General features: G+C 42.2%; 2 protein-coding genes across 2 annotated transcripts; one reads left to right on the top strand and one right to left on the bottom strand.

Moving 5' to 3' along the window:
* Window positions 1-15,612: 15,612 nt before the first annotated feature.
* SLC22A3 (solute carrier family 22 member 3) lies at window positions 15,613-36,902 on the top strand. The gene is made up of 11 exons (XM_028723831.2): window positions 15,613-16,258; window positions 23,576-23,679; window positions 24,837-24,991; window positions 26,954-27,122; window positions 28,044-28,161; window positions 31,374-31,471; window positions 31,576-31,790; window positions 32,836-32,944; window positions 33,719-33,831; window positions 35,015-35,135; window positions 36,577-36,902. The coding sequence occupies exons 1-11, from the start codon at window positions 15,845-15,847 to the stop codon at window positions 36,629-36,631; spliced, it is 1,671 nt and encodes a 556-aa protein (XP_028579664.2). The 5' UTR covers window positions 15,613-15,844; the 3' UTR covers window positions 36,632-36,902.
* A 923-nt stretch (window positions 36,903-37,825) lies between these two features.
* PLG (plasminogen) lies at window positions 37,826-68,636 on the bottom strand. Its single transcript, XM_028723838.2, has 19 exons — window positions 68,480-68,636; window positions 64,912-65,050; window positions 64,181-64,287; window positions 60,673-60,787; window positions 58,563-58,702; window positions 57,645-57,765; window positions 56,545-56,663; window positions 56,118-56,280; window positions 55,845-55,972; window positions 49,874-50,045; window positions 47,718-47,878; window positions 46,051-46,199; window positions 45,257-45,350; window positions 44,191-44,311; window positions 42,613-42,690; window positions 41,857-41,997; window positions 40,318-40,424; window positions 39,715-39,860; window positions 37,826-38,096 (listed from the first exon to the last, which is right to left on the bottom strand). The coding sequence occupies exons 1-19, from the start codon at window positions 68,526-68,528 to the stop codon at window positions 37,935-37,937; spliced, it is 2,412 nt and encodes an 803-aa protein (XP_028579671.2). The 5' UTR covers window positions 68,529-68,636; the 3' UTR covers window positions 37,826-37,934.
* Window positions 68,637-72,089: the final 3,453 nt, after the last annotated feature.

Raw genomic sequence — 72,089 nt, 5'->3', positions numbered from 1 at the left:
TTCCACATCCCTGTTACAACTGATTGACTTTGTAGTTTTTCCACTGAATGTAGCCTATGCTAGCTAGAATCACTGCACACCCACCAGCTCGAAAAATGAGAGTCCACAAGCCTAGACAGATACAACATATAACAATGGTATGTTCTGGGTTACTTTGAAATAGCAGAGAATTTTCTTCTCAGAAAATTAAATCTGATTTTAACGCAGAATCATCAATGAATACTTATGAACTTCACCAGGAGACACATCTACCGGCAAGAAAACTGAAAGGAAAAAAAGAGTGTGCAGGTGTGCTTTCAAAGATTAATCAGTACCCATCTTTTCTTGGTTTGAGCAATAATCTGCAAAGAGACTTCTGTACTATGAGTAGGTGCCTGATTACTACTTCTGAAGGGCCACTTGAATAGCTTGCTGACATTGTTCCATCAAGAAATTTAGCCTTCAGACATAGGTCTCTGTGGGTGGTATCCAACTATCTCATTCCACCAGTGCAATGATTTTTGCTTGCACAATAAAACACCCCCACTCACTTCTCCTCGTGAGACCTCCTCCCCTCCCCATATCTGTTCCAGAGGGTTGGAGGAAATCCCCATAACAGGTTTAGAGGACATGCAGTGGGTGGAGAGGGAAGATTCATTGCACAAGTGAGCATTCTTGCGCCTCTGGTACGAGATATTTGGATACCACCCAAAATTTGTTGGAAAGAAGCAAGTTTCAAACTATGTGATAAGTAACTCAGCAAATGGAAACATCATATAAAACCCTCTGTTGTCAACCTTGTCTCATCTAATTTATTACCATCAGGGATGACCTAGGTTCAATTCAGATTTCACTGTGCCTGAACATGACCAAATCCTACCAGTTCTATCATTTTGGGGGCAGGAGATTATCGCTCTTTAGTGTTTCATTTTTAATAAACACACAGTGACAGATCTAAACACCCCCCAAACGTAAAAAATAAAACTTGATCTGCCTTTGAAGACATTTTGAACTTCCTTTTCATTAGTAAATCTTGTTTTGATCTAATTATTAAAGTCTGTACTAGTAAGCCCTTAAAACCCATCCCGGGAGCTTTTTCTTTTCTTTTCAAAAGGGATTCAATTATGTGAAATTTTGTTTGTATTCACACAGTTCCTCTTTACAATTATGTTTAGCACAGTATGCAGCTCTTTACCAGCCATCCATCTAGTTTGATTCCCACTGAAGTCATAGCTACCGGTTGGTCTCTTGAGCAACGTGTTATGCAAACCCATCTGTGAACTTCGGGGGGACTTTTGTCCTTTCAGCTAAGAGTTTTGTGCAAGCTTGCCAAGAAGACTTGTTTGCAGCTACCTGAATCCAATTAGAATGTTCCCTTCCCCAGTTAGCTTAATTGGAAAGCAAGCATCAAGCCAAATCCTTTTCAAAACTTGGTTTGCAGTGAAAAGGTATGTAGTTAGAGGGATGAGAAGGAAAAGATTTTCAATGCCACCTTTGAACATTTGCCTATACTTGGGTTTTTTGGGTGTTTGTTTGCAGCTTAATAATGTTGTCTCTCATTTTCAGTGACTTGGGAAGTGTTTTCACCATCCATCATTTGCCTTCTAGAATGTACCACTGTTCTGCTCTCAGCAAGAAATGGTGAGAAACTACAGCTTTTGCAGACAAATCAACACCCTTGCCCTGCAGCCACAAACACTTTCATTTCTAAGATTTATACCATCTTGCAGTGCCACACAAGCACACCTAAAAACTAGCCATATATTTAAATGATACATACTTCCTTGGCTCTGAGTTTCCTGTAGACTGAGCATAATTTTGAAGAGGAAAATGGGGTGTATGTGTGTGAATCTACCACACACTCATTTTTAAGATGGGGAAAAGTGATATGTGCTTATACAAGAGGAAATTCACCTTTTGGTGGTTACTCTAGGGACAAAAAGTTTTGGTTTGGGGTTCTAAAATATCATCCAAAATGTTAATGATTTTACTTTAGAAATCTAAAGTGAGTAAACATTGCCGTTGCATTTGATAATTATCAGAACTATCCACACAACAGTTTGACTTTATCCTTCGAAGAAGAAGAAGAAGAAGAAGAAGAAGAAGAAGAAGAAGAGGAGGAGGAGGAGGAGGAGGAGGAGGAGGAGGAGGAGGAGGAGGAGGAGGAGGAGTTTGGATTTGATATCCTGCCTTTCGCTCCCCTTCTCCTTTCCCTTCCTCCCCCACAACAAACACTCTGTGAGGTGAGTGAGGCTGAGAGACTTCAAAGAAGTGTGACTGGCCCAAGGTCACCCAGCAGCTGCATGTGGAGGAGCGGAGACGCGAACCCGGTTGCCCAGATTATGAGACTACCACTCTTAACCACTACACCACACCGGCTCTCAAGATGTTCTTAGCATCTGCAAGATGTTTATTCCCTGAAAGAGGAACCACTTGACCCCTCCTTCAATCCATGGCTGCCCTGATGGCCTTAGCTCATATACAGAGAGCAACTGACCACTAGCGGCATGACAAACTCTGGGGAAAGCGGGCTTTGCACTCTTGTTCGCCAGATCCATTTCAGTGATCAAGCTGTCTTCCCACTGAGGAGACCCAGCTCCATCTGAAATGGATCTGGAGAGCAAGAGTGCAATTTCCCCTAAAGCAGAGGCAGGCCACATTTTTTCTGTCAAGGACTGGTTAATCAGTTGAAGGCAGCTTAGCCCTCTCGGTGGGGCCAGAGCCTGAAGTGAGCAGGGTCAAATCCAAAGGTGGATGAGGCTTCCCCTTTTCTCTTTCTCTCTGCCGTTCATTTTTCTCAATTTCCCCTCCAGCTTTGCCACCATTTCCCCACATGAGATTAGGCCAAAAGCCATGTGAAATTGGGCTGAGGGCCACAGCTTGCCCACCTGTGCTCCAGAGCATCTCCCAGGCCCCTCAATCCCTGGAGTGTCCTAGCCTTGCTGGTCTTCCTCCTTTCAGCTCCTGCTTATATATCTGCCTTCTCTTAATGTGGAAGCAGGGGAAAGGAACAATAAGAACATTTGCAAGCCTTATCCTCTTCAGCTTGGAGCTTGTGCTGTTTAGGCCCAGAGGAAAAAGCAAGCAAATGGGTTGTGGTCATGGGAAGGGCATATAACATGGGCATATAACATGGAAGGTATCCATTGAGTACATATTGCTCAAAAACCCCTCCCAAACCCAGAACCGGCAACAGTGGTAGGTGCCAAATGTAGCTTGAGATATGCACCCCTAAATTCAACATCATGGAGTGATGGAGGGGCAGGAGGGCATTAGGGCATTTATGGATCCTGTTGCCTGGGGCAGTTGTCTCACCTTGCCTGGTGTTTGGGCCAGTCCTGTCTGAGGTAAGCCCACAAGTAGGACAAGGGGCCAAGTTACCCAAAGGACCGCCTTCTTCCATATAACCCTACCCAAGAATTGAGACCTTCCACAGAGACCCATGTGCCACAGGGCCTTTTGTGTAGCAGCCTCCTGCCTCTGAAAATCCCTTCCCTGGGAGACTGAATGGCCCCATTGCTGTTTGTGGTTAGGAGAGCAGTTAAAACTTTTATCTTTAATCAGACTTTTGAGGCCTCCTAGATACTTCAGCTTCTATTGTTTTCTTATTGTCTGCTGTCTTTCGTTTTGTTTTTACAAGCTTTCATTGTATGCCACTCTGATCTCCTTGGGGAGGAAGAACAGGATATACATGATACTAACTAAATAAATAGCTTTTGCACATTCTACAAAGGATCCACAAAAGGAGAGAGAGCTTGCCTGCTTGGTCTTACACAACAGAGTTTGTTATGTTTTATGATGTGTGTTGGGGGAGAGGAGATAAATCAAATGAATTTACGTAAAATAGTAAGTTCAGCGGCCTTTTTTGCTTGTGGAATTTCTCCCACAGAGCTGAAATCAGCATGACTGAGTGTTTTGAAAAAAGAAGGGCATAGGCTCAGGAAAAGGCATTCAGGGACAATTGAATGAGATTTATAGAGGGAGAACTAAATCCCTCACATATCCTCCATGTGCATTTTGAATGCACATTCAATGCACCCCTGACATATTGCTACCCATCAGTGAACATAAGAACAGCCTTCTGAATCAGGCCAGTGGCCCATCCTGTTCTCACTGTGGTCAACCAGATGCCTATGAGAAGCCTGTAGGCAGGATTTGAGCACTAGAGCACTGTCTCCTCCTGCGATTTCCAGCGCCTGAGATGTGTGCTATACAGTCAGGATGCTTAAGGATAATTATGCTTATGTAGAAAATGTACCTCCTTTGCCAAGACCTTGTACCTTCAGTTTCGAGCAAATATAGTCTACTAGTAATAGAGGAAGTTACCCTGAAGATGGCTACATGTTCCAACCAGGATCAGAGGCAACATTCCTCTGAATACCAGTTGCTTGGAAATAGCCACCGGAGCCACTGAGGTCTATTGCTTCATTTCCTGTTTGTGAGCTTCCTAGGGGAATCTGGTTGGCCACTGTGAGAAACAAGATACTGGGCTACATAAACCTTAGGTATTATCTAGAAGAGCTCTTCTTATGTTCTTAGATGAACCTCATGACATCAACATGGAAGCACTGATGGATGTTGACTGATCTCTTCTGGAACTATTAGTTTGAGCTGTGTGTGTGTGTGTGTGTGTGTGTGTGTGTGTGTGTGTGTGTGTGTGTTTGTGTGTGTGTGTGTGTGTGTAGGGGGGTAGTCTGGCTCAAGCTGTCCACTCTGTCTTGCTTCTCTTGTGGATTGCTATGTGAGTTCAAATGCCGACTGTGTTCTACCTGCCCATTTGGAGACAGTATGCCTCTGAATACCAGTTGCTGGGAACTGAAAGTAAGGAGAGGGCTCTTGTACTCAGGTCATGCTTGTGGGCTTCTCATGGGCTTCCAGTTAGCCATTGGGAGAACAGGATGCTGGACCAGATGGGCCTTTCGCCTGATCCAATGCAGCTCTTATATTTTTATGTTTTAAGGCTATATCAGAACTGATTTCTCACCCTTTGTTTATGGTGCAACTCAAGTCAGCTTGATCAACATGAGGCATGCTTTTTGCATGAGTAATATGTTTCGAGAAACAGTATGTATACTTTTGCTAATTCTGCCACATGAAAATATTATGTACCGAGGACAACCTCCAGGTGAAGGGCCATAGCTCAGTCGTACAGCACATGTCTTGCATGTATAAGCCCCTAGGTTCAAGCCATGGCTTCTCCAGGTATCTCTAGCTTCAATCCCAGACATCTCTAGATAGGGCTGGTAAAAGCGGACTGCAACCTTGGAGAGATGCTGTCAGTTCCCAAGTGATGGGGATTGTGTTTACATCAGAGTTTATGATAGAGATGTACAGCCTGTTGTTCTCCACGGCCATTCTGTCTGAGACTGATGGGAGAACACCTGGAAGGCCTAAGCTTCTTTAACCCAGAGCTAAATGTACCAATAATATCACATGATACTTCTTGTGTTACACATTTCCCCAAAAATGTAAAAAGAACCAGAGACTGTATGCTGGTGCCTTGAATAAGACTAATGTCTGTGCTTGGGAATATGTACATTTTAAATCAAAATAGACAATTGCTGTGACATTTCCAGTCTCTGTGGCTTCTTGCTTTGTGTTAATCTGGTGGAAGTGCATTGGGAAGACATCTGGGATTTTCGTATTCAATGGAACTGTTAATGTTCATGGATCATTCCTTCCCATGGTCAGCAATGGGATCTGGATCGTGACCTACAGGATTTGCTAGCATAAGAACTTGTATGAATCCTGTAATCTTTACTACAATATCTTAATCCCAATTTCTGGAAAACCCATTTATGAGAATTAAGGTTTACAGAAGGAATAACAAAGAATGAGAGCATTTCAGTATACCAATGGGAAGTGGGTGAAAACATCTGCTTTGGACAGAATAGATGCATCTAGATTAATTATCTGGGTTTTTACATGGTTTTTGCTCGCACCATTTTGACCCAATCAGTCAGATCCTTTTTATCATGTTCCATTTCCAGCATATGCTGTCCAGTTGAGCCACTTAACTCCAGCGCTGAACACAAATCTAAACAAGATTAATCAGATATGCCTCAGAGAACATGTCCTTTTCTGGAATTGTAAACTGCAACTCTATCAGGAATGCAATGTAGTTGTCATTTATGTCCTCCAGATTATTAGAAGAAACTGCAATGTTGAGAATCATGTGGTAGGCCTGTTCTCGTAGGGCTTTTACAGATTTAAAAGTCAGGTTTCATTATTAATGCTAACACTCTGTAGCCCAACATCCTGAGCTGATGTGACGAATGGGGTGGCAGTCTTTTCTGAAGGAAATTGTCCACCCACTGTTTAGCCTTCCTTCCTGCAAAACATATATTGGTAACCTCATAATTAGACTATTGGAAAGCACTGGATGTGGGGCTTGGAAGCTACAACTATCCCAAAATTCAGCTGCTAGGAGGCTAAGTGGGACACTTAGCTTTACACAAATTACACCAATGTTGAAAGATCTGTTACTGGCTGCTTATTAGCCATGAAGCCAAAGTCAAGGTTTCGTTGTTGACATTTCAAGACCTAGCAGCCTGGGACCAAGATACCTGTTGGATATTCCACAACCTGCCTTCTTGCTCATAGCACCCACCTTCTGTAATGCCTTTGGCAGAGTAATTTGTGAGCCAGAAACAATAATGACCTTTAAAAGCTTCTTAAAAACTTACATGTTTCTGAATGTGCAAAGAGAAAAAAAAGTGTGAAAAGTAGCAGCCGAAAGCTGTAATTTAACAGTATGATCCTAATCCTTGTGTACTCAAAATAGGGATGAGCAAGTATATCAGTTTGGTTTCTTGTTTTTCCAGTCTACTTCGTATTTCCTCATCTATTTGTGGATTTATTTATTTTTTTAAAAATCCTCACGAACATTTGCGTATGAATTTTTCCTAACGTTTGCATGCAATTTTGCTTAACATACGCAAAGCAATTTTCTCTAGCAGAATTTGTTTCTCTGTTATTTTCACAAGTGTATGCATTTTTATCCACACTTTGCTCAAGTATGTACTTTTTTTGTACCTGTTACTTGGCTAAAGACACGTACTGCAAAATTCAGAGAAGTGTGGAGTTCAAAGGTTGGCTCTCTTTTTTCTGTTTCCTATCCCCCCCTTCAGAAAGTGCAAATTAGGTAAGTTTGCCTTTAAATGCAAACTGAATCAAATTTCTTCTCCATCCCTTACTCAGACATAAGTCATAATGAATTCAAGGGAGCTTATTCCCAGGTAAGGGGGGCTAAGATTATACCATTAGCCATCTGTAACTAAATCTATTTTTTTATTTTTTATTTTTTTATTTTTAATAAAAATTTTTTTATTTGGTTTTCTGGTTTTATAAAGACAAAACATACTCAAAGGAAAAAAAAATAAAAAAAAAAAAAAGAAAAAGACAAAGACAAAAACATGTATAAAATCAACCAATCCCCGTTTCATAAACTTGTTCCCTGACTTCCCCCCACCTCCCCTCGTGCATCCCAGTTTCAAGATTATATCAGCAAGTTGGTTTTCTCCTCTTAACAATGTTATTCATCACCTTATTTTGTAATAAAAATTAATTTTCCTAAGTTGGACTTAAGTTCTCTTCCATCGATTTTCATTTTATCTTAATTAAGAGTCATATTAACCAAACCTAAAAGTCTTAAGAGTTTTTAAGAGTCTCTTCTTCCCTCCCTCCCATCCCCGGTTTTTGTCCCTTCCCAATAAAAGTCCAAGATCGAGTTTCTCAGCCTGGGTTCCTCACGTCCGAGGCTTTCAAATCCCTCTCAGTCCCTCTCCGCCTGTCCCGTTGGTAGTCCTTTATGTCAATCATCAAGTCTGGGAAAAGTTCTTTCACCATCAAAGTGTTTCCTCTTCCCACAAGAGGGTTCAAAGGTAACTGCTGAAGAATTTCCACAAAGTCTATCTCTTCAAGATCAAAGTCCCAACGGAGGCCCCAAGCATATTTCTTTATTTTAGGTTTCTGTATTCCATTTTGTCCCGGGGCCCCCTTCTTCTTCTTCTGTATCTTTCGCAGACTTGTAGTAGATATGTTCCCAGCGTTTCCTTGCTCATATTCCGCAGATGTCAACTTTTGGTTTTTACTTCCCAGGGTTACTTCTTCTTTTTCTTGTTGTTTAGTCTCTTCCAGCTCTGTAGGTATTGTTTCCCATTCAGCTGTGAATTCTTTCTCGTTGAGGTCCTCAATACCAAGAGCAGAGCTGCCTATTCCCAAGGTCATAGTCTCAAGCTGTTTATTCATGGCCAAACTCTGCTCTTGTAGAGTTCCCACCAGTTGAAACATCCTTTCAATTTCCACCAGTAGCTTTCCTTCCACAGCCATTGTATCCATTGTAGTTTCACAGAGTTCCCCCTAGGGGGAATCTGGTTACTTATTAGCCTTTTCACCAACAATCCTTTCACTAATTATTATTACTTTGTTTCCAACGATTTTAACTCAATTGTAACTCGTCTTAGTCCAGAGATGACACTTTTTGCACTTTAAACCGACCGTTTGACAGCTTTGACAGCTGTCAAACTCCGCAGCTCTTACACAGGCACCAAAGCAGGACGTTCCCGGGCCCGGGAGGGGGGGTTGTTTAAAACAAAAAGAAGGTTCCCAAAACTCCACTCTCCAGCCCAAAATTTCCTTTAGTTAAATCTTGGAAGCTAGTGTCCTTTTTAACTCACCCCACCAGGGGTAGGCTCTCCAGCTTAGCTCTTATGCCGTTGCTTAGATCGTCTGCGAGAGGGGGGGTGCGGACTTCCTTTTAGCACACCCCCCGATCGTCTCCAATTCAAGGTAAAATTTTTATATAGTCCCAATCCGTCTTACTCACGGGTAATTCTTTCAGTCCAAATTTTCAAGGAAGGAAGTCAGCGCTCTCTGGTCCTGGCTCGCGGCTTCACTCCACCGAGGTAGCGATCGACTCTCAGTGCCACGCCACCCCCGTATCCCCTCCGCAGCCTTTAAAAAGGCTCTTTGCGAATCAGGGGGGGCGCTTAAGGCACCCGCCGAGTCTTCAGTCCGCAGGCTTTCGCGCCTGCGGTTTTTAAGGGTCCCCGCGTCGCCGGCGCGGCAAAGACCCATCCTCAGTGGAGCCGGTTCCCTCCGGAGCTCGGAGGGAATCCGCCATTTCCAGATCGCGTCAACCCGGAAGTCTCCGTAACTAAATCTAAGCCCGTGTAACTGAAACAATATTTTATTCCTCCCCCTTTTCCTCTGTCCTGCTTCTACTTACAGGTTCACCTTCTTATGTTACGCCTATATCAGTTTTTAGATTGTAAGGTTCTTGGGGCGCAGGGACTTGTCCTCTTTAAAATTCTGTGCATACTGATGATGCTACATAAAGCAATCAGTATTTAGAACAGAAGCAATAAAGACAGAAACACTAATGGATTCTGATGATCAGAAGAAGCTTCATATTCTAATACTATGACTATAGGAACAGTCAATGAAATGCCACAGAGAATGGAGTGATGCACCTCATACATTTGTAATGACATAATAGAAATATAATAAGTAACTGTGGCGTGTGCCTCCCAGGATGAGTCATAAGGAAAGGGTTAAAATAGGTGTGATGTGATTGGCCAGTGAGAATGCAAGTGGGGAATAAAAGTTAGAGTGGGAGGTTTTGAAAGTTAGTTGAGTGGAGTTGAGGGTTGAGAGTTGAGGTTTGGGAGTTGAAGAAGGAAGAGAGAGGAATAGGCAGTGGGTTGGTAGAGTTGTATTGTGAGAGAGTGAGAGGAATCCTCAGGTGGAGTCAAATAGATAGTGGGAATAATCATTTGGAGTTGTTAGGAACTAAGATTAAGAAACTGTCAAGAAAAACTAACTGAAACCATAAGCTTGTTCCTGCATTTAAAAATAAACTTGATTATTTGTTCATGTTAACAACTGACTGGACTCCGTGTGTCCCTCTGAGATACGGGGTGGTGGCAGCGGAAAAAGCAATCGCAGAGGCGGCACAGGGTCAATAGACCGTCAAACGTCTGGGGGCCCTGTGTGTGATCATTAAAGTTTACAGTCTGATATCAGTAATCTCTGCCCTGGACTCCTTTGGGAAGAAGGCCCCTGGGGTTCCTGGAAGATTGTGGCCCTCTCACTTTAAAAAAGTTTCCCCATTCCTTTTATAAACCATGAAAGCTTACATTGTAACGTATTTAACATCTTTAAGTTGCCATAAGGCTTTTATTTGTCACAGCTTCTTTCTGGTATTCTGCTGAACTTGATGGTTCAGGGAAGAATCAGCGTCTTCTCTCTGTAAAAGCAGCTAGGAAATCAAGAATGAAATTAAGTAGAACAGGTGTGAATTACTCAACTTTGTCAGGAACAGAAGTGTGCAGCTGTCTTCCAACAAGATTTAGCTTCCATATTTTTGAACTAACCCCAACCTGGCTCAGAACTATATCTTGGATGCCAGGGAAATCTTAATTTATAGGGGGCAGAGGTACCAAAAACTTTGTAGAATCCCCCATAGTAACGGCAGCAGACTGGACACAACTCTGACTCTGCTGCTCTTCGAACCATGGGAGGTTTCAACTTGGGGAAAGTGGAGAAAAACTACACTCTACCGAGGGTGTTTATCAAAATGTTTTGTACTCATTTTTGCAAACAACTTCCAAAAAATTAATGCATTCCATTTTCTATATCCGACAGCATGGTTGAAGACATACTTTAAAGCCCTATTCATGCATTATATGGAACGCATCAGGGCTTAAAGTGACACAGGGCAAGAAAGCATCAACCCCAACACCCCCTCGTATGTTGGCTCCACTTCAGACCTTTGTGTGCTGAACATGAAGGTCTGAAACAGACTTCTAAGTCCATTCAGACCCAGAGTCCCCACACATGTCAGCTTTAGACCTTGGAGTGTTTAGTGTGAAGGTCTGAGGGAGGATTCTACTAAATGTGTTCAGCTGAGCATGCTTAGAATCTCCCCTGTGATTGGCAAGGTCTGTTATGATGTGAAAACCCCCTAAGCATGCTCAGCTGAGCACAGTTAAGAATCTCCCTTCAGATCTTTGCACTCAACACATGAAGGTTTGAAGCAGGGTTAGCTAAGGTATTGTTCTCCTGATATTTTGGAGCTTAAGCTCCCATTGTCACTGACCATTGACTAGGTTGGCTGGTGCTGATAAGAGCTGGAATCCAAGAACATCTGGAGGGCGTGGGGTTGGTTACTCTTGAGCTAAAGTTCCCTCCCCTGAGTTGGGTATGTTGGGGATTGGTACACAACCCTGCTCCTTTACATCAGGTATGCAAAATCTTTGGCCTTCAGATGGTGTAGAACTGCAACTCTAATCATCCCTGTCCATTGACTAGGCTTTCTGGAGCTGATGGGAGTTGTAATTCATTAACATCTGGAGATAGTATTCTTTTTAAAACATGCGAACTGATGTTAAAATGTAGATCCAGTCATCATCACACACCTTACATAGCCTTTATCTCGCCTGATCATTTTTTCTGAAGTGATAATTGAGTGAATGGAGTGGTGTGATGTGATTGTTGAATGAGTATGAGACTATGATGACTTGTCAGGAAATCTTGATTGTTTTTGCTCGGTTATGAACCTCTTGCCTACCTTGGAATGTTGACTTCTGGACCTCCTGCTTGCTGTCATATTTTGGAGTGGTAGTTTGCTAATAAATACGCTATATTTTGTTATGTGCATTTTGTTTTTTATTTTACCTAAGTACATTGTGTACAGGTCTATTGCTTATATTTCTTAATGTGATGAATTGTATTAGTAGTAGTATTTGGATTTTTATAATTAAAAGCATGTGTTTTTATATATGGAAATTGCTTTGCGATTTCTTGAAAGTAATGCAAGTTCAATAAATCAACAAATATAATGCAGAAAGTGCACCAAGAGGAGAGCCTCAAATTAAGATCTCGGTGGCCTGGTGAACTAGTTCAGGAGAAAATATAAAAATGTGCAAGTGTATAGCTACATGGCATTTTAGCATTTATCCTTATTCTATTCACACACACACACACACACACTCCTTCTCAGAGTCTGTATTATTTGATGTGACCTGCTACCCCACAATGTAGCCTATCTAACCAGTTTTAGCTCCCCAACACTGTCTGCTTGACAAATTAGATGCAGCTTTGTGTAGATCAAATACCAGTACTTAGTACACTTTAAAATGATCCACTTGCATGCTTGTGCAGGATCTGAAACATCGTTAATGAGTGCCAAATACCCATCGGGAGCAGCCAGCAGGGAGAGGAAGTATCACACACCTGGTTTCCTGGTTCTGGCATCGCTGTGCCTTACAATGAACTCAGTTCCAGGTTCCCTGATAGAGAAGACAGTCGAGCTACAACTGTATATCCACTTACTTAGGATTAACCCTCCTGAACTCAGTGGTTCTTATTTCTGAGTAGACATGTGTAGGATTGTGCTGCCAATGTCAGTTTCCCAGGCATAAGGTCAATTCTCTCTCATATTTAATATAATACCGGGTAAATTTGCAGCAGCATACTTCTTTTCATTTTGCGTGGTTATTCGATCTCATTTTCCAAAGGGGATAAGGAGGGGTGGCTTGGGGTCTTCTGTGGCCTTTATTTTTAAAATTACTTATTTGGAAATATGGGGACAAAAAGGGTGTTTGGTTTAAGTTTCCCTACTATTACTTCATTGTATTTCAAACAATATTTCAATTTTGTACCTGCTGATTTTCTTCTTTCTGAAGTATTTTAAGGTTGTTTCAGGCAGAGAATTTGAAGTAGTAGTCAAACAGTGGTTTAATTCCATGCTTGTTCTTTTCTCTGGAATTGCCATCATTTGCTTGTTTTCAAAAGAAGATCTAGACAACGTGATTGCCAAACCATGACATTCCAGTATTTTCTGTGTTTTTCTCCTGTGGTCCCCACCACCAAGGTCTCATTTGTAGCATTTTTTAAAAATAGCATAACATAATTGTGGTGCCAGTGTGGGCTGTCATTGCAGTGGTGTTTGGTTGTTTTAAAAACACACACACATTTTTTTATTTTTTTTTAGAAAAGCAAAGGAAGATTAGATGGAAAACATTGGAATGTAATGACTTGACAACAATATTATCAGACAAAACATTCTTGGGATATTTTATTGTGCATTTAATTGAAGTTTTCTTTTCCCTAACATCAGTTTAACACTGAATCCCTGACTCTCTTTTATCTTTCTTTCCCATTTTAGCCTTCTGCCTACAGATGTGCCCAGGGATTCCTGTCCTTTTACAGAGCAAGTTTGTTATTACTACTATTCTGTAATGGCTGGTATTTACATCAGCTAATGGAATGTTTAAAAATAGCTTTAAATCCATGGAAATAACAACATTATGCTTTCAAAAGGTGGGAACCCTGTGGATACAGCTGATGGAAAAATGACATTTCCCATGTCTTAGGGTTAATCTACAAGTTGTTATGCTGACCCCGAGGCGTGGGATATATCTAAGTCTATCCAGTGTTGCCACCTTTTGGAAAAGAAATGAAAAGACAGAAGAAGAAAGAAGAAAATTGAAGTGATGACGTAAAAGAAGCAAAAGCAACCTTTTCAACTTTTTTCAGTCCATGGCTCCCTTGACCAACTACATTCTTTCTGCAGCACCTCTGTGGGGCTCAGGAACCCAGTTATGTCACCCCTTGCCTGCAGAGCTGGCAGCCCCTCACCCCTTTTCAAACACCCTCTCTTGTGGAGTGTTCCCTTGGCCTTCTCTCTTCTTCCCTCTCCTTGGGAGTCCTCTGGGCAACCGCCCCTGGTCTCTGAGCTGCCTGCCCCAAAGAAAGGTGCCTCCTCCCACTGCTCCACAGGGGCCTGGGAAGTCCTAGAGGCACCATTCACCGGGGGCCAGAGTAGACAACCTAAGGCCCAGGGGCTGGGTGCAGCCCATTCACCTTCTCAATCCGGTCCACAGACGGTCCGGGAATCAGCATGTTTTTACAACAGTAGACTGTGTCCTTTTATTTAAAATGCATCTCTGGGTTACTTGTGGGGCATAGGAATTTGTTAATTATTTTCCCCAAAAATATAGTCCGGCCCACCACATGGTCTGAGGGACAGTGGACCGGCCCACAGCTGAAAAAGGTTGCTGATCCCTGACCTGGGAAGCTTGTAGCCAGAGCTGCTGCAACAAACAGCTGTGCAAGACTTTGAGAGGCAGAGATGAGAGAGGGCATCAGAGGAGGGAGGGAAGGAAAGAGGGACATAGGCCAGTGTTGCCCACGGCACCCCTGACCTTCATTCCAGGCAGCCCAGGGTTCCATGGCACACTTGTTGAAAACCACTGGTCTATCTACATTGCCTGTGCATAGTGACTTTGCTATAGTTTGTTATATATTTTATAAGACAAGTAGAGCCCTGTCTCCTTCTCAAAAGAAGGCAGTATTGCAGAACTTTGCCTAAATATTCTCCACCATTTTTTGTGGTGTCTCTCCGCTCCCACACCCTGGAACCGTGCTAAATTTAGGGCATTGTGGAGGGTGCAAAATGACCGCCAGGCCTCCAACCACAGTTGTGGCCACTGCCACAAGCAAAAATCGAAACCTTTTAGAGCAGGGGTCTGCAACCCGCGGCTCCGGAGCCGCATGTGGCTCTTTTACACCTTTGCCGCGGCTCCGGGGTGGATACTAGCGAGGGGAGGAGGCGCATTGTGCGCCCTGACACTCCCCACTGTGGCGGGCGCTGTACTGGCTGTGACGTCGCATGGGGGCGGTGCGTGCATTAGTCACGCACCGTCCCGACGTCACCTTCCCGGTTTTGCAGCTCCCAGTTTTTTTTTCCTTCGGAAACGGGTCCAAGTGGCTCTTTTTGTCTTAAAGGTTGCAGACCCCTGTTTTAGAGGAACCAAGCAAGTAGCTCTGCTACTCCCACTGGTGAGCCTCACCCCCCAGAAATTGTTGAGACTTTTCTCCTCCCCTTCCCTTGGATAAATTTACTAAAATATTCCTGGCACACCACAGTTTTCCTGCCCATAGAAAGGGTTGGGTAATTTTGAGTGGTGAATTTGTGCTCTGCTCTAGTTAAACAGGAACAACTTTTAATTAAGAAGCATAAACATGAGAAAACAAAAACATGATAGAGCACACACACCCCAAACCATTTTTTATTATTGTGGCAACACTGCCAATTATCTATCATAAATAGAGGACAGTCAGTCAGCTTCACCTCTTTTCTCTTTCATTTTTCTTCATTTCCACTGTTTCTAACTGCCAGCAGCTGATATTCACTGTGTCTGGTTCCTCCTCACACCACTGGACCCACATTATAACCTCTTGGCAGTAACCTATGTGGTTATCTATTCCAATTACCAACTGAAATAAGTTAATTGACCACTACAGTAGCAAGAACCCAAGTGTTTTGGGGAGGGAGAAGTTTAATGGATTTTAACAAAGTGGATCCTTTCCCATAATTTCTGTTTAATGTGACAAATCTGGATTAATTTTTATGGGAAACGACCACAGTTCTGCTTTATATTCTGCTGTTTGCATGACCCTAAAGAGTTAACCATTTTGATTACATAATCTCTCCTTTGGGTAGACAGAAAAAATATATACGCCCCCTTCTTTGGGGCAGCATGCGTGCCAAGTGTATAGTGAAATCCTACAATTCTGTGCGTAAGCATTGTGCCAAACTGACAGCACAACGTGTGTGTGTGTGTGTGTGTGTGTGTGTGTGTGTGTGTAACTTTGCTCTGCCCCGGCATTGCTTTTGCTACTTGATTGCATGTGTGTGTAGCTGAGGGAGACAGAGAGGAAGACAGAGAAAGAAGAGAGAGATTGCGCGTACATGATTTATAGGAAGCACCGGCAACAGCCACAAAGTTTGAGAGCTGTTGACGCTGTGTCACCTCTTGGATTCATCTGACTTGGGGGAGGGGAGGAACTGTCTACAATGCCGTCTTTTGAAGAGTTTCTAAAAGAGGCTGGGGAATTTGGAAGGTTTCAAAAGCGGGTCTTCCTCCTCCTTTGCCAGACTGGTATAACCTTTTCCTTCTTATTTGTTGGTGTTGTGTTCCTTGGCCGCGACCCAGAGCAATATTGGTGCAGGGTTCCTTATGCATCTAAATTAAGGAAGCAATGTGGATGGACATTTGAAGAGGAGTACAACGTTACCATTCGAGCTTCAAGTCTGGTGAATGATTCTTCCCAGTGCAAGAGGTATGACATGGAGTGGTATAACACCTCTTCTAGCTGCACCAACCCACTGTCTCATCTTACCAGCAACAGCTTGAGCAATGTGTCACTTACAACATGCCGCCCGGATGGTTGGCTCTACAAAGAACCTCATTCAACTATTGCCAGCGAGGTAAGAGAATTCAAAATACATCCTCCAGCCATATTTTCATTAGCAATACAGGACTATAAAATACATATAAGTAGAAGGCTGGAGTGCAAACTATGGTGGGTTGACACAGATAATTAATCTTCTCCACAACAGCAATTGGAAAGTTTCATAGCTAACCTTAAACAGCAGCGCCAGTGTTTAATGTGCTTAATATGTGAGCAAATTCCAAAACTGAGCCATTTCTACTGACTCTTCGAGATAGAAGAGTATAACGAGAGCTATGGCATTTCAGATAATGGATGGGCTAATAGAATATATGTAAATGACTCCTCTTGGAAACTGAGGCAATACAGTTGTACAGAAGGGCAGCACCAATTCAGATAGACAGTGTATATCTCTCTGGATGAATTTCTGGTCATTTATCATTCGACAATACCTTAGGAAGGGAGTGTGGCTCACTGGTAGTGCACATCCTTTGCGTGCAGAAGGTCTTAGATTTAATCCCTGGCATTGCAAAAAAGGATCAGCTAGTCAGTGATGGGAACTAATTCTACCCACTGCTGCCTGTTCAGATCAATTTTATTATTTTCAGCCATAAAAAAGAGAGGGGGAAGTAACACTATGCCAGCAAGGACATTTATAAAATGAGAATAACTGGGCAAACGTCATAAAACACCAACAATCAAGTATGAAAAATGCAGCTAGCTGTGTTGGTCCATTAAGAAAAAATCCAATGCACAACAACCACTTAATATTTTAGGATGGGCTGAAAGTCATAAACAGTGCAGTAGCTTTTGAGTTTCACAAAACTTTTTTTAGACAGGTTGTAGAACAACAAAAAAGAGGGTGGGGGAAGTGAGCAAGAAGGTGCTGCTGATACGGTGGAGATCCATCTGTGATATGTTAATTTCAGATGATGAAGAAGGCTCTTTGCAAACTAAGGAAGAGAACCTAAACCAACTTGCCCATTTAGGATTGTAACCTAAGTGAGTTTGCACCAAGAGATCTTAAATTGCACCAAAGCATAGTGCAATAAAGAAGCAATGCCTGTTGAAAATACAAGATACAGTGGTACCTCGGGTTAAGTATTTATTTCAATCCTGGAGGTCCGTTCTTAACCTGAAACTGTTCTTAACCTGAAGCACCACTTTAGCTAATGGGGCCTCACGCTGCCACCGTGCTACCAGAACATGATTTCTGTTCTCATCCTGAAGCAAAGTTCTTAACCCGAGGTACTATTTCTGGGTTAGCGGAGTCTGTAACCTGAAGCGTATGTAAGGTAAAGGTAAAGGTACCCCTGCCCGTACGGGCCAGTCTTGACAGACTCTAGGGTTGTGCGCCCATCTCACTTAAGAGGCCGGGGGCCAGCGCTGTCCGCAGACACTTCCGGGTCACGTGGCCAGCGTGACAAGCTGCATCTGGTGAGCCAGCGCAGCACACGGAAACGCCGTTTACCTTCCCGCTAGTAAGCGGTCCCTATTTATCTACTTGCACCCAGGGGTGCTTTCGAACTGCTAGGTTGGCAGGCGCTGGGACCGAGCAGCGGGAGCGCACCCCGCCGCGGGGATTCGAACCGCCGACCTTTCGATCGGCAAGCCCTAGGCGCTGAGGCTTTTACCCACAGCGCCACCCGCGTCCGAAGCGTATGTAACCTGAAGCATATGTAACCCGAGGTACCACTGTATTATTAAAAGGTCCTCAAATATTCCTCAGCACCGACTGGAACACATGCAAGTCCTGAAATAAAGAAAAGTATTGCATTATTTATCTTTTGTATTCCTAATTCATCTCTTGCCTCAGGTAGTGATCTCATTGCAGATTGCAAACTACCTAAAACACAGTAAATCAAATAGAACAATAAAAGCAACTGATTAAATAATTAAACAAACAGTACCAGCATCAGAACAGCATTTATTTAGGGAGTAGTCTGTAGAAAGCACAGTTATAGGAGGAGCAGATCAGGTATGCAAGTTATGTCACTAATTTTCGTGATATTAGTTTGCACCAAAATAGTAAAAGGGAACCCACTTTTAATAGTATCTTATTCACACTTGTGGACTATAACTTTCCAGAACTAGTTTTGTTCTGTTTGAATTAGATCTGGTATACATTTTAAGATAGAAATAGAAATACATTACAGTATTTTAGATATTGTTCATTTTCTTTCCTGGAGCTCATATCATTACATTCTTTAGATAAATACAGTAGAAATTGTTTTGCTGAAATGTTACTGGTGGAGGCAGGAGGGTGATTAGAGAATGAGAAAAAGGACAGTGATCTTTTTTATTTAATCCTGCTTTGGTTGTTTGTGGTAACATTTTGTTAATCATTAACACTGAAATATGACAGATTTAAGGACAGGTGGATATGGTAGCATTAGTAGCTGCTTTCAGACACTGTAATGAACACAGGAAGCTGTGTTATACTGAGCTGGGCCGTTGGCCTATCAAGCTACTGTATGCCTGAAGTCTTCACACTTTCCCAGTCTTGGGTCCACCTTTAGTCCCAACATGCATTTAGGGACCCATGTCTTGCTTTTGTTATTCACAGGGTGGTAATGTTGCTGTTGTGTTATGTCAGTCTGCGGACTGATGTTTGTTCAGATTGCAGCAGTAAACAGTGGGTTTTCCCAGGGAAAGTCGCATGAGAAAAAAAACCCCTCTTGGACCCTTGACTTGAAATCATGGAACAAATGAAAGTATGGACGGGCCCATAGTTTCTCATTTTTCCAGTCTTCAGTTCTCAAAATTTCTGTGAATTTCTAAAAATCCTCATGAAAATTCTTCAGCATTTTAGTGCAAATTTATCCTAATCAACACAGCATTGGAAACAGTTTTGACAAATGTGCACATTTTTGCAAACAATTTCTCCTAATGTTATGCATTTTGTATGCTATTTCCACCAATATATTTATTTTAATGCACAATTTCCACTACCATATGCATTGTATTAAGCTTCGATTGGAGAACAGCACTGCAAAATTTGGATAGTTGTGCATTTTGAAGGATGGTGCATTTCAGTTCTTACGGTATTTTGGAAAGGGCAAATTGGATATATTCAGCTTTCAACGAATTGTAGTTCTCTTTCATCCCTAGTCCCAACCCACCAGTTGAAGACAAATGCTCCATGCTGACTGGAAGCAGCTCTCCAGGGTTGCAGACAAGGACCTTTCCCTGTTCCAACTGGATATTTGTTTATTATACTATAACTAAGAGATACCTGAGACTGAGGCCCCACCTGCACTATACATTTAAAGCAGTATCACACCACTTTAAACAGTCATGGCTTCCCCCAGAGAATCCTGGGAACTGTAATTTGTTAAAGGGCACAGAGAGTTGTTAGGAGACCCCTTTTCCCCTCACAGAGCTACAATTCCCAGAATAGTTTAACAATCAATCCCTCTTCTCGGGGAACTGTTGCTCTATAGGAGCAACAGGGGTATTCTAAGTACTCTCAGCAATTTTATCAGACTTCAGTTCTCTGGATTCTTTGGGGAAGCCATGACTGTAGTAGCATGTTCAAATACATAGTGCAGATGGAGCAAGAATCAGGGACTTTTTGTTTGCAAAGCATGCGAGGGCTGGGAATGCAACAGCAGTTGTACCTGTGGCCAGTGGCCCTCCTAAGGTAAAGGGACCCCTGACCATTAGGTCCAGTCGTGGCCGACTCTGGGGTTGCGGCGCTCATCTCGCCTTACTGGCCAAGGGAGCCGGCACACAGCCGCTTCTGGAGAACCAGAACAGCGCACAGAAACCGTTTACCTTCCCGCTGGAGCGGTACCTATTTATCTACTTGCACTTTGACGTGCTTTCGAACGGCTAGGTTTGCAGGAGCTGGGACTGAGCAACAGGAGCTCACCCCGTCATGGGGATTCGAACTGCCGACCTTCTGATCGGCAAACCCTAGGCTCTGTGGTTTAACCCACAGCACCACCGGCCCTCCTACCTTTTGCCAAACCAAAGGCAAATAATGCATGTGGAGGAAACATTTGCTGTTGCAGCAAGTATTTCTTACTGCTTACTTTTGGGGGTGGAAAATCCTGCTCCACTACTTCACCTCTTCCTTCAAGCAGTGTTCCTAGTAATGTAGATGGTGACTATTGGGATGCAATCACATCGACTTTTTAGAGAAATGAAAGCTCTTTGGCTGTCTGGATATAACTACCAATCCAGACTGTTAACATTCTTATAACTCTTCAGTCTCTGCATGTGTTTTTCCCTATTGCAATACGTAGCACAATCCCATGCATGTTTACTCAGATAAGTCTTGCTGTGTCTGATGGGGCTTAGCCCTCAGTAAGCAAGCACAGCCTTAATGACTAGCTTAGGAGTAGGCTTGGCTCAATCTCCTAGCACAAGGAGACAGTTCTTCTACACCTGTAGGTGAGGAATCTCATGCCTGAAGCCTAGCCTTGTCCAAAGCCTAGGCATTAAGTTTTGCCTCCTCCACCCTTGACTAAAAAAAAAAATGCATTCAAGAAAATTATAGCGTTGCGGCACTATATGTGCATTCTGAGGTGGTGCTGTTGGGTTAATGGCTAGCTATCTAGTTATATAAGCCAGCTACCCCACTAGACAGCTGGCTGGCTGGTCAGTAGATGACAGTTCTCCGGGAGCAGTAGCAGGCCTCCAGGAGAGGGCACAGAGAGCTTCTAGAGCGGTGATGGGAACCTGTGGCCCTGCAGATGTTAGACTACAATTTCTACCATCCCTGACCATCGGCCATTCTGGCTAGTGGCTGAAGTCCAATGAAGTATGAAGGGTTCTTCACCCAGGTCCCAGGGTGTTTCTCCCCTAAAGCCAGAGTCAAACTTCTGGAAGTGCTTGCCAAGCTCTGAGGTCAAATTACGCCTGGAGCTGCTTTGTTTTTGCTGTAATCTTGACACTTGGTCCTCCATGGAGGATACATTCTGGTCTGCTGCCTGCATACACTTTCGCTCTGCCAAGTTAACATTTGCCAGATTAACATGCCCTTTGTGGGAATATAATTGGTTTCCTAGAAGAAGAAATGCAGTTGTTTAGAACATACTGATGTCAGCAACATAATAAAGTCCTATATGAAACATTACTGTTGCTGTTGAAGCTATTTTAAGGGCCAAGTACTACATTCCCCATTGATACACAGACCTTACTTAGCTCTAAGGACAGCAGGATTTATTTATCCATTCATGTATATACCGCTTTTCATCCCAAAGGTCCTCAAACCGTTTTATTAATACAATAAAATGACAGCAAAATGCAATAAATCAATTGTCAATCAAATACAAGAAAGCAACACCCCCTCTCAAAATATTGATTGCGTCAGTGTTTTCTTATAAACAATTGGCAAGGAATCTTGGTACCCCATTTAGATATTTTTATGGTTTCTCACTGAACTAGATAATATTTATTTTGCACATGTTTAGGCTATAAGCATTTAACTTCAGAAATTAAATTAACCCATCATAAACAATCCCAGTTCCATGCTAACTGAAACCATTTCTACCCATTCTAATGAACATACTGTGAATTAGATTCTCTTCCTGGTACATATATAGGCCCATGTGTGATAAAAGTCTGTTGATTGTAACATCACCTACAATTAACCCTCCTTCATACATGCTATATAACCTATATACCAAAAATTATGCAAAAAATGTACAATGACAAAGTTAATGTGCAGATCTACCTCATGTATGGATCTTATCATGCTAAAATGTAGCATTCAAATATGGTTAATTAAAAGCATTGGTTTCAATGGGTCTATGTATCAGATACCACCCTTAAGGGGGAAAAAACACCCTAACATACCAAATAAAAAACTGAGTAATCCAGCATGGGAACTGGTCCTACTAAAAAGATGGGACTGTTTAAATGTGAGACTAAAAATAAATAAATAAAATGCTATGGAGTGCTAAAAGGGAGTTAGTTCTTGCTGGAATTGCTCAGATAATCAGTGTTGGAATTAATTACATTCATCATTTTATTATTTTAATTAGTGATCTCAGTCAAAGATATAACAGTGCATTGAAGAGTTTAAGCTCTTCTCATGTTGATGAAGCAAAAATCATGCTCCTAAATAATTATGCATTCTCCAAAATCTGCCTATTGCTAATGCTAGTTTTATTGTATTCATGCAAGTTTTCAGAGACTGAGGTCTCTAGTTCTCTATGATAACTGGTATTAATCAGGCTATCCCACTGGAATCTTGGAAGTAGATTTGGGTTAAATCCTTCCAAAAAGTTACTTCATGAAATCTTCAGGATTACAAATCAGAGCACTGAGATGGAGATTTGCTTAGCTCTTTTAAACTTTTCTTTTTCTTGGATGTGCTCAAAAAGGCGGAACCATTTCACTCACAGCACTAAGTCAGGAGATAGCTGTTGAACACTGGAAGAACAAACAGTGTTTATCTGTGATGTCTTAGAAGTACAACAGAGTTTAAGACATGTTTATCATGTAGATGATACGGTATCAACCAAAGTTAGCTGAAGGACTGACAAAGCCAGATGGTTTCTATTCAAAGTGGCATCCCCCCCCCCCCCCCCGTATCTTGTTCCTGGCAAGAATGTCACAGCAGGCAAGACTTGGGTGCTAACAATTTGTTTCTTTGGTTACATTTCATCACCTTCTGTCTTCACTTTACCTATCACTCCCTCCATTTTGCCCCCATTTCTTATATTTTCATTGAGGCCTTCCAGGGATGATCTTCTGAAAAACAGTAGCCAACCCTACCATTAGACAGGAAGATGGCAACCTCAGGCAGCAGGTGCTTGAGGTGGGGAGCAGCAGCAAGTTGTTGAAGGGCAGAGCTCTTTGTGCTACTAGGCATGCCGTTCACCTTCTAAGCTAGCCTGCTGACCTCAAATATGGTGGAGAATGCTGCCCCATTACCAGTATTGGCTTGTGTACATGGAATGGCGGGTGGGGGCACCATCTTGTCTTTTGCCTCAGGCAGCAAAGATGTTTTGGACCCAACTTCATATGAGATTCTTTTATGACATCTGTAGAGGGTAGGACTTCACAGGCCCAGCCACCATCAAAATATGATCCTAAATAGTTTTATAAGTTTCTTAAATTGAGCATTAGTTCTATATAAACCAGGCATAGTTTATATAGAGACTGTCAATTCTAATGTTTCAGTTCCCTTTTAAAAAAGACTAGGTGTATCTCTAGTCACAGAAGGCTTTTTGCTCCAGTGAAGGTTTCTGTGAAGGGAAAAAGGATGGAGGCAATTTTTACAGTGATTCCCTTTCTCCTGCAGCCTCCCTCGGATATTGTTTTCAAGACTGGAATCTTTTGTCAAATAAAAACTTTATCTTCTACAGAAACTTATTGTCTCTTTTTCTTCTTCCCACAGTACAACCTTGTTTGTGAGGACAGATGGCTAATAGATATGACACAGTCTCTCCTCAATCTCGGTTTTTTGGTAGGAGGATTTTACCTAGGCTACGCTTCAGACAGGTAAAATTTTCTTTTTTAACCAAACTATGAACCATGTCATTCTTCAACTGCAGATAAAGCTGCTTCACACGTTACTTTACTTATGTGAGTGAGTGTTTACATTGCATTAGTACTGTACCCAAAACGTCTTCCATGTTTTTTATCCATTCTCCATCAACTCATGTGGGGAGAAAGCATTTGAAAATTGTCAAAGCTGAAAGAAAATTTCAGTGAAATTTTCATGCATGAAATGTGGAGGGGTTGTTGCAATTATTTTGATGTGGCCAAGAGGTTTTGTGAGTGTCTCTTCTTTCCTTCTACATTCTGCAGCCTTCCCAGGTGCTCACATTTCCTGAAAAACCTTTGATGTCTTCAGTTGGCCTTTCCTGTTAGCAAGGGAAGCTGGAGAGAGGTTGTCTACTATGCCCCTGACAACTGTTCGTTTTATTAGATTGCATATTTATTTTTAAAGACATAATTGCAGAGAGCTACTGGTGTTTTTTAAGCAAAAGGGAAGAAGCACACCAGCCTTAGGCACTTGGAAGCAAGTTACCCCAGCCTCCCAAGCTTCAGTTAAAGGCAGAAAGAGACATCATGAGCAGCTTCTTCCCATGGTGATTTTTCAGATCAGGAAATATGGGAGAATGTTTAATGGAAAGAAAAAAACACTCACTGACACAATAAGGTAAACCCAACTCCACACCCAGTGCTATTTTTCCAGAAATAGACGTGCCAAAACTCTCCATGAACACCTTCCTTGCTCTCTTAGAATGGCAATGGCGTCCACCTGAGAGGTGTTGGAACCGAGTTCCGGCTGGAAAAAAAGTCCTGTCCACACCCACCAAAATTATAAAGTGTTCCTTGAATGAGGCAGAACAGCAGAAGTCTCTTTTGTAGAGGAAGGAAACTTTAGAGAAATTGGAGGAGAGTTTTCGGTACAGCACTTTTGTATGCCATTACGTGTGAAGATTAGGAAGTTTAGGAATATGTTCAGTCTGTCTTCAGTGAGGTGACTAGTGAGGGGTAGGGGTGGGAGAGAGAGAGCATCCCTACCATTCCCAGAGCTGGTTTACCAACCAGGCATTGCTCAGGAAGAAAGGTTGAGACCTTAAAAGCTCTTTTTGCACCAGGTAACCCTATTCTCTCTGTTTTACTCTCACACTCTCTGTTCTTGACAGATACGGCAGAATCAACATTTACCTCATTTCCTCCTTTGGGGCAGGACTATGTGGCCTCATAGTGGCTTTTGCACCAAATATTGTAGTATTTTCAATATTTCGCTTTCTACAAGGTGTATTTGGAAAGGGAACCTGGATGACAAGCTTTGTCATTGGTAAGACTTGGCGTGTTTTCCATTCTTCCTCTTTATATATGCATGTAATATGTGGGATACTAGATGAAAAAAGGGGATTTCTTGAATGGGATTATTATACTGTAGGCACATATGGTGCTGGAGGAGACTCTTGAGAGTCCCATGGACTGCAAGAAGATCAAACCTATCCATTCTTAAGGAAATCAGCCCTGAGTGCTCACTGGAAGGACAGATTGTGAAGCTGAGGCTCCAATACTTTGGCCACCTCATGAGAAGAGAAGACTCCCTGGAAAAGATCCTGGTGTTGGGAAAGATGGAGGGCACAAGGAGAAGGGGACGACAGAGGACGAGATAGTTGGACAGTGTTCTCGAAGCTACAAACATGAGTCTGACCAAACTATGGGAGGCAGTGGAAGACAGGAGTGCCTGGCGTGCTCTGGTCCATGGGGTCACGAAGAGTCATACACGACTAAACGACTAAACAACAACAACAACAAGGCACATTGCACATAAAATCAATAGATTGCATTGTGAATATTGCTAAATTACTGCATGAAAGGGAGGGTTGATTATGCAGGGATTGGTTCATTTGAAGACATTTTATTCTGATAGTGCTGGTGGTGGAGATTTCCTCCTGATGTTAATAAAAGTTCCAAAGGAACCATTTCTGTCAATATCACAGCAAGAGGAGAAAGGATTTAACTTTCCCTCTCTGCCATGCTGCAGTCCTAATAATTATCAATCCCATCCCCAGCAGCTGCTACTTGAATGTTAACAAACATGCATATGAAATGCAGCAACACATTTAACCCCAGGTCACATCTCATTTGACCCCAGTTCATAACCCACCAGGCAAAATTCCACACAAGATCTATGTACAGCAGCTGACCAGAGGCTCAATACCTCTCCTGTTTTTGTTATCTGCCTCAGGGACTGCAAAAACAATAAGTTTATTGAAGACAATAATGGCTTCTGAATTGTGTATAGTTTGGTCACAAGTCGATCTAATATGACCCAGGTTTTAAATAAGTCCATGGTTTATAAATTTAAGAATGCACAGAGATGTACCTAATTTGAGTGGTGAGCTGACTTTAAAAAATGCAGTCACCATGGTAGGATTCGGTTTTTTAGACATACATTTTTGAACACAAAGGAAAGTAATTCATCACTAATTTACCACCACACTCTATGAACCGTTTCTGGTTTTCAAGGTGGAGAGGTGACACATAATTATACATTTAATTGGGAGAAGTGTGCATGTGGTATTTTAAAAGTTAAATCCCAAAACTAAAGGGGTGGAGAATATGGAATCATCACTCAGACTGTTGGTATGTACATCCGTCTGTTTTACAGTGAAGGTAAGCAGAAGCCAGCATCACTCAGGAGAAGAAAAATGTGTTCTTTATAGGACATTTTTATACATATGAAGCTACATAGATGCTCATTCAATAGTAATAAGACCAAAGAATACCAACATGCACTATCTCACCAATGAATGAGTTATGGGCTCAATTCAGATACACTTATTTTGGTTTCATAAACAATGGCAGGGTTTCTGTCAATTGTTGAACCATCTGGTTTGATGCCCTACTTTTGTAGCCAGAGATTAAACCAGTTTCCAAGTTTGGATGTAATGGGAAAGTGTGATTTAAGGCAATACATTGTGAAAAAGAAGGGGGAATGAAAGGGAAGGAGGGAGGGATGAATGTATGTCCAGGCTAACCACTTGTTCTTAGCCAAATAAACAATGGTTTGTTCACTGAGATAGTTATGTCTGAACCAGGCCATAGATTCATAACATCAGACATCTGTGACATTAATTTCCTTCTGCCAACTAATGTAAAGAAGTCAGCAATACCAAAGCAAAATATCTCCACGTGTACCACAGAACAGTGACTTGCTATCATCACCCTATTAATGGTTTTAATAATGTGCAGGCTGTTTCCTTTCAATGTATTTTGTTTTGCCCATTTCTGTATTCAGTGACCGAGATAGTTGGTTCAGATCAGCGAAGGATTGTTGGAATTGTAATTCAGATCTTTTTCACCCTTGGAGTTGTGATTCTTCCTGGAATTGCTTATCTCATTCCCACATGGCGAGAGATTCAGCTAGCTACGACACTCCCCAACTTCCTCTTCCTGTTGTATTACTGGTAATTTCATGTTATTTTCTTTCTCGTATCTTTAGAATAATTATATAGTACACAGTATGAGGTCCTGTAGTATAAACTGGGAGCTTTAGTAATTATGAGAAGTCCTCTGTCTCACAGCTCATTAAATTGCCCACATCTACTGTACGGGAGCCATAATACTGACCTCCATTCAGAATTATAAGGATTGCTGTGATATGCCTTTGAAGAGCTTTGAATACTCTAAAGCACAATGTAAACAAAATACTTTGTTTAAGAACACAGAAAGTTATCCTCAGTAACCTCCTCCCCAAATTGTGCCTTTTTAAATATAAGCCCACATCTATAAACAGTATACCTATTTGAACATACTTGAAAAGAGTTATGGCTGAATATAGAACCACAAGCCACAGATATAGTTTGTGTAAAATATGGACAAATAGGAGTGCTATTTAAAAAGAGTTGACCTATCTCTTCAAGGTAAACTCAAAGTTTTTTCAGTTCAGTTCAGAATTTACAATCTATTCTGAAAGTTTCTGAAATTGACTATGCAACATTCCCTTTAGAAATCTAGTTTGCATTTCACTAGTTTCCAGGGATCATATTACAAGTCATCCACATAATTTATGTGCTTCTTTGTCCAACTATGTATAAAGAATGGACAGAATCATCAACATTATGTGGGTCACTTATACCGGGCTTCTACTGTGTGCAGTGTCAAATTGCTTGCTGACTCCATGGGATGCTTGTTTCAGCCTTCACACAAACACACACACATTCACACAGGAGGATTAAAGAGCTTCCAGCTTGCCAGGAAAAAATTGGAAGGCAGGAGAACCACATAGGCATGTTGATTAGCTTCTTGCCTTCTTACAGGCAATAAATCTCTTTGGTTTCTGAACACAGCTTGCAGATACATCCTTACCAGTGTCTCTACTTTTGCAGGGCAGTACCTGAATCTCCACGGTGGCTACTGACACGTAAAAAAGGAGAAAAAGCCCTAAAGATCATTCAGTCCATCGCCAAAGACAATGGGAAATGTCTTCCACCACATTATACTGAGGTACTCACCATATACGTGCTAAGCATCAAATGCACCACTTTTAGCATCATCATGGTGTTAGCAAGGCATGTTCAGTTTGTGCTGTTGGGTTTTCTGTTTCTCACCCTGTGGCCATCTAACTGTTAGCTGGAGGGTGGAGGAGATGATTTTCCCCATTTTGTACCTGTTTTTTGGTATTAAGGGCTTGCTCTGGGGTGTGTTTCACTCCTGCTCACTTTTCAGATGTTGTGCTGAACATGTGCACATTGGCAAATTGGGCCCTCAGGATATGTCATATTGGAGGCAGGTCAGGTGTCAGATGTCTCGAACACACACACGAATGTTCACACACCATTTGTACAGCGAATACGCAAAGAAGAAAGTCTACACAGACTCATTCTGTTGCGTGCATATAAGATACTGGCCTCTTGGGAGTGGAAACCTGATGGCAGGGCTTGCATGTTATCTTTCTTTCATTTGTCTTATGTACTGCACTTAGTTGCTGTAGGTGCTTTGAAAACATTGGTGTTGCTCAATTAGTTACTGAGAGAAATACTAACTATGCAAACAGGACAGTAGGCCACCACCACATCCAAACTCCTGTTGGTCAGGATGGTTTTACTACACCAGCTGGTACAACAGAGATGTTGGAATCAGGCCCCTCATGGGCAAAAGAAGAAGAAGAAGGAGGAGAAGAAGGAGAAGAAGAAGGATTCAGGGGATCTGTAACTGGCCCAAACCTACACATATCCCCAAACACCCCTTTTGGGAACTCTACGCTGGCTACCACCAGTGGGAGGCCTGTCAATAATTGCAGGCCCCTGCCTGCTCAGGCAGACGTCAGGTTTCTTCCAGAGCAGCAGTATTCTTCTCCAGGTGGATAGTTGGAAATCTAGCATTTCCCTCAAAACCTAGCATTTCCCTCAAAATATTTAGTAATGTTAAAAGTAGCAGATGCAGAATTCAGTACTTTCCTTCCAAAAAATCAGAGGATCCTATACTATATCAATGTAAATCAACACAAAGAGGTACTGCAGTTTTTCGTAAATTTCTTTTTTTAAACAGCCATACATGAAAGAGTTGCTTTTGCCATACATCTTCCGAATGCGTTGTCTGTCAACCATATTGTGAAGATCATATTTTCATGTGATCAGAGTACGAGCAAGAGAATGTGCGGACTGCATGATGTCCATCTGTTCAGATTCTTCAGTTTGTTCAACATCTCAGTATTTTTAGAATGGTGACCTTGGTGTCCAGGCTAGTATTACTCTCTCCTCTTCGTTCCCAAACATCCTAGCCTATATTTTTAAGTAGTATCCACAGCTGGGTGACCCTAATTTAGTCACAGCTGAAATTGCTTAGCCCTCGGTAATAGTCTAAGGCTTCTAAGCTGTACTTCGGAACTGTTCCAGATCCTTTTGGATACACAAGTTCAGTCATTCTTGATTCTACGCCCAGAAGGAGAGCACGATGCTCCCGGAAGTGTGATAATGGGAGGGTCAAGTGCATTTCACAGGCTGTACTCTCAGTGGAGTTCCTAGTTCCAAAATTACATAGCTCTGCTTTTCAAAGCGAAGCTCTGAGTTTGAGAAAATTTGCTGTATTGTATCTTTTGTAGGCATGCTAATGTCCTGGTGGTGATAAACCTGCTGTTATGATGACGAGCTGTGTGGCATTGAACTGTGTGATGTTGTAGAGTTGTTTTCATTATAATTTCTTTACATTATACAACAGAGCATGCTTCTTTCCCAACAACAACAAAGGTGGGGGGAGAGGTGAGGACTGGTTGAAGCCTTGGAGCTATACTTAGAGGGGGAGAGAAAAACTTGGCCTTTTATAGTCCAAAGATGCACCACTCTGCTTAAAGGAATCAAAGTTTGAGGTTTATGACAGAAGCACTCTTTTTTTTGGGGGGGGGGTCATTTTATTTAATCTTATATCTTCACAACAGCCATGTGAGGTAGGTTAGGCTGAGAGTTGGTGAGGGGCCCAAGGCTAGAAGTGAGCAAAATCAGTGCTGATTTGAGTTTAAAAAGTGAAAATGCACAAGTATATTCTTTTCGTTTATCAAGGTTGACAAAATATTTTTGTTTGTGCTTTTCTGAGAGTTGCTGCCTATTCGGAGGGGAAGAGGGAAGTGGCAGGGAGGTCAGAATGGTGCCAGTGCATCAGGGAGCCAATCTGGTACTCTTACCACTGTATCTGAAGCCTTCTGATCTCCCTTCCACCTCCATTCCGCTGTCTCTCTTCCCAAAAAACAGCTCAGCTGACAGGAGGTAGATTGAGTGCCATGGCTTCACCTGCTGTGTGTGCATATATGCTGCTGTGCATATTAAGACAGTACCGGACAGTTTGGACAGCCGAGTCCTCTAACACAGTCTAAGGCAGCATCACACATAACTAAATATTGTCTATACTTCTTCCTGTTTATTCTGTTTCTGTTCCACCTTTAAATGACAAAGATTACTAGGCTATTTTACAATAAAAACATGAAATCTTAGAAGTACAATTAAACACACATACACAAACACACATCATAAAGCAACAAAATAAAAACAGAAATAAACTCAAATAGAAGAACTCCCCAAATAGTAAAAGCCTAGCAAAATCAAACAGTTACAATATTTCCTATCACGTGAACTAGAAAAACCAGAATGGCAACCTTTAAAAATAAATAATTTTTATAATTTGTGCTAGATTGTTTTTCTGCTTTTGCAGTATTATGCAAATAGTTTCATATTTTGTGTAAAAATATGACAGACAAAAATAACACTTAATGTTTAATATTAATACTTTGATGAAAACTCATTTGGTTGTACATTGGATTTTGATCTGAATGCCTAACACCCTTATATTGTCTTTTTTTTGGGGGGGGGTGCATATTGATGAGCTGTAGCCCCAAGTTACTCAAGCCCAAGGCTCCTTGTCTTATTTGACAACAGTATTTAAACAGGGTAATAAATATTGCTCCCTGAAAGTAAGCAAAATATTTGGTAGATATAGTCCAAGTATCTCCCCTTCTCCCCAAGGTTTTATATGATATTATCTGTTTAAATTATTTTATGAATTGTTCAGAGCATGTGGAACATCAGGCAGCAAATCTTGGCTTGCTTCACTTGCCATCAACCCGTACTTTTCATATTTTTATGTGGATGTTTCATTTCTATACCACTTCTACATGTACAAACTCCTCTGAAGTTATTTGGGTTTTGGTCTCTGTCTCTTTTACTTAGATCAGTCTCTCCGACAAGGAGGTTAGCAACCCATCTCTCCTCGAACTGGTTAGAACTCCGCAGATGAGAAAGTTCACTCTAATCCTGATGTATGCCTGGTGAGTCCCGGCTGTGTTGTCTCTGTGGCTTTGCCCTTTGGCCTTTGCCATGCAAGCCGGCCTGCTTTGAATCTTTTGCAGCTGTTTTTTTCTTCCTTTTTAAGGTTCACAAGTGCAGTGGTTTATCAAGGGCTTGTCTTGCGCCTGGGAATCATAGAAGGAAATCTGTATTTGGAGTTCTTTGTCTCAGCACTGATGGAATTGCCTTCAGCTTTTCTAATCTTATTGACAATTGACCGCATTGGCAGGCGCCCTCTCTTTGCAACAAGTGCCTTCGTGGCAGGTGCTGCGTGCTTAATGACCGCATTCTTGCCCAAAGGTAACCTTTTCGTTTTTATTTGCTTGTTTTGGTTGCTAACTCACCCTTGTCTTTCAAGGCAGACCACACGTGTGCGTGCGCATACACACATTTAAAAATATGTGAAACACACACCCCCAACCATATCTTGGAACGGAAGCTTGCTGAAATATGATCTTGCATTTCTTCTTGGGAATGATGGCATACTCCAGAAAAGCTTGCACACACTGCTCTGTGACCTTATATTGAGTCTTAATGAAAGGTATTATGCTGCTGTTGCTTTTCATTTTCTTTCCTAATGAGCAAAACTAGGGTTGCCACATGCCCAGGATTTCCTGGACATGCACGGAATACAGCAGTTGACAGCAGTGCCCAGACGAAAATTGGATTAAATGTCTGGAGAAATCCAGACATGTGTCAGCCATCTCAACAGTGCCATTTTTGCCATTTTTAAAAAATAAAAAATAGCTCAAAAAGAGCATTTTTTGCCATTTTGCCAACAATTTTGCCCCACCCCCAAAGGAAAGTTCAACAACTTTTCTATCGAGATTTTCACTTTTTGAAATATGGCAACCCTAGAAAACTAATGGGGAGTCTCTGGCATTGCTCTGCTTCAAAGCTAAGCTGGCAGCTGCATAATGAAAAGTAGTATTTTAGTGCCACCTGCTGGTAAATGTGAAATGTGAGTAACACTGCTAATTATTTTCAAATCTGGAGGTTGCATTTCTAGCTCATTTATTGTTATTGATTAAAATTAAATACCTTCCCTTAATATTGGGGCAGGTACCAATGGTGAATAAATAATATCTCTTTTAAACTTCCATTTTGTCCATTCATAATCAAATGATTCTCCACTTCTGACCTCATTTGGGTAGAATATAGCATCAATTCTTTTGCTCATTTATCCGTGAAGAAGCTTTGCTGAAGCAACAGGGGTTAGATGAGAAGGGGTTAGATGAGAAGGACACAAATTCATTGTGAAATGGATCAGGAATAGGATCTTGATTTTTGGTTTCCATGGTTAAATAAATCCTTTTCGTGTTTCATCTGCATGTATCCTCCACAGATATACCATGGCTAAGTACATCATGCGCCATCTTGGCAAGACTGGGGATCACCATAACTTTTGAGCTTGTCTATCTTGTGAATTCTGAATTGTACCCTACAATATTCAGGTAAATGGAATAAGCACTTTGGGGGGGGGGATCCACATAGTTGTGGGCTTGGGTTGGGGGAGGAAGTAGCAGTGGAGCAGAAATGGTGGTTAACCTAACAGATTACATCAAGCAGTGAAGTGGCTCATACATGTGCATTGCTAACCTATGCATGCCTACTCAGAAGTAAGCCCCACTGAGTTCATTGGGACTTAGAGTTGTCAATCAAATAAAAGTGGGAGTTCTATTTTAAAAAAAGCACTGGCGAAATGATAGAGAAAACCATTTACAAGACAGTCACATGCCACAGTGTGCTCAGAGTCTAAAATTTAAAAATCTTCAGTTCACAGCCCTGCACTCCAGTGGTTTGAATGAGGTCTCCTTAGCATTCCCATATAAAAAGAGCCAAAGGACCCCGATATTGTCTAGGTCTAGGACACTCCTAAAGAAACATTTCCAAAAGCAGTAAAAGAATGTGGTTTAACCACAACTCTCATCAGCCTTGGCTGTTGGCCATGCTGGCTGGGGGTGAAGGAAGTTGGAATCCAAAATATCTGGGGTGCAGCAGGTTGGGGAAGTGTGGTCTAGAACAAAGTGCATTCTTGCTATCATCACCTTTGCAAGTTCCTGTTGATAGGCTCTTATACCCTGACTTAAAGGCCAAATTTGGAGTTCAGTTAAAGAAAGCAAACCAGAGTGGAATGGAGGTATCATGGGGAAAGTAGGTATAGTATAGCATCTTGGAAGCTAGTGCATAAATCCTGAGTAATATATTCTCTTTTCTTTCCCCTATAGAAACTTTGGTGTTTCATTGTGCTCAGGACTGTGTGACATAGGGGGCATTTTAGCCCCATTTCTTCTCTACCGTCTAGCAGCCTACTGGTCAGAGCTGCCTCTGATTGTTTATTGTAAGATATTGTTTTAAAAGTGACCTCTTTTCAAAGATGGTTCTTCTTCTTTTTCTGATTCTTTCAGGAAGTAATATTGGGATTGGGATTCCACACTCACTACTGTTTTGTAGCTCCATTTTGCCATACAATTATCCCCCCACCCCAAAGCAAAGTGAGAGCCACTTCCCACAACCACTTTCTCCCAGTGAATTTTCAGATCACCCTTCTGATACCATCCACACTGACTCTACACTTCTGAAAGCATCTAACAGTCCTGCCCTTTGGAGAGCTGTCAGGGGGGCAAGTACAGCAGTGCCCAGTTCCTTATGTGTAATTGTGCTGGATAGGTACCAACACTGTATTGTAGGGAATAGAAATCCTTAACAATATCATCATTAAGTTTGTTTACATACTACTTTTATTTATGTAGAGAACTTGTGCTCTGCTCTTTAGCCAAAAAGTCTCCCACACAATCAATTAAAACCGCTTACATAACAATAAAAACAAGATAGTCCCTGCTTGCAGGCTTTCAGTCTAAAAGACATGGCACAAAAGTGAAAGGGGAGAGGTAGGGAAGAGGAAAAAGGCAAACTCAGGCACCAATTATTAAAGTTAAATAGTAGCTCTTAGAATAACCAGCCTGAGGGATGTGTTCCTCATGACACACATCCATTCAGAGGTGCTAACTTGTGAGGGAGATTGGGGGAAGGGAGAAAGTTATGTGTGTGATGTCCCAACATCAAGTCAGGATGTTGGAGGAGCCAAGGGGCAGAGCTGAATGTGGCGGCAGCACAGCTTCAGTGGCTCCTCCTCCTTCTGCCACCGCTGCCATTGGCTGGGGGCTGTTTCCTCCTTCTCCCCCTCCATGGCAGGAGCAGCAGGAGAAGGAGCCACTGAAACTGCACCACACTTGGCTCTGCAGTGGCCGTGATTTTTTTGAACATGGGGAGCACCCCTAAAAAATATCAGGGCCCCAAAAGGGTTTGGCCCCCAAGAGCTGGTGCCCCTGCATCCATTCATAAACATCCACCCATAAACATGCATATATACACATAAACCACTCACTCCCCCCTGCCCAGCAGTTAGGGCTTCCCCCACATTTTCTTGTTCCCTGCCTCTGAACTATCTAAAACTGTAGTGTTAACTATTATTTCTCACTCCATGTGACATACTGTATGTTTCCTGCTTCACATTTTGACAGGTATACTTTCCATTCTATGCGGGCTTCTGGTCACATTTTTACCGGAGACAAAGGGCCTTCCCTTACCGGAGACGGTCGAGGATGTGGAACAACTGCCAAATGCCTGCACTGCTATCTACCCGTAAATAATCTCATACACTTTCTTTGGATTTCAGATGGTTCCTTCTCCAGACCTTTCATTAGCCTCAAGCACCAAACTGTTCATTAAATGTGCCCTTGCACTTGCATATGTGTGCTTTAAAAAAACAAATATAAAGCATTGAGGGGAGCTAATCAGATTGAGATGGGTGGGTGGAAGCAGTTAACCTCACCCCTGCACCTCATGCTGCAGTCCTAATGAAAATCCCTATTCCAAGCTGCTGTTTCACGCCAGCAGGGAAGCTGCTATTGGTGCTAATTTATTTGTTGTGTTTATACCCAACCTTCCCACCAGGCATAGTGGTGTGAGTTTGAGGATTCCATTGTTAAAAAAGAAGGCAGGTTTCTTGGCGAGTTACCTGGTCCTAAGCAGTGCTTTTTTTCTGGGGGGACGCATACCCCTAAACATTTTGTGAATCTAAGTTTGGCCTCATTGAGGGGCAGTATTTCAATATAAGTAGGGAAATGAGAGTACAGTGGTACCTCGGGTTACATATGCTTCAGGTTACATACGCTTCAGGTTACATACTCCACTAACCCAGAAATAGTACCTCGGGTTAAGAACTTTGCTTCAGGATGAGAGCAGAAATCGTGCTCCGGCGGCACGGTGGCAGCGGGAGGCCCCATTAGCTAAAGTGGTACCTCAGGTTAAGAACAGTTTCAGGTTAAGAACGGACCTCCAGAACAAATTAAGTTCTTAACCCGAGGTACCACTGTATCCCTAAACAGTTTTTTTTTTAGAAAAAAGCACTGGTCCTAAGTATGAGTTGTTAGTATAAGAAAGGAAGTTGCTTTGTGCTGGAGGGCATATAGGTAGGCCCCCTGCCTCACCTGACTGGTAGTAAGAAGCACAATAGCCAGAGTGATGTGAGAGAGGGAGGGAAGCTAGAAGCAGGCAGAAGCAGAGAGTGAGAGCCATGCTGTATTTTTACTGGAATCCAAGGCTGTAACAATGGGACAAGCGAGACCTTCTGGGGTGTTGAAGCCATGAGCCCCTCCATTGTGGGCTCAGGTTGTATATATGTGTAAATAAACCACAGTCTCCACTGTCCCTCATTCCAAGGAAACCGAACCCTGGAACCCCCTGGAATATTGCACCACTCAGAGATTGGAGTGGCATATGCAACGATCTGTTATTCTATTTTATCCTTACGAGAACGCTGACAGAGAAGTGATGCTTAGAAACAGTAAATGCACCAGTATGCCTCAAGTCTGAGAATAGATTTGAATCTGCGTCTTCCTAGTCTGATACTATAACCTCTACAGTAGACCACTCAGCTCCCATAGCCACTTCCCTTGTAGTGCTGTTTTCATCAAAGAGTAGCGTGATTTTAAAAAGCATACATTTCTGCTTAAATCAGAACTTTGTCCCACCAGTAAAGCATGACTTTTCTTCTTTTTTCTCTTTCCTTTTATCACCACAGTTTCAGCAGAAGGTGTGGGAAACAGAAACATCAGATTTCCAGCACATATGTTTGATCATTTGCCAAATGTTCTGAGGGCACCGCCAATCACCTGGCTTTCAGTCTGATGTCCAGTGGATGCCATTATCATGCCAGATAGAGAAAATGGATCCTGTTTTTCCATAATAAAAATCCCTAAAAGACACTTAAAGTAAATACAATATTTTTCTATGACTTTGGGAGTATGAATGTGTTTTCTGAGCCTATTGTTTCCAGGTGGGGAACTGTTATATGTGGATTTTGTAGAAGAGAAATAATTTCCATTAAATAAGTTGTTTTATTTGAAACTTGACTCTTTGCTTATGTCTGGACCATCTGGCCATCCTTTATCTTCCCTAACTCCTAAGAGTAATTGTTTCACACTTCTGTTGGAGAAACAGGAAATGCACTGAAGGAATCCACAACACTGTGATAAATAACAAGAAAAATATAGCCATTCAAATACTCCAGTGGAGCTGAATGAGAACAGGGGAAACAAATTCTTATTTCAAAGATACAATAAAAAGTATGTATATTTGTTGAGATGCCTTAAGCCTGTTATGTTAATAACTTACCCTTTGCATCTATTTGGTTTGATTTAGTTTATTTTCAAAAAAGTTTAATAAAGGTTTTAAAAAGGGGGGAAAGTGGAATAAAAATGGAACAATAAAAACAAATGAAATATACTAAAATCACTTGTTTTGCACTGCAAAGGATGCAATATGTGTAGTATGGATTGGGCCCTCCCATTACCTCAATTATGAGAGGTAACTACACATTATAAAGAGTTTCTAATCCTCACTATGTAGTCATGTGAAATAATCTATTGATAATTCATCTAATAACTGAAGGTAAAGAACCGTTAGATTTGTTTCCAGTTCAGAAAACATGAGCAAAACAAATTTAAGAACAATTCATTTCATGTTTATTTGTCATAGCTTTCAATCAAATGGTAGCAAATGGGGCTGTAGTTATGGTGACATGGGAGAACCTGCATTTTTTAAAGCCCTGAAAACTATTTGCCCCACAAATGAATCAATGCAGGCACCTTGTATGATACTAGAATGTTTTCCCCTATGGATGACGTTAGCCCTTTAAAAATGTTGCCAATTCTATTCATGGATCGCTCAAATCACATCCAGTTTGGCTTATTGTTCAAGCTTAAGCACATTGCAAATGAATTTTTGCAGCATATAAACTGTGTTGTAATGAAAGTCAGCCAGCCAATCGGTCATTTTTACAATCATGTAATTTATTTTACAACATTGCACCCTGGATCCTGTGTGTGTGTGTGATACATCTGTATATGTATGTGCTTCTTTCAACAAGAGTGAAATAATTCAGTTTTCACGCATTGTTTTTTCAATCCATGAAATAAACTGGGAAACTCGGACATAAACACCAGGCTTCATGGGCTGCGCACAGCCAAGACCCCAGGAGGTGACTCCATGAAGGATATATCTTCCTTGTTCTGCACAGACCAGAGGCCCTCCACTATCACCCTACAAATGAAAAAGGGAAATGAACAAACAGAGCAGAAATAAACATAAACATGTAATGAACAGATCTCACTAGATATGTTTTGCCTCAGACTGTGCCCACACAAGGTCATTCATATATGCAGACCCACTCGCAGCAACCCCTCCTCAGGGAGCAAGGCCTAACCTAAGAAAGGTGAATAAACTGGACAAGGCAACGTTCTGGGATTTTAAAATTGGCCATAACTTTATTGATTCCAGATGGAGGTAGGATTTGGCTTAGGAATTGGGTTGTATATCCCTCTCAGCCTCCTGGTGGGGGGCTGAGGCATGACAGAGTTGCTCATGGGATTAATGGGTCCATTGCAAGATGAAGGTCTACATGGATGCGCCCCCCCAAGCCACTGAAGGAAGCTCTGTGGCCCATCAGCCTTGGCTTTGGGACAGAGACTTCCAACCAGACCCCTCTCACGAGATACCCTGTGAACACACCTTTTCTGAGGTGGGGGGGTGAACCACCATTTCACCTCCTGCCAGATGTTAGACTAAAGGATTCCACCCCAATGCCTTATCCACCAAAGTTGTGACTATTGCTATGGGGAAGACAAAACCTGCAAACGGGGCTAATCTCCAAATATGACAACCATTACAGACCCACAGCATAGCCAGTGAATGTAGTGCCCTAGGAAGGAAGGTTAGCATACAAAACTACAATATCACTAGGTCACTAGGTCAATTCTTTATTGCAGTTCAAAGACCTAACAGCACAGTATCACTAAATAAGGGGGGGGGGAGGCAGGGTTGTTCCCCATAACAGCTAATGTCAGGAGAGCCCTAGAGCTACAATTCCAAGAGTGTAACCATCAATCCTCTCTTCCCAGGGATCACTGGGAATTGCAGATCTGTAAGGGGAACCAGGGTCTCCTAGCAACTCTTGGCACCATTATTATTATTATTATTAGTAGTAGTAGTAGTAGTAGTAGTAGTAGTAGTATACCAACCTTTGTTTGTAGATCTCAGGGCAGTACACAACATAAACAAGATAAAACAAGAACAAAAAAACCCTAAAACCAATAACCTCCGACTCCTTCCCACAAAGACATAAACTACAGTTCCCAGGATTCATTGGGGGAACCCATGACTATTTAAAGTGGCATAATACAACTTACAAATGTATTATGTGGATGGGGCCATAATGAGGGTTTGGAATGTTGAGCAGCCAAGGCTTACACAAAGCAATACCCGAATGTCCATTGTTTCTGGTGTATTGTATACCTGAAGGAGCATCTCCACCCCCATCATTCAGCCCGGACACTGAGATCCAGCTCCAAGGGCCTTCTAGCGGTTCCCTCACTGCGAGAAGAGAAGTTACAGGGAACCAGGCAGGGGGCCTTCTCGGTGGTGGCGCCCGCCTATCAGATGTCAAGGAAATAAACAACTATCTGACTTTTAGAAGACATCTGAAGGTAGCCCTGTTTAGGGAAGTTTTTAATGTTCGATGTTTTATCGCATTTTTAATATTCTTTTGGGAGCCACCCAGAGTGGCTGGGGAAACCCAGCCAGATGGGTGGGAAATGAATAAAAAATTGTTATTATTATATTATTATTATTGCCAAGTATTTCCATCACTAGACTCTCTTACCTGGCAACTGTCAGTGCCACCATCAATATTCCCAGCACAGAGTTCAGTGGTTCTGACCCTGTTGTTCAAAAATTCAGGCCGATTGCACACTTTATTTTCAATTACAGGGAAGCCAGTTTCTTTAAGAATGCTTTCTCCACCAGTTCCTTTGCGAGTAAGGGAGAAAGGAAGAAAATAAACAGACATTAAATTGTGATATAAACACTGACAGGGTTGGTGACAGGCTGTAATGATGGGTGGCAGCCTTTAATTTTCTCTTTTTATGTCCCAGTAGTGCTAGGAGAATTGCCAAGCTGGCAGGCTTTCAACACTGGACATAGCCAGTATTTGGTCCGTGTAAAAAGTGCCTGGGCAGAAATCACTGAAATGTCCAGGAAAATCTGGACAAATGGTGAATTTCATAAAAAGTAGTTCAAAAAAAAATTTTTTTTATTTTGCAAAAAAGCTCAACAACTTTTCACTTTTCGAAATATGGCAACCCTATCCATGTGTAAGAAAGTCAAAAATCAAAAGGATGGAGATTAGAATAATATAATGGAATACGGAGGGAAGACAACACAACCTTAGCTACTTTGGATACTTAGCTGCTCAAAATTTACTCACCTTTTGTATCACCCCATCCAGTAACATAACATTCTGCTCCACCTGCTACCATTGAATTGGCTGGAGGCAAACATGCCGGAATGACCTTATCGTTGATCACGGCAGGGCTGAAACAAACATTTCCAAGAGGTTTGACATTGTTCTTTTTCATCATTCCACTTACCCTGATTGCTACCAGCTGGGTTGTGAACCTTCAGGCAACTTCTTTTTTTTTAAAGGAATGCATTTCTAGAAGTCTAATGTTCCCATATGTGTCTGTCCTTATCAATGCTCGACTTTTCCCAGTCTCAGGCAAGCAAAAGTGATGGAAGTTGGAACTAACAAAGAAATATTCAATTCAAATGCTTTCCCTGTAAGCCTTACTTGTATCCTGGTCCTACACATGTTTACTTGGAAGGAAGTACTGCTCCCGAGCAAAAAGGGTTAAGCTCTGATGGTGAAGACAGATGCGATGTTTTTAGAACAACTGATCTTGTTTGGAACCTCCCTTTCAATTTTGGAAAGGCACATCTATTGCTTTTTATGCAGTCTATCCACCTAAAGCATAGGAACGTGGCGTGAGTCCAGCATTTAACTTGAAGGCATTTATTTGAATAGGGCAAGTTGCAAAGCAAACATCACACCTTGATAGCTGTTGTTTAAATATCAAGACTGATTTTACCCTTGTTATATTAGAACACTTTGAACACACATTATTTCTTCATGCAGCTGAAGCCCCAGATATGCTAGAACAGGTGTCAATTCACATTCATTGCAGCATGTCGCTGCTAAAAGAAAATCTGCAATTAGGGCCATTAGTCCTAAATGTGTACATAACACAAGGATATACTGCAGACAGATCATTATTGCTTCAACAGGTGGTTGCTTAAAACACAGAACTAGGTGGATATCATTCCATGCAAAGCAATTTGATTAAAACAAGCATTCACTGCTGTTAGTGATTTCAATCAAGTTAACATAATACTTTTTTAAAAAAACAAGAGAGAGGCATGGTCTGGTGATCTAGGGATGGGCAAATCTGTAATCTTGGTTTGTCTCAGTTTCTCATTTTTCCACTCTTAAGTTCACATTTTTGCATCAGTTTGTGATTTTAAAAAATAAGAAGTGCTCGTGAAAATGTGCACAATTTTTTTAGTGTATATTTCTTTCAATAAATACATTTTTTTAAAAAAACCAAAATCTTTTCATATGCCCAATGCCTATGCCAGACCTCTTACATCTGTGGTCAATCACCCAATTAAGCTGTGTTGTGTCAGTTCCTCCTATCCAGCTGAGGAGCAGTGAGGGTGTGGAGCCTGAACATGCAAGTGCAAATTCTATAGGAGAGCTGTGCTTTGGTTCATATATTTGTTTTGGGGAGTATGCATTGAAAAGGTTTGCATGAAAGTGTGAGCTAAATTTCTCCCTGCTCCGTACTGTGATTTGACCCTCCCCAACCACTGTGGGAGGCACTTCACACAACCATTTCAATAGCTATCACATCATAACATAAGAACTGGTCAATAAAATGACTATTAAAATTATAACACAAAGGGATACCTGCTTAGTTTCAGCAAGGCAATGTCTGCCCTATTTGGTCCTTTGAATATTTTTTCAACATCTCGCTCTTGTACAGATGGCTCAGTAGCCCTCTCCGTGTGTGCCCCAAGTGTCACTTTGTAATATGAAGGTCTTGACGACCTGCAAGAGGCAGATTCATTGTGTAAGGGCATCTCCAGATAACCAAGGCGCAGGTCTGCTCACTATGGCTGAAGAGGGCAGAATTCTTTGAAAGTTAGAGACTGGGCGACTGAAGCACATACTATGCCTCCAGCGTCAATCCAACCCACCATACAGCTATGCATTTGTCACCATCTCACACCACAGGGAGTGAAATTACAGCCAAGATGGCAGGTACAATTTGGGAGCTTATGGGCAGGTGCAAAAGTAGTAAGTTGGTCCTGCCCAGCTACAGGTAGATTAAGATGCTAGAAGCAAAACTTCTCGCTAGTGAGAAACGGGGAACAGCAGGATATAACAATCCTAGCAACTAGGAACCAGTGATTGATTCTCTTCTTCTACAACACAATTGGCCACCAGGTAATGATTACTAACCATTTATAAAAGGGGAATGTAAGAAGCTGCCTTGTACTGAGTCAATATTATCTGCATGCTTTGGGGGTGCATAAATGCCTCTAACAAAAAATAAACATGGAACAGTAAATGTGTCCAAAGAGAGTCCATTGCAACATGGCAGACCCATTGTGCTGCTTGTCTGCTCGGAGATAGTAGCACCAACACTTTGAAATGGCTTACTTCTCTAAGCAGTGGGTGGCTGTCAGAACCCACTGCGGAGCTATCAATGTGCCTCCACAGAAATGCAAATCAAAGGACCTGAAAAGAAAGTAAAGGCAGATTAGTTGTATTCCTGCTGCTCCCAGGCATTTTAACTATGAGTTTTCCCCCTGATAATTTGTTTTTATCTGTTCTACCACTTGCTGTTTCAGATCCTATTACTGTCATTATTTTACTGCATACATTGTGTTATTTTTGTTTGATTACTTCTATTTTATTAGAAAGTCTTCAGATGGGGGAAACCTTTAAAGGGAGCAATATAAATAACAGGGGTGGATGGGTGTATCCCAATTTCCCCCAAAGGCTGGCAAACAATACTGCCTTTAACTCAAGAGTGAGAAATCTGTGGCCTTCCAGATGTTACTGGATTACAGCTTTCATCATTCCAACCATTGGTGATCCTGGCAGAGGTGAATGGAATCCAACAACATCTGGAGGGTCAGAGGTTCTCCAACTTTGCTTCAACATAACACAGAATTTGTTCTGATGTGTGAACATGTACTCTCTCTCCCACAGTGATCTTATTGATAAAAATGATGAGTATAAGTGATGCCAACTAAATCATCTTTGGAGCAGACCCATTGAAATAAATGAGTTTGAGTTATAAAAGTTTGTTGGTTTTAATGGTTTCAATAACTTTTGTCCATGTGGTTTCCTTTAAGCATGCTGAAATGTTGAAGGAATTTTAGGAAAAGTCTGAAGCTTCAAACTTACTTTTCCCAAGCACATGTATATACTGTCAGATAAGCATGTTGGTTATATGAGGTTTGTTAAGTCTAATTAATGCATGAAGGGGTTAATACCATAGAGTAAGCTGTGCTGCCCACTTCCTCTCGCCTTGGGAAGAACTAGATAATCAAGCTTTTGTTCTCAGTCTACCTAAGAAGCTCAATGTGTGAAGAGGTTCTGAGCTGGTTGCTCCAGTTCAAACTGCATGGCTCTCTTCAGCCATTTCTGAGTTCCAATACTAATAATTTAGGAACTTTCACCACTTCGGAACCAAACTAAGTTTAAATGTCTGTGCAACCTTTTATGATGCTGTATGGAAAAGCACGTGAACCAGACCTTTAAAGAGTTTGTAAGTAAACCAATTTTTAACTTACCAAATGTGTGGTCTTTTCCTATGTTTGGGGAAGAGGGAAGTTTTGGAACTTACAAGGGGATATTTTAAAGGTCCAACAGCTTATATTTCCTATTTTACAATGCTGCATATTTTGTGGTTTTAAATCTCCTCTGGGGTTCTCTGACCAAAGAGTACTTACCCCAAGCTTTGATCTTGGCATCCAGGAATTATCCCCTTTATACCAATTTTTTCCTTGCACCAACGCATGCATCTTTCCCACTTCCTCACTAACACAAACACTTGAGGGACATTATGTAGCCCAGGGGTGCGGAACATTTGTTTCTGGATCCCAGCTCCCATCATGCAAGCCAGCATGGCCAATTGTCATGAATTATGGGAGTCGTAGTTCAGTAATATCTGGAGGGCCAAATGTTTCCCACCATTGGTGTAGCAGAACGGATTGTGGGTTTTAATACCTTACTCGAAGACTAATCTGCCAGGGCCAAGAATGGGGATTTGAAACACATCCACCAACAATCCGTCCAAAGCAAAGGATTGGTTTATATTTGGCTTTTCCACATTCATATTCCTCAGCAGCTGGAGAATAAATGAAAGAGACACAGAGGAAATGTGAAATATAGTAGAATGTTAGGATTATAAACACCTCAACAGGTCTTCATAATTTGGGAAACCGAGTGGTCAGATGCAAAAGTGGACAGTTGCACAGAAGAGGAAATTTCACCAGGTGTAGTTTTCATGAGAAATGCCTTCCATTACACAGCCATGAAAGGTTCACACGCCCTGTCTCGCACCTGGACACCATAATGAGACACGCTTGTATGCAATTCTGAAAACCATTAATCTCCCACAAATTCCCTGTTGAACACCATCCTGTTCTAGTTCCTACACCAACCCTAAGCCTTCATTGCTAGGGTTAAGGAAAATCCAATGAAGCCTAAATTGCCTAGTGACTAGCTGTGGAACAGCTTGAAAAGACTGGAGGTAATTCATTTCAACAACAGCAAGGACTGCTATCTTATGCAGATATCCAGTCTTCTCTTTTTCAGTGTACCTGACCTTGCTTAGAGAAATTGTTTTTTTAGTAGATGAAAAACTGTTGACTAAGAAGAGATGGTCAACAGCAATAGGTGTACAGTGAAAGCCTATGTGTGTCCACCAAGCCCCACTGAATTCGATGGGACTTACTCCCAGCAAAATGTATTTAGGATTGCAATAAAAAACAGCAACCCCATGTCAGATTCCTCGTTCTTTTCCACTAATGTCTAGTGATAGACATGTAGGACATGAAATTATCCTATCAGATGTTCCCCAACCGTGGCAGCTGTCAATAACAGAGTCAGAATAAATGGCACCATGCCAAGATGAGATCATGTTATGTGCTACCAGAGCTACACATTATGGGGAGAGGTGAGCAAAATCAAAACGAGCCTAGTTCCAGCCTAAAACAACATTGAAATAGAAACGTTTAAACACTTAACATGAAATATCACAAAGCTGACAAGTCATTACAAGCATACTTACGGCACTGGGGGACATCACAGTAGTCCCATGTTTTGCTTGGGTCTGTGGTATAGCACCAAGGGCCATTAATATCACCATCCGGATTTCTGCAATACTATGGGGGGCGGGGAGACAACAAAAACAGAACTACTCAATCTGCAATCTTTGTATGCTCATGGGTGTGACAACCTCATTCAGCCAGCGGCTAGGGCTTATGTCCTTTACTATTTTCAAAATGCAACCAAAATGAAAAATTCAGTTCCATAGAAGCTGTAAGAACGTAACTATGCTTACAGTACAGAAGCTACTTGGATTTGGTGCAGACATAAAACTGGCTCTCTAGGAACCAATTTCAGTATCTTGTTTCAAACAGTTTATGCGATAAAATAACATTATTTATTTGGTACATTTGTATCCCACCTTTCCTCCAAGTAGCTCAAAGTGCTGTGCGTAATTCTCTCCCACCCCATTTATCTTCACATCAACTTTGAGAGGCTGAGAGACAATAACTGACCCAGTGAGCTGCATGGCTGTGCTGGGATTTGAACCCTGGTTTCCCAGGTCCTAGCCCAACACTCAAACCACTACAACAGTTTAAAAATGTAGCTAAACATGATAGACATTTAGCAAAAGAATGAGATAATAGAGGGGGAATAATTAGTGGGGAAATGAAAAAGGAGCATATGAAAGGGAAGAAAAAAATCAGGAGGCTTGGGGACATTTTTCATAAGGTCAATCTTGCTTAAGCCATGTCTGGTATTTTCTGTTTCTTTACATTTCAGAACACATCCTACCTGCTACATAATGCCACTTACATTTTTTTCCAGACCTGAACGGGGGTGAGTCTCTGGTGTGAAAAAATCGTGCTTATGAGGTGTCTGCAAACGCCACTCTTGGCAAGTCTTGCCAGTTGCTGTCACTGCAATCTTTCCATGATAATCTTTCCCATAACCGGTCCTACAGTCTTTAAAGAGAGATAAAAATGGGAGATTGGGGGCTTTTCTTACACAGGTCATATTTCCACTACAGGTTTAAATTGCTTTAACAGTCATTCCCCCTTTGCCCAGGAAACCTGGGAATTGTAGCTCTTTCTGTGTTGTGGGGACTTTGTTTCTGTCCTGTGTTTAGACTTTGATTCCAGATAAAGTGCAAAACTTTGGTTTGGCAAGAAAGCCTTCTCAGTTAGATCTGGGATCGTGAGAAAGCAGTTTTCTCTCTCTCAGTTAATTGCTGGCAGACCCAAGATTTACTGCACCTGTGTTATCCCATGCCAGTGTCTCAAGGACTTACATGGCCAGTTTGCTAATTGGAATAACATTTTTCAGCAATGCTGTCATTGGGAGCATCACCAGACATAGGGTTTTGGATAATTATAGCTATGAAGCCTTTTGACTGGCTGAGGAGAGAGACACTTGTTACTAGACAAGAATATATGAATCATCTACCTCACAGTTACATTTGCTTCCCCTCAGGCCCTTTTTGTCTATCCTTTAAGTTTGTACTCTCCCAACTGGCAACCTTCAGCAACCTTGAGAGACCAAGAGTGTTGGTAAAGTATTCTAGTCTTGGCTAAGTTAGTCTTTGTTATTTTGTGGGTATCTGTATTTTCTGTATCTTTGGTATCAAGGTTCATGCTATGCTGCTATTTCAATTTATCAATCAAATATATATCCTTCAATTTCTGTGACTATTTGGGTCAAACCTTGGTTTGAAACCAGTACCTCAGACCTCTCTGATCACATGTGACTACCATATATTTGGTTTATTTTGCTTAAGGCCTCAGGAAACAGAGATTAGTAATTTATAAATACTGATCACTACAATTTCCTTAAAGACCTGGAGATCATCTGTGTAGATAATGAAAGCCTATATGATGGTCTTCTGATAGCATGTACACAAATGCTTCAATGCCAATTTGCTTGTAATATTGAACTATTTTTTTAGAATGAAGTCCAAAACAGCATAGGGAAATATAATCTATCCTATATTCTGCCCCCTGCCCCCCAGACCTATAGAATTTAATGGGCAACAAATGTGGTCTAAAATGTAGCAGAGAGAATGTTAACCTAGTGAACTGAAAAAAAGATCAACCCTAGAGACACCTTTCTCTACAGTGGTACCTCGGTTGTCAAACATAATCCGTTCTGGAAGACTGTTCGACTTCCAAAACTTTCAACAACTGAGGTGCAAAGGGTGGACTGCAAAGTCAATGGAGAAAAATTTTAAAACGCAGTGGAAGCCGTTCGACTTCCAAGGTGCGTTTGAAAACGGAAGCAATTACTTCTGGGGTTTTGGCATTCAAAAACCAAAACGTTTGGCTTCTGAGATGCTCAAAAACCAAGGTACCAGTGTATTGCAATCCTATAGTAACTTAAAGTAGCCACAAAATAAATTATTTAATCTTTACTGGACTGAATTCCATATCACTTCTATATAAAGGTGACTCTGGGCTGGTTGTCTGCACTGGGGGAAGCAGTCATACCAAGGTTTGGTGACAATGTGGGCTGTGGCTGTTGTTGTTGTTGTGCAGGATCAGGACACTTCTGTAGATTACAGAACTCCCATCTTGTACTGGGATCAGTAGTATAACACCAGGGAGCCTTATCGTTGTCTGGGTTTCTGCAGTAGTTTTTCCTCAGGTCCCTATAAATGTAGATACAAAACTCTATATAATATCCAGGATGTGAATAACATTTAAAACAGTTTGAATATAATAGGTTAGGAAGCTTAGGATTCTATCATTTGATTCATTGGTGCCTTGCTCCCAGGGTAATGTGCCTGGTTGCTCATTATAATGGTGCATTTCTGAGCTATACCAACCAATACAGTAGTTTTTGGGGAAGCTGTGACCCTCCAAATACTACTGGACTAGTGTGGTCAATGATCAGGGATGATATTATAGTAGTAGTAGTAGTAGTAGTAGTAGTAGTAGTAGTAGTAATTTATTTATACCCCGACCATCTGACTGGGTCTCCCCAGTCACTCTGGGTGGCTTCCAACCAAAGATCAAAAACAATACAGCATCAGACATTAAAAACTTTCCTAGACAGGGAAGTCTTTTAAAAGTAAAATAGTTGTTTATTGCCTTGACATCATCTGGGAGGGCGTTCCGCAGGGCAGGTGCCACTACTGAGAAGGCCCTCTGCCTGGTTCCCTGTAACTTCACTTCTTGCAGTGAGGGAACCGCCAGAAGGCCCTCGGCGCTGGATCTCAGTGTCCAGGCTGAACGATGGGGGTGGAGACGCTCCTTCAGGTATACAGGACCAAGGCCGTTTCGGGCTTTAAAGGTCAGCACCAACACTTTGAATTGTGCTTGGAAATGTACTGGCAGGCAATGAAGATCTTTCAGGACTGGTATTATATGGTCTCAGCGGCCACTCCCAGTCACCAGTCTAGCTGCCGCATTCTGGATTAATTAGTTTCCAGGTCACCTTCAAAGGTAGCCCCACGTAGAGCGCATTGCAGTAGTCCAAGCGGGAGATAACTAGAGCATGCACCACTCTGGCAAGACAGTCTGTGGGCAGGTAGGGTCTCAGCCTGCGTACTAGATGGAGCTGGTAAACAGCTGCCCTGGACACAGAATTAACTTGCGCCTCTATGGACAGCTGTGAGTTGGGAGTTGTAGGCCATCAACAATTGAAGGGGCACAGACTCCCCACCCCTGGCTTACAGTAAATACCTTCAACCTGTTTTTTAAACGCCTCTATAACTGCTTAAACCTGGTTGGGGGGGGTCTGAATTGTTGCTGCATTGCAACGTTTCTGGGTTTCTGCTGTATGTGTTAAGCTGGTTTTGTAATTGATTATTTGATTGATTTCTTTTAATTTGTTGCAAGATGCCTTAGGCAGGATGTGGTTTTTAAACAAATAAAATAATTATACAACGGAGGTGACTGATGCTTTATACTCTTCTTATAAACTTCCAGAAGCCATCTAGTTGGCCATTTCTAGGAACAGAATATTGCACAAGATGGGCCTTTGGTCTGATCCAAAAGTCTTTCTTTTCCTAAACTAATGACATCACTTGTAACCATAGACCTTGCCCCAACAGAGAAATTGTACCACTTTTAACAAAATATATCCAACATATGTGATTTTTTCAAAAAATTATTTGAACAAGGATATCAACTATCTAACAGCCTATGATCTTTAGCAGATTAGGACAGTTGATATCCTTATTCAAAAAGCTATCTTATAGCACTACAGACCATTAGTTCATTTAGCTTAGCATTGCCTACACTGACTGTTTTTGCATGGTACAGTAAACCATGCTTAAAGGTTAAAGGTTCCCATTTCTCTCATCCCCTAATACAAGCAGGAACAGCAAGCTATAATTCCCAGCCTAGCATAATAGCCAAACCTGGGATTGCAGTTTGTTTCATTCCAAACAAACCACATTGCCAAGGCAAGGTTTGTTCTTGATTTCACATGAAATTTCACATGACTGGCAAGGAGTGGAACAAATCCAGAACCCTGGTTTGTATGTAATGCCAAGAGGAGTTTGAAGAGTTCGTATCAAAAGGAGGGACACTCACCCAAAGACTCTTGCTTAACATTATCTATATGTAGGGCCATTTTACATGATTTGCTAGACACACAAAAATGTCACAATGTCTGAGGAAAGTTGAGGCAAACATACGCATTTGGGAGGGCTTCTGGGGTTTTAGTGTGAGCATGTGGTGTCATAGCGTTCCATGCTTGACATTTCTTTCCAGAGATGGTCAAGGCCATTGTACCCCGGTAACTTGTTCCAGTGCCTTGATAGCAGTCATCAACAAGTTCGGTTTGCTCAGCAACAGAAGGAGCTGCAGCTAAATTAAAACAAAATTGCCACAGAAATAAGCATACTTTTTGCCCCCTCCACCCAAAGTGCTTTTCCTGGGGCGAGACCTCAGGAGAGCACATGAGATTGTGGTAGCCAAAATGCCCACCAAGATCTCATGGAAAAAACCAGGATGTCCCATTTTTTCCAAGGCACCTGGAAGATATGCTAGGGGGCCTTTGGTTCTGCGTCCCGATGATAGAATTGTTAGGATATTTCCGTTCCACCTTAAAAAGGGAGCAGGCTTTGTAAGTCACAGAGTCTGCGCATGTCCTGTTGACAGGATGTTTATGTTTGCTGTTTCCTTTCGATGTCAGTCGGTCGGAGTCACTGACTCAGAACGGTCATGTTTTTCCTTTGTTCTGTTCAACGCTAAATAAAGTCTGTAAATTATGCTCTTCTGCGGTGCAAGCTTTCTGGCTGTGGTTTCTGCTGATAAACAGTGTGCACAAGCCTGGAATGTGGCAATCTATTTCTGAGGCTTCGTGTCGCTAACTGCTGGATCTGCCTGGCTACGGGAGATCGATGGACGTCCGGCAGCCGGCTTGGGGCCATGATGGACAATATCTCCCTGACAGTTTCCCAACAACAAGGTTATGGGCCCAGATTCACAGCACCTACAGGAGAGTAAAGCTGCAACAGACTGCGTTTGAGAGGTACGTGGGAAAAGCGAAAGAAAGGGAGGCTTTTCTGTTTTACCTCGGATGGAGCCTATGAACTCCGGAAGGCTTAATTGGCCTGGGAGCCAAGCCAGAGAGTTCGTGATTAATGGGCTGCCGCGATAAGGAGTCTTTGAAGGCATAAAGGCTCACGGCTCAAGTAAAAGCTGGAATGGAGTTTTTCCACGCTTTTGAAGCTTCAGAGGCCACTGAGTGCCCAAAGTTAAATCGGCACAATTATCAGACCTGGGCAAAATGGTGTGAGAGTTTGCTGCGTCAGTATGGAGTCTGGCATACTGTGTCTCAAGCCCCCCCAGATCCTCTGACAGAGAAATGGGAGGCCCAGAATTCGAGGGCCATTGACATAATAGTCTTATCCGTCTCTCTGGAGGAAATTGCTACGCTTGCTGGCAACGTGACGGCACGTAAGATGTGGAATGCTTTGAAGATAGCCCACATGCCAGTCATCCCAGCTCAGAGTTTGAATGCCCAGAGTTTGACTGCATCGGAGGTCCTGGCTGTTTCCCAGAATGCGAGTGAATGCAGGGATGCTGAGGGCACCGGTTGCAAGCTGCAGGGGGAGCAGACTGTGATGTCATCCCAGGCAGCATTCCAGCCTCCAGGGGGAGCCAAGGAGACGGCAGCTGAGAGCTCTGTTTCTCATGGGAACCAAGGTCATCGTCTTTGCAGAGGCCGGAAGGCCAGAGGTAAACAAAGACAGATGCCTGCAGATGGCCCGAAGCAGAAGGGGGGTGAAGAGCCCACGCCAGTGGAAAACAAGGCTTTGTTAGCTGGCACTGCTTCACCAAAGGCTAAAGGCAAGTCTCATGGCCAGGAGCAGGGGGGCAAGCTGCAAAAGCCCACGCCGGTGGAAAACAAGGTTTTGCTTGCTGCAAAGACTGCTCCAAAGGCTAAAGCCAGGTTTATTGTGGACTCTGGTGCGAGCCGCCATCTTTCAAAGGATAAGCACCTGTTTATCTCCTTCTCGCCTCAAGAAGGAGAGATCCACCTGGCTGATGGAAGGACGTTGCAAATTGCAGGAGAAGGGACTGTGAAACTTGCAAGTTTGCATACAACCATCAGTAATGTACTGTATGTTCCTGGAGCTGCGGACAATTTGCTTAGCGTCCCACAGCTGACTGGGCGTGGCTTTGAGATATCCTTCAAGAGGAGCGTCTGTGTCATCAGAAAAGGCAAAGAGGACATTTTGCATGCAAAGTTTATAGATGGTTTATTCTGTATAACTTATGATGACAATGCTGTTGTGTCTAATGCTGATTCTTGTTGTGTTGCACAAACTAACAAGGTTCTTCATGCAGGATGCATTCATGATGCACATCGAAGATTTTGTCACATGTCTTGGCAGGCGCTGGCCAAGATGCCTGGATTGGTTGAAGGTTTGAACATCAAACCTTGTAAGTATCACATGAAATGTGTATCTTGTGCAGAGAACAAGGTGAAGGTTGCTCCAAAAGGCAAAGAGTCTAGCAGGCAGGCTTCCAAACCCTACCAGCTAGTTCATGCAGACCTGGTTGGTCCTCTTGCGCCCTCTTTGGGAGGAGCAAGGTTCTTCATGGTTCTAATTGATTCTTTTTCTAGGTACATTCATGTGTTTATGCTCGAGCAGAAATCGCAAGCGTTTCCTAGGTTCAAAGCATTCTGTGCTTGGCTGGAGAATGCTCACGGTAAACGTATCGGCTGTCTGTTTACCGATCGCGGCGGGGAATTCACTTCTCAGCAGTTTGAAGCTTTCCTGACTGAGAAGGGAATCCAGCATGACTTGACAACGCCTAGATCGCCATGGATGAATGGGCTTGCGGAGCGAGCAAATCAAACGTTGCTGCAAGGAATGAAAACCTTGTTGCATGATGCCAACCTCCCTGATAAGTTTTGGGGGGAAGCTCTGTCGACGGTAGTTTATACCTATAATCGCAGACTGTCATCACCTATTGGTTGTACTCCGTACGAGAAGATGTTTGGTAAGAAACCGAACATCAAGCACCTGAGAATCTTCGGTTCTGACATGTGGGCACGCACCCCACAAACCAACAAGCTTGGGAAGCGTGGGGCACATGGTTTGTTCATGGGGTACGAAAAAGGTGCATACAGGGTATGGATGACTGACTCTAAATCCATAAAGTTCACAAGGAGTGTTGAGTACAATCCTAAGTGGGGGAAAAATGTGGGAATTTTCCAGAGTTACCCAGAGGAGGATGAAGGTGATGTCAAGCAAGCAGCTAAAGCAGAGGAAGCTGCTGAGGATGATGATGATGAGGATGATGATGATGATGATGATGATGATCAGAGTTCGGATTCCAGTTCATTGGGCGGCGCTGCTGCTGATGTCAGTGAGAGTGATGACACAGCAGACTACAAGAGTGCAAAGGCCTCAGTCAGACCATCTGATGCGTCTGACAATGAACTGGAAGAACCACTGTTCACCATTGGTCATTTTTCTCCTAAGAAAGAGGAGATGAGTCCAGAAGACTTGCGTCTGGTTCGTAGGTCTGAAAGGGCGACCAAAGGCAGACCTCCAAAGAGATTTGCTGATGAGTTTGCTAAGACTGCAACTGCTGTTCTTAGTAGCTCAGAGAAGGTGTGGGAACCTTCAAGCTTCAAAGAGGTTCAGGAGTTAACCTCTAAAGATGCTGAGCCTTGGCTTAATGCCATGAAGGCTGAAGTTGATTCCTTGAACAGGAACCAAACTTGGGAGCTGGTACCGGTAGTCCCAGGTATGAGACTAGTTGGCAGCAAATGGGTCTTCAAGGCCAAGACAGACCAGAATGGCAAGGTAGTCAGACACAAAGCCAGATTGGTTGCCAGAGGTTTTTCACAGGTACCAGGACAGGATTACCACGAGACCTACTCACCCACAGTCAAATATGAGAGCATTCGGCTGATGCTCAAGATCGCTGCGGAGGAGAAACTGCGTGTTTCCCATCATGACATTAATACAGCTTTTTTGTACGGGATTTTGAACGAGGAGCTGTTTATGCTTCCACCTGACGGGATGCAGATACAGAAGGGAATGGTCTGTAAACTGCGGAAATCCTTATATGGTCTCAAGCAGAGTGCTAGGTGTTGGAACACAAAACTCACTGAAATGTTGCTTTCTCTAGGTTTTCACCAGGGCAAAGCTGATCCATGTGTGTTTGTCAAGGAGGAGGGGCAAAACAAACTGTATTGTTTATGTTTTGTTGATGATCTTCTGATGTTTTGGAAGAATCAGGCTTTCTATCAAAGCACCCTAGCTCAGCTGAAGGAGCACTTTGACATGAAGGATCTTGGTGAGGTATCCAACTATCTTTCTCTGCAGGTGGAGAAGGACCAAGCAGGTAATTTTCTGGTACACCAAACACAGAAAATTGCTGATGTATTAACCAGGTTGAATTTGGTTGATGCAAACCCAGCAGACACACCGATGGTGACAGGTTACCAGGTTGACAGTACTGCTGAAGCGTTTTCTGACACAACGCTGTACAGATGCATTCTAGGCAAGCTGAATTTCATTGCCAGATGTTCAAGACCTGACATAGCTGTAAGCTGTAATCTGCTTAGCAGACATGCCAACAATCCTACGGTTCAGGATTGGAAAGCTCTGAAGCGCATAGCCCGCTATTTGAAAGGGACTATGCACTACAGGCTGAGGTTCACCAGTCAGAAGACTGGAGGTCTTGAAATCTTTGCAGATGCAAGTTTTGGAAGTGACACCACGGATGGTACGAGCACTTCTGGAGTATGCTACATGTACAACCACTGCCTGTTTGACTGGTTGTGCAAGAAGCAAACAACAGTGAGCCTAAGTTCCTGTGAAGCAGAACTCAATGCTCTGTCATTTTCACTCATGGATTGTGAATGGTTGATGCAACTGTTTAAGGACATCGGGGTTTCTGTGAAATGTCCTATACAAGTGTATCAAGACAATAGATCGTGTTTGGCTTTGCTGAACTCCGAGAGTTGCAAGCAAAGAACCAAGTACTTGCAGATTAAGCTACATCGTGCAAGAGAGTGTATTCAGAAAGGACTGATTCAGGTGTCCTACATGCCAGGAAATGAAATTCCTGCTGATCTGTTGTCTAAGGTTGTTAACAGAGAACAACATAAGGTTTATGTACAAAGGTTGCAATTGAGTGAACCACAGGTACAACAGGTTACACGAAAAGGGGGAGGATGTTAGGATATTTCCGTTCCACCTTAAAAAGGGAGCAGGCTTTGTAAGTCACAGAGTCTGCGCATGTCCTGTTCACAGGATGTTTATGTTTGCTGTTTCCTTTCGATGTCAGTCGGTCGGAGTCACTGACTCAGAACCGTCATGTTTTTCCTTTGTTCTGTTCAACGCTAAATAAAGTCTGTAAATTATGCTCTTCTGCGGTGCAAGCTTTCTGGCTGTGGTTTCTGCTGATAAACAGTGTGCACAAGCCTGGAATGTGGCAATCTATTTCTGAGGCTTCGTGTCGCTAACTGCTGGATCTGCCTGGCTACGGGAGATCGATGGACGTCCGGCAGCCGGCTTGGGGCCATGATGGACAATATCTCCCTGGCAGTTTCCCAACAAGAATGATGTAGGCTCCCTGAAGCTACAAGAAAGGCTACAAGAAAGCAAGGCAAAGTGAAAAGAAATGGTGACTTAAGAGCATCTGGACCTTTTATCAATGATCAATAGCCTTCTTGTTGCAGATTGCAGATTAATAGCTTTATATTGCAATATATCGTTCAGATTGACAGCCCAATCCTAATTTATTTCTTGTGGATTTGATTTGCATCCTGCTTTACAGTATAGATCAAAGCAAATATCCTGTGTTCAGAAAAAAAGTTCCTACGAATTCAATAGGAATTTTGCCTGGGAAGCAAGCCAGTCCCAAGAACAGACGGAATTTATTCAGTTAATATACAATTCTGACTCAGCCCATTCCTCATGCAGAAAGGAACAACAGATGCAACAGATAAAAATCAACATAATGAACTACCCAAAGGGTTGAACTTACTCTGCATCTGCTTGTCGCCTCTTCTTAAAATGAAACCCAGATATCATAGTCAGATTTGTCACATGAGCTCTTTGTTTTTTTCCATATCAAAATGGCTTGTTCTGCTCACATCTACTGCAGATGCACTAATGCAGCGTCTCTTACCAGTAGCTTCCGGTGCACCATCACAGCTAGCAATATCGCAGTATTCCCATCGTTTTTGCGGATCAGAGGTGTAGCACCAAGGCATGTTCTCGCCATCCGGGTTTCTACAATAGTTCTTTTCTAAATGCCTAAAACAGAAAATGCATGAAGGCAACTGATGCTGGAACAACTTTGCACTTATTTTTAGGAAACCAGAGAGATGACAAGCTTACTGCAATGCATTTCTGGTCTCAAAGACTGAGATAACAATATTGGATCTATAGTTTAACATACTTGCAAGGGTAGTTCTCTGGCGTTCTGGCATGCTTGTGAGGCTCTTGGACGGCCCAGGCCTGGCATGGGATCCCCGATACTGTGACGGCTACGTTACCCCGATAGTCTTCTCCTCTTCCCGCAAGGCACTGGCGCCCTGGGCCAGAGGTTGGTGGGGGTGTCGCTATATCAGAAAAGAGGAAGCAAATGAAGCCAGCATCTTCAGAACACCTAAGAGACAGCAATCCAATTTACTACTTCCTTAAGTGGAATATTCGTTCCATTCTGTGGAATGTTTGGTGTTGCCAAAAAGCTACCATACACTTTGTGAGATCAAAGGACTGAGGTTTCCTCTACTTGAGTGTTGGATTCCCATCGATGCCAAAGGAAAATGAACATATTGCTATATCATCACATCAAACCTGGAACTGATCATCCAAATACTTACTGCACCGAGGAATGTTACAAAATTCCCAGCGTTTAGTCGGGCTGGTGGTGAAACACCAAGGGCGAGGCTCACCATCAGGATTACGGCAGAAGTTTGACTTCAGATTCTTTTCTGGAAAACTGAACATTACATGGGAAAGTTGAGGCTTCTGCCTATTGACCACTGCACTGGTTATTATGTTTCCTTGGGGGGGGGGGGGTGCAGGAAACTGCCCTCTGCCAGGTCATCCTATCTGTCCCTCTGTCTCAGCATTGCCTTCTCTTGACCCCAACAGCTCAGCTGGTTAGAGCGTGGTGCTACTCATGCCAAGGTTGCAGGTTCAATCCCTGTATGGGACCGTGGCATATCCCTTCATTGCAGGGGGTTAGACAAGATGATCCTCAGGGTCCCTCTTCCAACTCTATGATTCTATGAATTGCAACGGTTTGTCAGGGTGTCAGGCAGGGATCCTTCCCATCCCCCGCTTCCTTGAACCCATGGCTTTGTACATGCAGTTCATGTGCTCTGAGCTGCAAAGCAATGTGCCAAAGACTTCGGAATCAAGCACATATTTTACACATTGAGCTCTGTAGTTTCCACACATGAAGTTCCTATATCCTAGATATACCCAGAGACATCTTACACAGATTCCATTCATTTCAATGGGCAGAAGAACTAAAACTATAGTACAGTCGTGGTTATTGCATTGCAACCTACGTGGGGTTAATCCAGAAGCTCCAGCTGGAGCAAAATGCTGCACTGAGACTGTGGGCGAGGGCAGGTTAGCAGCAGCACATAACTCTTTAAGGCCAAGTCCAAGGCTTGTGTATTAATTTACAAAGCCTTTATCAACCTGAGTCTAGGATACCTTTAGGATTGCCTGATGCCTTCTACCCCCAAGTTTTTTTATGTTATCGGTGATGGACTCCATGCTGTATCCCTACTGTACACTGTTTAGAAACTGCAGGATTGAGCAATACATTAATCATCAAAATAAATGGTTTCTGCCTGAAGCCTTCATATAACTCAATGTGTTATCCTTTTATCCCCCATTCTGTTCCACACACCATGGGTAACTGCCATTAGTTGAATTGGTGAGGTTTTTTTGACTTGTGACTTACTTTGAAGGGATATATCCATGAGCATGAGGTTCCTGAGAAGCCCAGTCCTGGCATTCAAGCCCAGATTCAGTTTGGGAGACCCTGCCTTGGTAGTTTTCCCCACTGCAGTACATGCATTGCTCTGTAAGGATAAATGTTTCTCTTTGAGTCATGCAGCTTTGTCTTCTTGTCTTACAGGCAGGAGGAATGGGGGAATGTTAGGTCTTCTGCTCCCCACTTACTGTGTACAATAATAGGACTTAGTGATCAAGTTCTGATTTTATATTATAAGGCTATTAAAGCCACTAGGAAGTTTAGAGCTCAGGTTATATCAGGACTGGTTCCTTGAAGGTGTCGGAGCTAAGCTACTCTGCCCTTCAAAATCTAAGGTAGTAAGTAATTTGTTCATATTGCCTTCCTGAAGTTTTTAATTATGCTGTCTTATGTACTATTATAAAAATGTTTTTAAGAGCACGTGTACAATGTTTGTTGGGGTAATGGAATTGCTGGTGTGTGGGTGTGGGTGTGCGATATTGTCTTTTAGTTGACCCTTCTTTGCCAAATGATCCCAGAGTGGGTATTATAGAATAAAAACATAATGATGCTTCATCAAAATTGGATTAATGCAGACTAATTATTGCCAAGATGGATTTTTTTCTGTAATAAAGTTTTCTGTGTCTTAAAATCTAGTCTTGGGGAACTCTTCTGTCCACTTACGAATGATTACCAAACAACCCAACAGCAGCTTACACTAGTGAGAATTAATCAGAAGAGTAATGCTTCTACAAAGGCACTGCTACAATATTTGTATTTTGATATTATGAATAACTTGGCCATGTGAAAACTGGGTTTCTTCATCATTAAAAAGAACAATACTTGAGTATATGCTGCATTTAAAATTGCCTTGTAAAATTAAAATTCTGGTGCGCTCAACCCCACCTTCACATTCTTGGATGTTGCAATAATCAAATCTTGTAGAAGGATCCGTTGTGTAGCACCAGGGACCTTTCTCATCATTATCCGGATTTCTACAGTAATTTTTTTCTAATCCACTATCAGGGTTAGTGGTAGGCGAGTACCTAGAAAGAAGGAAGAAAACAGAGATCAAGAATACAGTCGTACCTTGGAAGTTGAACAGAATCGGTTCCGGAAGTCCGTTTGACTTCCAAAACATTCGGAAACCAAAGCGTGGCTTCTGATTGGCTGCAGGAAGCAGCGGAAGCTGTGCCAGATGTTCAGCTTCTAACATTGTTTGAAAATCAGAACACTTACTTCCGGGTTTGAATCGTTTGGGAGCCGATTTGTTTGGGAGCCAAACAAATTTATTTGACCTTGGGTCTTCCTCCCTAAAAAAAGCTCAACAACTCTGATCAATGCTCCCCATCACTGTCTGTTGGAAGCTGGACATCCCTGTTATAGGCTATCTCCCCATTCAACACCATTGCCTGCTACATGCAGAGGCAGGGATGTGGCAATAATATGACAATGCCATACGTCTTATAGCAGCAGCTATTACTGGAGGAAAGAGCAGAAGGGAGACATGGTGTTGCAACTGCATTCAGCAACAGCTACCCATCCTCTGTAACAACTAGCTCTGGTCTGAATCAACTGCATTTGCATCCATGAGTTTATACAAAACTGTTGCTCTTTCGGTGTCCTGCACAACTAAAGTATCTTTATTCATATGGAAAATATTTTCACAAGGGATGCAAAGCAAACAGTAATGAGGCACTGAGAAATGAATAGCTACTTGCCTATCCTATCTAAACGTCAGGTTAGTAATTCAGCATGGATCGTTTCCCCGTAAGAGCTATAACTTATTGTCACTGCAGAACAATGCAGGCTCTGATGAATCCTTTTGCCACCTATGACTGCCATGGCAGTCAGGAAGTACATAAATTCTGTCTTCTTGGCCAATCATCTGGCTCATGGCTTGAATTGCAGTGGGTTAAAAGTCACAAATCCTTAAAAGGCATGTTTGTTACACGAGAGAGAGAGAGAGAGAGAGAGAGAGAGAGAGAGAGAGAAGCAGCAAAAGAAATGTCTTTAAAGACTATGTGTAATTACTGAGGGTTGTGTTCTACGTTAGTCATACTCAGAGACCATTGTTTCATTTTGAATGAACCCATTATGCTAGCAGAAACCAGCGTAAAGATTCCCACTAATGCAACCGAACACTCCCTCCACCCCCAAATCTGTTCTGGAAGTTCAAGAGATCCCCCCACCCCCCCAGAACAGCTTGTGCATGAAGAGGAGAGAGACAAACAGAAATGCTTACGCTGATGAAATGATCTCCTTAGCACTACAACACCCTCCCATCAGACGTCAAAAAGATAAAGAACCACACAACTTTTACAAGACATCTGAAGGCAGCCCTGTATCGGGAAGTTTATAATGTTTGACATTTCATTATGTGTTGGAAGCTACCCAGAGGGGCTGGGCCAACCCAACCAGATGGGCAGGGTATGAATATGATGATGATGATGATTATGATGATGATGATTACAACCCATTGAAATGAATGGACATTACTAACTTAAGTCTATTACTTTCAATGGATCTACTCAGAGAAGTACTTAGTTGGACAACCTTGAATATTTGGTTTTGATAATGTTCAAAGTGCAATTCTTTTATATTGTTTTGCATGAAAAGCTTAAAAAAGAATATTATTAGCATAAGAGTCGCTTTGTGCAGCACTGTAGATTTCTATGAGAAGGTGGTCCACCTTAAGCTGCAGTCCTATGCATATTTTCTTGGGAATAAGTGCTACTTAACTCAGTGGGACTTAATCCTAAAAGATCACAGGAAAGATTGGGCTTTAATCAAGGGGACTCACAACCCAATGTTGTGCATCTTTACACAGAAGTTGGTCGTGCAGACGTCAGTGGGGCCTACTCACAAGTAATTAAGCAGATAATTGGAGTTTGTTAGGCACAACTAACTTTTACCGAATTGTGCCCTACATATTTCAGAGAGCAAAGTCTAGTTGAACATCTATACATTGCACGAAGTGGAAAGCGGCTCATTCTCAGATGGGAACAGATCATACCTGGGTACATGAGGAGTGGTGGCTGCCCATCTCTGGCATGCAACTCCATTCTGAGTTTTAGATTCAGTTCCTCTGTAGTCTTGTCCAGTTCCTCTTTTGCATTCAAGTAGATACACTGAAAGACAATGCTTACTATTATTATTTATCATTATTATTGCTACAGCTACTACACAGCACCACCACTCAGAATTAATGAACACACACACACAATTTATTTATGCACCCCAATCTAACGTTCTGACTTTCCATTTACTGAAATAAACAATACTGTACAAAATGCAGTGCAATCCAGGTGGTGCTGCACAGACCCTCCTTCTAACTGCACGCTTAAGCCACTATCCAGGAAAGGCTGGTTCACACAAAACATTCCTTTCTGCACACAAATCAGTGCTGCTGATGCAAAGAATGGAAATGTGGGCCGAGCTAGAAGCAATCCTACGATTGTGGCAGCTGAAATAAGTTACAGACAATGGTGGCATCCTGGTTCGCACTTCAAGTTCCCTATGTAATTGCAGGTGGATGGGCTAGACAGATCAAGCGAGAGAGACAACATTTTGTGTGTGAACCAGAAGAAGCATGAGTGCACTGTGCTGAGTTTCTTTCTCCCGCAGTAAGTAGCAATGCTTACCCCAAGTCATGGCATTGTGCCTCCTCCCGCCCTCCACTCTTCATCATTGGATACTGCTTGCTGGATGGGGCAATGTATAATATCAAGATGCCATTATAGCAGCTCTATGTTTAATGCCTAAGTCTATCTACCCGAAAAGTTTCCAGACTGCAATGTTCATCCTGATAGGTTTGTATGGAGCTTATATGATACTGGGCCCCTTCAGGGTGGTGTTTTTCTTGCAGGTGTATTCCGCAACATGTCATTAACACAATAATAGTGTGTCAGTGGTGGATTAATGCTGGACCATCCACACATCATTTGGCTTTCTTCGCTGTTCTGTGGTGCTTCTTCAGTGTTACCACATTATCGCCATCTGCAGGGGGAATTCTTGTGCTGTAACAAAATCAGGACAACTCCTTCCCCCAGAACGTTTGTGGTATTTTTAAAAAAAGTACAGGATTTCAGCCAGAAGAACGGAGGCATGTGCCAACTGGAAATACAGCAGTATGCCTGCCCTGAAACATTTGCAGGTGAAAAAAGTACTGGAATCCATCTCATGTGTAACAACCCCAATGCCATCATGAGCACAAATAATCCTGAATGCACACACACACAAAAATTTTTGAGGGGTCCATTGTCAGCTAGTGGTTGCCATTCCCCACTTTCTGTTGCAAAGTTTCATCTGTTTTTTTACTTGACTGCTTGTGGCTAGAAAATGACAGGATGAGATTTTCCATGAGAAAAGTGTGGGATAAGAACTAAATATTTTGCAAATAAACTGTGGGTCTGGAAGTGCCCCCAAAGTGTGGAAACATCAAAAGAAACTAGCAAGCCACTGTTGGTGGCTGTGTAGCATTGGGGTATATGGGTGTGTCCAGGTGGGGAGAGCTCTGTTCATAGGGAAATAAATTAATGGCTAAGAGTCCCTTTTGGAAGTCATTGCATGACCTGGGAAAAGCCCATTCACACAGGGATGTGAGAGAGCTTTCCTGCAGTCACTGCAGCAAGACTCTGCAGCATGTTAATAGGGTGGGATGGAATTGCCAAACAACTATAATTTATTCAGTGCTGCCAACAGTCTGCCAGATGCTAATTAGTGCAGCAGACAGGAACACTTTTCCGAAATGGATTCAACTGAAGTTAGTCTCATATTAAAAGGTGCAAGTGAAGAGTTTCTCAATTTGCTTCAACAGAAGTTAATCCTGCATTTAAAAAGTGCATGTGAAACAATCTGTTGATTGTGCTAACTATAGCTAATTAAATGCTAACCATACTGGGAAAGGGAGTAAATAAAATACCCAGTTTATAAGAAACACACCACTCTAAAAAGTTGTTTTTGTTGTTTTCAATTAAGTACATCAATGAAGTCACATCATTGCGACAGCTGGCACAAACCTCTGTGCATGGGAAGCAATTATAGCAAACTCTGTCTACTTTTAGTATTTGTGGAGGAGGGTCAGAAAAAGGAATCTTTGTTTCATGTGAGAGAAATGCAATACAGACAGTGGCAATGTCTTTGCATCACAGATTTGGAAAACCAAAGAGACAAATGAAGATCTTTAAAGACCTTCACAATCTATAATCTAGCATGTACACATAACGATAGGCAAACAATTGCATACAGGCAATGGGGATTTCATTTTCTTGGGATATCTATTGCCAACACCACATCAAAGGCTGTGTTTGAAGATCTCCTGTGTACTAGCCCAGCACTACTGCAGAGAAAGAAATGAGGAAGTCATTGCCAAATATCCTCCTACAGGAGACATCTGTTCCCTCGCTGGCTGTTTCCTCTCCACCCTTGAAGAAATCCCAGCACAGCCTTTGGGAGCAGTCTTGAAGTGTCCGTGAAATGTCAAGATCTTGGCTGACATGACCTATTTCTCAACTGCTGATAGGAACATGAGCATACTTGTTTAGCGAATTTTGGACTAAGAACGTAAGAGCAGCCTTCCTGGAGGGGAATGATCTAGTTTTCCCAATTAACTCCCACCACTAAGCTGCATGGCATATAGACGGCCTTCTCCAACCTGCTGCAGTCCAGATGTTGTCGGAGTGTAACTCCTATCTGCCCCAGTCAGTGATCAGTGATGATGGGAGTTATAGTCCAAAACATCTGGAAGGCACCAGGATGGGGAAGGCTACAAGGAAGGCATCCTATAAGAACATTAATGTTTTGTGATTTTAAGCTAGGAAAATGATGGTGAGGAAATCCAATTCACAGATCTGAAGTGTCATGTATACTTTGGTCCTGAGAGCATTTTTAAAAGCAAACATCACACCTTGAGTATGAAGACATTGGATACCAGACTAAGAACGTAAGAGCAGCCTTCCTGGAGGGGAGTGATCTAGTTGAAGATGCTCCAGGGCTGCCTTATTTTCTGGAGTTTCCAGCGGTCCCTCTCTGGCTTAACTCAAGCCATTTTCAATTATTTTAGGCAACTCAGTTCTTCAGGAAATTATTCCAAATAATAAGGAATAGCCTGTAAACCAGGCACACAAAACCACTGGCCCTCCACATGTTGCTGAGCCACAACTCCCAACAACCCTACCAAGGATGGGCAATGGCCAGAATAATGGGAGTTATAATTTGGCAATATCTGAAGGGCCAAAGATTACCCACACCTTAAACAATATTAGCAGCTATATTTTCATTTCCTCAAATAACCAGTTTCCCCCTCCTTAAACTGAGGCTAAGGTCGTGTGTGACAAAAGATGGCAGTAGCCCATGAATGACCTTGGAATTCTTTTCTCTTCAGGGCACTGTTTCTTTGACAAAAACACCCATCAAATAGATTTCAAATGGCCTCGGCTGTCAATCGTGTAAGATATTGTGAACACATGACATTGCATAAGGTGCTAGAGAAGACATGATAGCCAAAAGCTGTATACACTTACTTCTTTTTTCAAAGAGAATTGCATCTGCCCTTCTAAACACAACTGTTGTTTTGGTGTTGTCGCCCAGTGTAATGCATTGCTGATCTTTGACGGCAAATATAAAAGACCTGTTGAAATGGCAAGATGTGAATGGGGTGCGAATGCAATCTGAGTATAATTTTATCCATCTTCGATTGCATTGAATTCACTCACTGAAAGTCATTTGTACAAAATTACATCAAGGCAGAAGTTACATCAAGGCTGTTATTATGAAATGTGTTCAACCTGATTCATGTGTCCCATTAAACTGTAGTTAAAATAAAATATGGCTTCATATGAACAGGCACTTCACTCCTCCACCGCTGTGCTCCTGGGAAACAAACCACGTTGTGTCATCTGAACCTGGACCCAAAAAGCAATGTGTGGAAACCAAGGTGGAACAATTCCCATCATCCCTGGACATTTGCCCCCCTGGCTGGGGCTGATGGGAGTGATAGTCCAACAACATCAGGAGGACACCACATTGGTTACCCTTGTGCTGACCATTGAGGGCCAACTTCAAGACCCCTGCTCTCTCTTCTGATGGCTCTTCACATTTAAGCCAGATTGGGGCACCCTTCAAAGAGATAAACGTCCTCTTTAGGTAGAACACATGGCTACCCTAGTCTTAATGGATACAAAACATTTGAGGTCATAACTGATCATTAGGACATTTGGGCATCCTTGACAGGATGTAACAGTGTCAGGGTTACCTGCAAGTAAATGTTGTTTCAGCTTCACATTTCTGTGCACATCCTTCTATATTGAGGGTCCTATAGACCTGGCTTTGTTGACCAAGTATCCATGCGCCATCTGTTCTTACATAGTCTTCATCAAGCTGATCTCCTCGAACTAAAAGAAAATGAGCAAAGAGGCAAGATTAAAAGGTGAAAATGCAGCAGCTAATAAAAACAGTAACAAAATTATTGGGAAAAGGTGACTTATCTGGGCAATTTTGATGTGTTGAGGCACAGGTTGGGGTTGTCATGTGCCATCACAACATAGATGACCACTCAGTCCACTGTCCAGTTGCTTTAAACCAGACTAGGACTGGGCAGCCATTCAAATACAGGACTCCTTTGAACAAAGGGCTATCTTCTGACAACTATTTAAATAAAGCACTGTCTTCTGTAAAGTAGGACACATGGTCACCCTCTCTGAGATGTTATTCAAGATGCTTCTTCTTTGGATTTTGCCATTATGAAAATTGCCTCTTTATCGTGTGAGCTTCTCATGATGTCATGTCAGTGTCTCATGATGTCATATCATAGCACTGTGAGTGCCCTCATTCCCACTCCAGTTCATTGGCTGACATTTTGGGTGGAGAAACTTGCTGCATAATGACTTCAGGTCACCCATTTTGCCTTGCTAAAGGGATCTGCATTAGGATGAGGGAAAGGGAGGCAGGCTATCAGCCTCATGTAAAAGGCAGTAAAATCATCTATTGCTTTCTTTAGCTTATTTTACCACTATGGGTGCGTCATTTGATTTTTCTGCAGCAAAAACCAAAATGGGAGAGAATCAGAGGAGGGAATGCCTACACATTGACCATAATAACTATGTAATCTGGGCTTTAAATAGATGCTCCGAAATCAGTGATGAGGGAAAATGACCAGGGAAAAAAGAGTCCAATTTGTTCAATGCAAGTACTGAGTGCAGACCCAACCCACCAGTAAAATCTTATCATATAGTCTAACACTTTATTAATCTTTGTAAAATTATTTATTTATTTTGGAGAAGTAATCTTCTAACATCCAGACAACTGCAGATTAAAAGCTAAATCTACTGAAAATGCTTTGTTGCCCTGTTCAGTTCAGCAGTGAGAAAGCTGTCAGTGAGTGGTGTTTGGCTACTGAATGCAGAAACAGTATCCTCTGTATAATGGTATACTTTGTGTTTTTGAGCTTTGAAACAAAAGGAGGAACCGTCAGTAGCTGAGGGGCACACTTGCTTGTGAGAGATTATAGATCTCCAATAAAAGGGTAAGAAGGGTTGCTCTGAATCATACTGGCAACCCTAATCCTATTCACCCGGGAGTAAGCCTTATTGAATTCAATGGTGCTTACTTCTGAGTAGACCAGTGAAGATTGTAGCCTTAGACTGTGATCATTAGACTGAGTTCTATCCGGCAGCTCTTATAGATATGCAATATTTGTTGAGTCAAGACCAAGAATTGAAGGAGACATGGTACTAATTTTTGTGGACAGATTTATAGAACCACTTCCAAAGTCCAATGAAATTTGTCTATTGGCTGAGATGGCCTTTGCATCAAGGCCACTGTGACCAAATCTTAAAGAGTGCTGTGTGGTTGCAGCTCTTTGGCTGGATCTACACTGACCTTTTAAATGTTATTAGAACGATATTAGAAATAATTAGAATAATTAGATAATTAGAAATATTTTTCTAAAACATCACATAGGTAAAGGTAAAGGGACCCCTGACCATTAGGTCCAGTCGTGACCGACTCTGGGTTGCGGTGCTCATCTCGCTTTACTGGCCGAGGGAGCCGGCGTACAGCTTCCGGGTCATGTGGCCAGCATGACTAAGCCACTTCTGGCGAACCAGAGCAGCGCACGGAAACACCAGTTTACCTTCCCGCCGGAGCGGTACCTATTTATCTACTTGCACTTTGACGTGCTTTTGAACTGCTATGTGGGCAGGAGCAAGGACCGAACAACGGGAGCTCACCCCATCACGGGGATTCGAACCGCCGACCTTCTGATCAGCAAGTCCTAGGCTCTGTGGTTTAACCCAAAGCATTTCTTACAACCATCAAAACAGGAAGCATTCTCTTTTGCTTTCTCCCCACTGTCTCCCTGGTTTCTGGTTGCTCTACAGAGCCCTCCTTCCTACCTTTCACCAAGCCAAGGGAAGAGATGCATGTGAAGAAAACAGTGACCACTGCACAGGTGTTGCAAGACAAATGCACACAGCAGGCATGTCCCTTATCTATGCATTGACTTGCAGCAAAATACATATGAACATACCATGCATTGTGAATGAGATGACCTCCAATGACAAACTAGTGGACCAAACTAAAGTGCCACACCTGGAAAGGTATTATTTTATGATTAATATTTATATCCTTTCTTCCATGAATAGAGCTCAGGGGATATACAAGTGATGAGCAAACCCAGATCTTCTGAAGTTGTTGCATCATGTGCCTTGGGACCAAGATCTCGGATCCCCTTCTCAGTTTTTAATGAACCACGGACTTCATGGTTATGATTGTACTCTACTTATATAGTCCAGAAAGTTAGTTTTGCACATTCTGCCTCCAAGTGGATTGTGGGAAGAAGAAACACCTTGTAGTTAAGATGGCTGCTGAGTTACTTCAGTTAGAGCTGGGGTAGCCAGAAGATGTTGGACTCCAGTTCCCATTAGCCCCAGCTAGCAAATCCAATGGTCAAGGATGACAGGAATTGTAGTCCAACAGCATTTTTAGAGCGCACCAAATTGACTACCCTTGAGGCTCCAGGTCTCATACCCAAAATAAATAGTTCAGGTTTCCTTCCTATGAAGCTGCTGACTGCCCTTTGAGGGACAGTCGAAAGCATCCTTGAAACAACACGAAATGTGTGCAGCTTATCATCATGTGTAGTTTTTGCCTATTACACTAACATTACTCGAGCAAGAGAATGGTCTGATGAGATATGAAACAGTTCTGTGGCTGAACCTAAGCATATCTTGCTCTGAAAGTTGCCTGGGTGCGATAGTCTGGAGAAGCATAACTAATCTTCCCTGAGCTAAAGGCAGAATGGAGGATATTCATATAAAGAAGAGAATATATTTATAAGAGGAGAATGGAGGATATTCATACAATAAAAGGACCAAGTCAAAATACAGCATGGCACAATATATGTTTCATATAACAGACTAATCTCTATCTTCATACCTACATAATTAAGTATACCTATATGGGTCATAGTTTGCAAATCCAAACACTGGGTGTTTGGAAAATTTCAGCATAAAAGCATCCTAGTTTACATTAAATGTGACCACAGAATCCCCGAGCCAATCCTTTTAGTACCATAGTTCTTGAGATTGCAAAGCATTTAGAAAATCCATTGTCTTTATAGAATATATTTGAAAATTTATTTAGGTATCAGAATTAAACATATAAGGACACTACATTTCAAACACTTACATGGGCTCAGTGTATTTCAAGTCTAGAGGATAAATCCAGTTTAAGTTGGTTTGAAGATTACAAACTATTTCTGAAAACCTTGTCCACATTCTCTGTCTGCATCATTAAAAAAAGCAATGTAAAAGCAACCTTACCTGAGAAGAGAAATAAAAGCAGCACAAAAATAGGTTTGCAAGTCTTCATTTTGGGACAGGCAGGTTGTGTGCTGAAAGGTCTGCCTCTCAATGGACAAAGTTTTATTGACTCAGCTCAGATTTAGACAAGCATTAAGCAAACCAGATAGCCAAAGCAAGTTAAACATTCTCTTGGTGCCATAGGCCTCTCTTTCTACTCAAAACGTTCAAACATAACCTTGAATTCAAGATCTTACAAAATAACACAGATATGTTTGGTTAGATGTTGAGAAAGGATAGAAGACCTTTCCCAGTATATGTAAATGAATTTTTGCTCTGGAATTTTTAGTCTTTCCCCTGTTAAGTAGTGGATGGAAGCACATCACAGAATGCCTCTAGGTTACAACCCCCTCCCCCAAACAACCAACAACAACAGCTCAAAGCTTCTCCACAAATTCAACCTCAATGACTAAATGCACAGTTCAGGTAGGGTCCATTCTGGCAATGATTTCAACATGTACCAGGCAGAGAGAAAGCCTAGTCCAGGCTAAATTTTTATTTATTTATTTACACACTGTTGTATCATAAAGAAGTACCAAAGTGGATTGCAACAATACAGTGAAAACTGTGGGGGAAATTAAAATTTCAGACCATCATCATTCTAACTATTACAGAAAGATACTTTCTTAATTGCCTAAACTAAGCATGGCAGTATAAAAAAGTTTTTAGCAAGCGTGTCAAGGTTCTCTGTTGTCTGAGTGCTGCACTAAAGACTCAGTTTCTTGGCGTTGCCCGATGAGCCATGCCAACTTGGGAGATAACCAACAGTGCTCCCTCAGATGATCTTAGTGATCAAGGTAAGGCAGAGGTTTTCAACCTTTTTGAGTCTATGGCTCCCTTGACCAACTACATTATTTCTGTGGCACCCCTGTGGGGCTCAGGAGCCCAGTTATGGCACCACTTGCCTGCAGAGCTGGCAGTCTCACACCCTATTTCAAACACCTTCCCTTGTGGAGTGTTCCCTCGGCCTCCTCTCCTTGGGAGTCCTCTGGGCAGCCCCTGCCACCGCCTCTGGTCTCTGAGCTGCCCCCAGAGGCACCATTCATCTGGAGAGCTTGTAGCCAGGGCTGCTGCAACAAACAGCTGTGCAGGCCTTTGGGACGCAGAGATGCGAGAGGGCATCAGAGGAGGGAGGGGAAGAAAGAGGGACAGAGGCCAGTGTTGCCCACTGCACCCCTGACCACCATTCAAGGCACCCTGGTTGAAAACCACTGAGCTAAGGGTTTAAGTGGTCCCTACCCTGGACCTAAGTGGCTTAGGGCTTTGTGAATGAATACGAAGACTCATGGACATTCAATGAAACTGAATGCTGGGGGAAAAACTAGGACAGATAAAAGGAAGTACTTCACACAGCACATAGTCAAACTATGGAACTCAGTCTCCCAGAAGGCAGTGATAGCCACCAACTTGGATAGCTTTAAAGAGAATGAGACAAATTCATGGAGGAGAAGGCTGTCAATGGCTACCATAGTTGGAGGGAGCTTCTGAACACCAGTTGCTGGAAACCATAGGAGGAGAGAGATGCTCTTGTGCTCAGATCCTGCTTAATGGTTTCCCACTGGCATCTGGTTGGCCACTGTGAGAACAGGATGCTGGACTAGATGCCTTCAAGCTCCCAAGCACCTGGTATTTAGCTATATGACTTAGGAAAGCTTATCTGTGTATTATTTTCAACCGCCTCTCAAGTGGTATCTTATGTATTCTCCTATTCTAATTTTATCAATAGAAGCTTATCCACTTGGTCCTGAAATAAAACATGGCTTCACATGACAGCTTTTCATCTAACCATTCACCTGACTCTTCTCAATAATAAAACACTGGATCGCCGCACTCCATGGTCTCCTTGCGCTCAGTCTGTCATTCACAAGGCTGGACTTGAATTAGTACATTTTATAGACACAACAAAGTTGTAAAAGATCAATAGAGAGTTAACCTCTTTGCTCCCTCCTCTTGGTGCTTGTGTCTTATGTGTCAATCATGCTCATTTTCACCTGGGGCTGTAAAAGACACATACAGCTCTCAACATTTGAAGGATGCTTTGGTTTGTAAATATAAAGGTGGGGCTCTTCTTTCCCACTTGTTCTGTATGTTGCCTATATCCCATCTCCTTCTAGAACAATGTTTATCTAGTCATGTTTGTCCTCTTTTGTTTGTTATCCTCTGAGGCTTGACTAAAGGAGGATATTTATCTGAGATAAATCAGAGTTGGGATAATTTAGTTAGAACATTGGTTAAAATATAATCAGCTGCGGAGGACCTTTCAAATAGCAGTCAAAGGTCACACCCAGACCATACCTTTAATGTACATGACTTTCTCAAAGAATTCTGGGAACTATAGTTTGTTAAGGGAGTTGAGAAATTGTAGCTCTGTGAGGGGTAAACTACTTTTTCCAGGATTGGCGGGGAGCTATGTACGGTGTGGATGTCACAGAATCGTGTTTGCTGTAAGACCAAAAAAAAAAAAAAGCTGAAGTGATTGTAACCTAACTTCTAAAATGGTCATGCCAGTCAGCTAATACATTTATGCATATTATTTCTTTAATCTGTGATATCCCTAGATGCAGTGTTTTTTTTCTGGGGGTACGCATACCCCTAAACATTTTCTGAATCTAAGTTTGGCCTCATTGAGGAACATTATTTCAATATGAGTAGGAAAATGAGAGTACCCCTAAACTTTTTAAAGAAAAAAAACCCCTCTGCCTAAATATTAGGGTAAATCCCAAGATGACAGCCACAAAATCATGTATGAAGAAAGCCTCTTCAAGGGCAAAGTTCATGTGCTTCAAAGGGGCTATCCCCAGATATGGAAAAGAGACAAAGTCAGGCACAGGGAAAACTGGTCACTGGCCAAACTAGGAAATGTCCAATGAGAAGTGGGAGAACCATATGCAAATATGAGTACAAAAGTTCCGGGAAAGCACTAGATTAGACCAAATGTTGTTTCGGAAACCCAACATTTAATTTCTAAACATTCTATCACAGCTACAAAACCAGAGTAATTAGGAGGCTGAGAATTAGGAGGCTGCATGCTTTGTTTTTGTTGTTGTTTTTTTTAAAGCCTTTCCAGTATTCTAGACAGACAATTAAGAATCGCCTGAAGGTGGGGGAAAATAAAATTGTGTTTCACTTTTGAAGACATAATTGCTCTAGGTGTAAAATGTTGATTTGTAGATGTTTCTGTAACAACATATTTGTGCTTTCTGGATTGGTAAATTAATTACATTTTACATTTTGATACATAAAACTGGGTTTCTGAAGACTTAGAAGTTGGCTTAAGAATTTTTCCTGCCGGAGGTAGAAAAATAAATGGTCCCCACCCCCTTGCCCACATTCATGGTGCATAGTATTAAAAGTCAGTCAAGTTATTCTGGCCCTGATGCAGAAAACCCCTGAAGTATCTTCATACCTCCCTGGCAGTAAACATAAAATGGTGATAAATTAAATTACTTTATATTTGCTGCTCTTGCATGAGACTCAAAATCAGCTGCATGAGGTGCCTGCTTCATTCTGCCTAATGGTGAAGCCAGACCTGAGTATATATTAATAATATGGCTCTGTGGTTCTGTTGCTG

This window comes from Podarcis muralis, chromosome 3, assembly GCF_964188315.1.
Source record: "Podarcis muralis chromosome 3, rPodMur119.hap1.1, whole genome shotgun sequence".
Taxonomy (NCBI): domain Eukaryota; kingdom Metazoa; phylum Chordata; class Lepidosauria; order Squamata; family Lacertidae; genus Podarcis; species Podarcis muralis.
This window is presented reverse-complemented; position numbering and strand designations above follow the sequence as displayed.

Excerpts from the sequence above, each read along its gene's own strand:
- SLC22A3 (XM_028723831.2), top strand. The coding sequence starts at position 15,845 with ATGCCGTCTTTTGAAGAGTTTCTAAAAGAGGCTGGGGAATTTGGAAGG. Across the intron at positions 33,832-35,014 it reads GCTGCCTCTGATTGTTTATT|GTATACTTTCCATTCTATGC; the intron begins GTAAGATATTGT and ends ACATTTTGACAG. Across the intron at positions 35,136-36,576 it reads GCCTGCACTGCTATCTACCC|TTTCAGCAGAAGGTGTGGGA; the intron begins GTAAATAATCTC and ends TTATCACCACAG.
- PLG (XM_028723838.2), bottom strand. The coding sequence starts at position 68,528 with ATGAAGACTTGCAAACCTATTTTTGTGCTGCTTTTATTTCTCTTCTCA. Across the intron at positions 60,788-64,180 it reads AATTCTCTTTGAAAAAAGAA|TGTATCTACTTGAATGCAAA; the intron begins GTAAGTGTATAC and ends ATTGTCTTTCAG. Across the intron at positions 56,281-56,544 it reads TTGTAACATTCCTCGGTGCA|CGACACCCCCACCAACCTCT; the intron begins GTAAGTATTTGG and ends TTTCTGATATAG.